Genomic DNA, 71,766 nt, shown 5'->3' on the forward strand with positions numbered 1-71,766 from the left:
TATTGGGTTCCGAAATCTGTACTAAATTAATTTAATTAAAGCTCTCAGAAGCAAAATTAAATGTTAAATTTCTTTATGAAACTTTGTCTAAGGAAGTGGTTGTTGTTCCAATAACCAAGAAGGCCTAGTGTCTCGCCACGACCTGCAAGTTGAAGTATTGAAATAAAATATTTAATTAACTTTCTGAAAAAGTATTAAACTAAAATTAAATAATGCTTTGAAAGTTTTTTCAGAAGTTTTTTTTCTAAAAATTAATTCTTGACTTAGAAATTATTTCTGGAAAATTCTAAAAATTAATTTAACTTAGAATTGTCCGAAAAATTCTAAAAATACAGTTAACTTAGGATTTTTTTTCTTTCAACTTAAAAATCTGATAAATATTTTTTTAGTGTTATACTCTTACCCCGTTTTTGCTGTGATCAAAGGGGGAGAGATTAGTACAAGTTTAGGGGGAGTTAGGAAAATTAAAATTTTTTAAATATTTTTCTACACTGTGTTGCAATTTTATTTATTGCAAATTTATGATTAACATGTTAGTTTAGTAATTTTCTTTAAAATTACTTTTTGTGTCTGTTTTTACCCTAACTTGAACTTGGGTTGATGCACATCAAAAATGGAGAGATTATTGGACCCCGTGGTAGTTTTGATGTGATTAATCAAGTTGGTTAGGTCTTACTTAGTGTTTGATCCCTGTGCCTGAGTGTGCAGGAGCTTAGGAGTGCAGGAAGTCGAGCGGAAGACGCAGCTAGCAAGAAGGACGGCACGGGAAGAGAGCTGATGGGCTCGGTGCATCCGAAGAACGAGAGAGCTGTCGAAGAGTACACCGGTGGGCGAGAAGAACGTGCGTGGCGTTCGAGGGACGTTATGTAACGACCCAAAATTTCCTCATTACGAGTTCTAATAGTGGTTAAAAATATTTGGAAATACTTTAGAAATATTTTAGAGATTTTTAGGAATCTTTAGAGTATTTTTATGCAATTTTTGGAGTTCGTTTGATATTTTTACCAAACGAAACAAATGCAAAAAAAATAAAGAAATTAAGCCGAGGTTTGAACCGGAGACCTCCGGCTAAGCAAGACCTTACGTTGTCTCGGCTGACCAAAAGCCCAAGCTAGTGTTGCTGATTAAAAGAAGAGAGAAATGTATTTAAGTAGTAGAAGTTAATAAGGGGAAATAATAGGAAGAAAATGGTTGCAACCGAGATTTGAACCCACGAGCCAAGTCCTAAGCAACACACGGCCGACCAAGTGTTCACGCGAGCGGATCTGTTTAGAAAAGGTAGCAAATTTATTTAAAGAAGTTAACCGAATATTGAGTTATAAGAAGAGAACTTAGGCTTGATTAATTTTCCCGTGACCTAGTTTTTCCTCTCTTCTCCTCTCACGCGTGCGCGGCGTCGGCGACTTCTCTCGGGTGGAAAGCGAAGCCGAGTTAGGGCTTCTCTCCAGCGGCCGACGAGGGTCCAATCCAAGGCACAAGAAGAGGTCAGGAACTCAAGCATCTCAGAAACCCTAGAAGTTCTCCTTCGGTTTGAATTCAGGAATCGTGGTAAGTGCTCTCACCTGCAGTAAGAGTAGTTCCTTCGATTGGTTTTCGATTGATTTGGCTTCCGGATAGTAATGGGTAAGCAAAGTTCCGAGTTCCTGTTGAGATGGTTCATAAGCTAGGGATAGATTCGAGTTTCCAATGAAGCAGAGACGAATTTTTGTATTTTGTTTTGATGTGTTAACTCCAAGTGATGTTCGGTTTTTGTTTGTGAATGTTTATTATGGATCAGCTACAAGGTTATAGCTAATTCTAGGCAATGAGAATGAGAAACTATTAAGATTTTAGGTTTCCAGTAGTAATTTTCTTGATTCTTTTGTTGTCGTGGCACGGAACAGAGGGATTAGCTGTGAGTTCGGTTGGTTTCTGAAGTTTGCTGCCATGGAAACTTAGATCAAAATTTATTAGATTTGGGTATGAACAGGTTTTAGTTTGGGAATTTTGTGTAGCACTTTGGTTTGAATAGCTTTGTGTAGCATGAAGTATAGTTATATTTTGGGTTTTTCTCCTTATCGTAGCATTGAGCATGAAGAATAGATGCCTTGGTTTTGGTTTCCAGTAGCATGTTGTGGTTTGTTTTTTGGCTTCCGGATTTTGTGGTAAAGAATTGTGATTTGTTAGGGATTTCTTTTATAATAGCCCCAAGATTTTGTTGTTACCTTTGCAATTCTGTTGAAGCATGGTTAAAAGATTATGATTACCTTATAAAAGCTTAGCTGTGAATAAGTTTTGTATAGGTATTGTTTTAGTTTTCCAGTAAGCTTAAATTGGTTGTATAGCCTTGCAAATCTTGGTTCGTGGTTTGAGATAGCATGGATATCTGGAAGTGTTCGGATTGTAGTTTTGAGTCATTGTTTGTATAATGTAGTTTTAATTCCAGAATTTGCTTATGTTAAATCTGAACTTGAGGTTTAGATATGCTACTTTCATTGAAATATACAGATTTGAGGTTCTTTATTCAAGCATGAGGTTTAGATATATTTTCTAGTTATACTCATTCTAGGATACAGATTTGAGTTTCTTTATTCTAGCATGTGGTTTAGATATACTTCTTTGCTACCATTCATTTAAGCATACAGATTTGAGTTTCCTTGTTACTTTAATATGCATGAACGGTTTTACTTATAAGCATGAATGGTTACAGAGCGAAGCAAAGTCTACATCCTGTTAACACGATAATCATATCCCCAGTTTATTATCTCCATAATTTTCGGACAGGATTAGGAAAAAAAAAAAATCTTATTCTTCTCAAATCATTAGAAGGACAGATTTTTTATCGAAAAAAAAAAATCTCTAATAATCCATAGACAATTACTAAACTGTCAATGTAGTGTCTTAATTCTTATTATTCATGTTAGTAAATGTAGTGTCTTAATTCTTATTATTCATGTTAGTAGATGAACAAGATTGAATCTGCTTTTTAGCAACCATAAAACTATAGCAGCCTTTTAAACAGACAAGAAAAAACGGCTTAATAATCTTTAGGCAAAATAGTGGAGAGCCCTTGACTTACCAGTATTGATCCTCTTGCGTCCGGACCAAACACTAGTAATATATCCTACATCTCCAATTCCTCGGGTGAATTTTGTTTGTAATATCATAGCAAATTATCATTTTAGTTGCTTAAATTTAAATCTATTTCATTGCCTACTCCATATCATGCATTAACTAGGCCTTGTTTTTTTTCTCTTTTATTTTGCTTTGTTAATACACTTCTGCTAGAGGGAACTGAATCAAGGAGTAATTATTCAAAACCAAACAGATAAACTGCATTTGCAATTGAAACATGTACAACCCATTGATAAAGCAATTGCCGTTAACAAATTCCAGTATGGCTTGATTTTAAGTACAGAGAAAGTTAGACATTAGTTTAGTCCCAAAGGCATTCTCACCCGTCTCAACACTCTGTTGCTGTTCTTTTCCGGCGAACCGACCCTAACTGAGAGGGAAACAAATGAAAAGATTTTAGTATCCCATAAGCTGTATCGCCAGATGAACTAATAGAAATCTCTATTTAAAATACTTCATGTTTAGTTGATTAAGTAGTGAGCAATTAATTATTAAATACTGTCTTAATTAGTGGAAAATTTGCCAGTCAGATTACATAAATGCTGTGATTAGATCAAGAACTTACAGGTGCCGAAGAAAAATCTGAACTTTTCAACACCCTCAACCTTTTCACAGTCGAAACAAACATCCTGCAACATGCGTTAGAGGCAGCTCCTGTCAATATAGTTGGAATTGGTGGTTTCTCTTGTCTAATTTCTGTATGACTTGTAAAACAGATATATTCAAACTATAATTCATTAGAAACAATGGAATCAAGTGTTGTATTTTTGTGTCTTTCTTGGTCTCTATTCAAGCTTGAGCTGAATTATCCTTAAATCAATGCTGACTGACTACTTAAGGTGCCAAGTATATTTTTGGATCTAGTGCCCTAGTTGTTTGGTTTGAGTTAGAGAGTACTAGGGTCGTTTACTCTCCCTCTTGCTAAGTATTGGTCATTTCAATTATGAGCATATTATGCACTGTAGTTTTGAAATTAAAAGAGCATCAATTTAACAAAGATTCATCCAGGATAATTAGGTGAAAGTTTGTTCCTTAGGCAATCAGTTCTTGAAAGTTTGCTAATATTTTAAAGAGGAGAAACAATGCTTACTCCCATGGAACATCCCCCACAAGCATTCTGTGACCTTCATTGTCTTCATAAACCAAAGTGTATTCACCAGAGCCATCCAGCAAACCTATGAATGCTTTTCTGGCATCCTCATCCTTCTGACTGGCATTTGTAGAGGTGTCTTTTTGAGCTGTAATCTCTAGCCAAGTTTGATATCTAAAGACAAAAGAAGAATAGCAAGATTCAAGAACACAAATTGTCTACCTAAAGTTTCACTACCTTCCAAAAGGCCTAGAAAGAGATCTTCCACTGCAAAAGAGAGCTTCTCGTAGCTATCATAGACTTTCAGATCAACCTTTCTCCCAATTGGGATACCATCCATGTTGATCTTCACAAGCAAACCCTTGTTGTTCTCGAGCTTCACTTCTTCCTCTATATTTCTAGTCCCCGGCTCCATTCTTTGTTTGCCTGAATTAGTTACTAGTTTTTTTCTGAAGGATCTAATGGGAGGCCAGCCAACAGCCGGTACAGCAGCAGCTCTGCATATTTCCCAAGAAAAGGAAAAGAAAACTCAAGTTAAAGGTATTCCATGGATTGCAGAAGGAACAAGCAGGAAACTACACAATCAGCCACTCCTTGAGTTTTTAGAATCCCTGAGCATTCAAAGTGGCGTGAACAGATAGTTTAGAAAGAAAGGCACTATGGAAGAGATGGCATAGGCTACACTTATGACACCCACGATGGCATGGCATATGGACTGGTCTGGGAGCTAGTGCTGGGTCCAGCTCCATCTGCTTTCTCCTTCTCAAGCCTCTGCTGTTGCTCGAATACCCCAGTCCCAACTCTGCTCTGCAACTCCAAAATTTCAGTTTCTTGATGCTGGACCCCTAAGAACAGAATTCAAGGGCATGATAAAGATGAAAACTTACCGGAGAAAAACACCTTTTTGGTACTAGAAATACCTTCATATTTAGACTCAGCTGCTTTAAAGACTCCTCTTTTAATGGAGGAGGTCTTTGAAGCCTTGGAGATGAAACCAAGAGATAAAATAGAGAGTTCTTCTTCTTCTTCTAGGTCACCTCCAGGGAGTCCAAGCCTCAGTTCCAATTTCTTCTCTTCTGAGGCATCTAAATGCTCAACTGTACTTCTTCCTCCTACTCCATCTTGCACCACTCTTTCATTTGGAATCAAATCTAGCAGCCGAGGAAATTCAACTTCCTCTTTCTTAAAGTCTTCTCTTTCCATGACCTCTTCTCTTTGAGGACGAGACGAGCTAATGTTTCAACTGCAAATATTGAGCCGGAGGATTAAACAAACAGCTACCACCTTACTATTTCAACGTTGAAGATGGCAGAAAGCGTCAAAACCAGTTTTTTTTTTTTTTTTTTTTTTTTTTGCGACGAATCAAAATTCCACAGACCAATTGATTACTCTGCCCGCGCGGAAGCCATTAGCACTACCACTCGCAGATCTCAAAATCAAAGTTTGCAGGAGGAATCAGGATGAAAAGGAGTTAAATCCAGGAGTAAAAATATTAAAAACCGGCGAGTTTTGATTCATTTCTTACCAGCTTCTATTTCCTTCCTTTCGTCTTGCTCCCTGCTTCAGTGATGGAAGTGGCGCTTAAAAAGTGAGCAGCAGCAGGCATGCCATGCCATGCCATGGCTGGAAAAGCTCGGGGGACAAGCAAATGAACCTGGACAAATAGAGTCGAGACGTGCTTCTCTTCTCTCTGTAGCAGCACGCTTTCCCAGGCAAGTAAATGATAGAGACGTGAGTCCTCTGCTCTCCTCCCCTCTTTAAGACAGTGTTTTTTAAGTCGTTTGAGAATTTTGTTTTCTAATTGAATTCAATTTGGCAATTGATCTATCCTTTAGGTTTGCCGATCACAGTCACTAGCAAACATTACATTACTTTCGCAGACATGAGTAGACATGGACCAGTGCGTATCTAATTCTAAACTTGGTCAGCGTTTGCATTATGCACTTGATACCTTGAATACTTCATACACTACTAGGTAGGATTTAGCATGTGGTCCTCACTTTTCCTCCTCTTTTTTTATGGCCACACAGAATATCTTGTGTCTTGAATCAATTCATCTGTTTATGATACTACTGAAGTAGTTGTTTCTTAGACATAAGAAACTTTTGAGGACCAACAGTTCAACTCATTGTGACAGTGATCCTGGATTCTTTGCTTCAGGGTCTTTTGTTGCTTTGAGACACGGCTCTGCATTCAGGATAGTTTGGATTCAAAGTCAATTAATCATTGTTCTAAAGTATATTTATGCATAATTCAGTGTTTTTGCACCCCAAAAAAGTAGTGTGGCTAAGCAAATTTACATGTTCATCACTGAGAAAAGATAGAAGAGCACGCTGTGCACTTGGCTAAATTTAATGATTAAACAAGGCAAATATGTTAACTTGTTTTATTAGCGATGACCATGGAGTAGTAATTGACTCCGCCACAATCGATAGAAGCACAAGAGTAAAAAAATTTTACACGTTCTATTATCAAGGTTGGGAAGTTCTGGCCAAAGGTTAAAGGTTTGAATCCATCAAATGGTAGCATTAGAGGGCGGTGTAACCTTATCACCTCAGCTCTGACTGGGTAATAATTTCACACTTCAATTCAACGTGACTTTTGGTCAAGAGAAAAAAAGAGAGTTGAAAATAAGGGGGGGAAATGCCAACTCCTAGTAAGCACAAAAAGAGAATAATCCACATGCATACGTATTCGGGAAACAAACACAAAAAGGGTGAAATAGCAACACATCGCTGTTGCCCTGTTCATTAGGCCCATCAAGCGCCCAGTAGTTCAATTAGCTCTCCTTTTTTGAGCTTCGAATAGCCTTTGACACCTCGAACTTTAGCGAGGTCCCTCAATTCTGCAACTTTTAGTGAACCCAGATCAGCAGAGGCTTCTGTAGCAGATGATTCCTTGATTTTTTCGGCAGTACTGTTAGAGTCAGATGTTTCAACCTGGTTATCTGAGGCTTCTAATTCTTCTTCATCTTGATCATCATGCGTGGGGAGCTCTGCCTTCTTCTGAAGCTCAGATCCACTATTACCAATCTTCTTGCTTCTCCCTCGGGATTTCGAGGAAGGAGATTTATCCTCCTCTTCTGCTGAGAACACAGGTTGGAACTTAACTCTAGGAACAGGAGATTTTCGCCTAAAATATGAAGCAGGTCTAGTGGGAACAAGAGGAGTTGATTCCTCAGATGAATCTGAGTCGATATCATCGGCGACAAAAGGATTCAAATTCTGCTCGTCATCCAGTGTTGTGCTATTTTTTTCTAGTTGGTCGGCGACAAAGTCTACTTCTGGAGTACTCTTCTTCTTCTGATTCACTGAATGCTTTCTCAACAATTTCAGAAGCGAATCGACAGTTCCTCGCTCGTTTTGTCCGTGCTGTGCAGCTTCAATCTTCTTCCCTTCCTTGATTGAAGCCCGCTCCCGCAGTTGTGCTTGAACCTTTCTAAACAGCTCGACAATTTCCTTCTCTCTTTGTCCTGGAAGAGGAGTAGCCTGGTGCCTGATGTTGCCAGACAGAGAAAGTAGTGAACCATTTTTAGAAGAAACATAATCCATCTCTTCCATGTTATCTGGCTGCTCAGGCTCGTGGTATTGTTTGCTCTTGCCACCCTGGGAAGACCCTCGCTGTCGTCTAGAAAAATCAGGATTCCTCTTGAAGTTATTAGGACCCGCATTGCACATGAGAGACACCTTTGTTTTATGTGGATTGACATTTTTGATACCACAGAACAACTTCTGGCCTGTATTACATGAATATGATAACACAATGGCTCCTCTGGATACCCCTGGAAGTGGTAAGAACTTCCCTTGATGGGGCATATAGCCTGCAAGTATTTCTTGAACTTTAAATAATGTCGTATGGCATAAGAGATACTAACTAAAATGAATAGAATCAGTTCATAACAAGGATACAATGAAAAATTCTGATAAAGACAATTGAGAACAGTCGTTGGTGCTTTACTGATCACAATGGTTTTTGGTCTTCAATGTTGGAGTCTATGTTAAGTGTGTGTAGAAAGAATAGAAACTATATCTACAAAATAAAACTTACTAATAATTGAGAGAATTTAGATATAATTCCAGTAGATAAGAAAATGAGACGAAAAAAATAGATTGCAATGACATGGACATATATCCAAGATGCTCAACTGATTTATAGTTAGGATCGTTGAATGTATTAGAGTGGAAAATATAAGGGGATCAAAAAATAGAAAAATCATTGCATAAACTTCCATGGACGTATAATAGTTGGGACAAACATAAATTGTCACTTGTATGATTGTTTTTGTGTCTAAGAACAAATTGCTTTGAGTAATTTTTCTTTATCTAAAATTAGGGATCGAGGATAACAGTTCAATATGATAAAGTGGCCTCAGCTAAATTTTAAATTTCAAGTATAAGCAGAACGGTTTGGAGTCAAATAGGAAGTTCCTCAGACAAAGATATCATGATAAAATAGAACTAACCATCAGCTCCTATTCGTACAACTCAAAGCACAATTAAAAATAAGGACAAGATGGCATACCCTATAAAATATCTATTTGGATGCATGGATTATAATTAATAAAATCAAAACAAGATAGTATAGTTTTGCACCTAAGGTCCTAAATCATATCTGGAAACATGTAAACCAGTTAAAATCAGTCAGGAAGCACAAGAGAAATGCAAAGAAATGGCAAACAAAATGCATAATGGTGTAGAACACTAGCATTATAGGAGTATGTGAAGAATATAATTCTCATTTCTCAATTAAGACAATAGAATTTATTATGAAACAAAGGTTTAAGATGACAAGACTACTAGGCAAAAGCTACAAGAAATACAAGTGCAATTGCTCTTCATTTTCTAATTTCTCAAAGGTTGAGAATTTGCCTTCAGAAGTCACATTCTCCATTAATCTTATAGAAAAGTTGGAAGAAATTATAATACGCCTAAAATGCATAAGCTAACTTAATGGTAGTAGAATCATTGATACTAGCTTACAAATATTCTAAATTAGTCCACACTGTAAACTGAGATTGCATTCAGGAATGTCAGTTGATGCCCCAATGTGAATCCTCACCAACCAACCTTGGTCAGGGCCAGACCATCTTGCCCCATTCCACATAAAAATGTGAAAGATCAGGTGAGGAGTTTATTGCTCAACCTTCTCTGCACGGTCATAGAATCGGGGGAAAGAGCAGACGAGAGAATAAGAGGATGAAGAGAGAAGAAATACCAAGGTGAATTAAATTGATAAATAGCTAAAATACAACCATTACATTATCTTACAAGCAATTAAGAGGACGACAAACATAGAAAACAACTTGGCAGAAGGCACTGTGATGAAATTATAAATTTACTTTGAACATTGGTAATTTGCAAACTCTTCTGCCAACTCAATGGTGCAGGGGATGTAAAGAAAGTTTTGTACCATAACTCACCCTGCCCTAACTTAAGCTCTTTTTTGTCAGGATGAGATAGGAAGTTAAGCCCCAACCCGAAACTGCCTGCCCCACCTCGTTTTCATTCCTGACCATCCCTACTCAAGTGTCAAGCTCCTCCATTAGTTATTTAAATTTCTCATAAAGGCCCAAACCCAAGTGAGACTAGAATCATCCTTAGAGACAGGCATATAAGACGCATGGAAATTCCACCATTATCAGGAACCCTTTACCAAGCTCAAAACCAGTTTTACTACAAAGTCATATATCATAACCATAATAGATCCCAAAAATCTTCCAGATTGATTTATTTCAAGCAAGCAAGTTTAGGACTACAGAAATCAAGGTAAGGCCGTTTTGAAATATAAAATAATAATGATGATGATGATAAAAAATAAAAATAAAAAAAAAAGGGCAGCCATATTTGTGTATTTATTTTTTAAAGTAATATTTTATATTTTTATATAATTTACATTTTCAGAATTTTTTATACATATTTGTGTATTTATATAAATTTTATTATTTGTTATAATTTTATGTATTTTTTCAAACATCCATGTTATAAAAAAAATAATTTTGATACAATTTCCTTCTCGACAATTTCCAGTTGTGCTTGAACCTTTCTAAATAGCTGGACAATTTCTTTCTCTTTGTCATGGAAGAGTAGCCTAGTGCCTGATGTTACCAGTCAGAGAAGGCAGTGAACCGTTTTTAGAAGAAACATAATCCACCTCTTCCATGTTATCCTGGCTGCTCTTGCCGTCCCGAGAAGACCCTCTCTGTCGTCTAGAAAAATCAGGATTCCCCTTGAAGTTATTAGGACCGCATTGCACATGACAGATACCCTTGTTTTATGTGGATTGATATTTTTGATACCACAGAACTGTTAATATATAATAAATTATTATTATATAAAGGTAGATTAGTCTTTTATTATTATTTTATTATCTATTTATTTTCCTTTTCCTCTGTAAACCGAAATTTTTAAATAATACAATTTGCTAGCCTTCTTTTATGGCTACCTCTTTGCATTCTTTGCTTTGTTCACAAGGTATTAGAGTCCATCTATCTCCTCATCTCCTCTCTTGGTGAACTGTGGAATAGTTTTATTTTTGAAATTTTTTGAAGCAGTTGTAGAAGAATTGTGTTTTTTTTTTAGTTTCAACCGTTGGATCGCCTTGAAACTTTGAGAGAACGTTCCTCACATCCACGGAAACATTTTGAACGGTGATCGGATTTTGAGTTCTTTAAGTCCACCTGATGACCAAAAAAACGTGACTATTGATTTTGACATCTCCATGGAAATCCGATAGTCAACCATAACAACGATTCCTTAAACCTAGAGCACCCAACATGACAGCAGCAGTTCCTCTTACAGACTCTGAAATGACTCAATCATCCGTTGTCATAATCACTGCTCTTATCAAACAGTTTCTCTTGCACCATTTGAGTTAGTTCATCCTGATATGTGAGGTTCATCTCCTATTCCTACACCTGGTGGATCCCGTTACTACGTTTCCTTTATTGATTATTGTACTCGTTACACTTGAGTTTATAAACATCGTTCTGTAGATTTTCTTGGTATTTATCAAATATTTTGTGTCATGATAAAAACTCAACATAATGTTGTTATTAAATGCTTTCGATGTAATTTGGGTGGTGAATATACATCCAATCTTTTTTCTAAACTACTTGCTTCAGATGGCACACTCCATCAAAGTTCTTGTACTACACTCCTGAACAAAATGGTGTTACTGAAAGAAAATATAGACATATTGTTGAAGTGCGCGTTCTCTTCTGTTATTTTCATATGTTCCTTGCGAATTCTGGGGTGAAGCTATTCTTACTACAGCCCATTCTATCAATAGAATTTCATCTTCTATTACATCTAGTTTGTCTCATTTTGAAAAATTATATGGTTCTGTTCCTGATTACTCGGTCATCAGAGTTTTTGGATCCACATGTTTGGTCCTCCGTCCTCATGTTGAACGTAGTAAACTTAGTTCTCGGTCCACTCTTTGTGTTTTTCTTAGTTATGGCGAGGGTCAAAAGGGATATAGATGATATGATCCAGTTAGTCAAAAACTGTCTCACGTCATGTTATTTTTCTTGAGCACATATCATTCTATTCCATTCCTTCTGAGACTCCTAATCTTCGAAAATCTAATCTCACTCATATTGATCCTTTTTGCACTAACTCTGATGATATGTCATCTCATGTATCCCCACAATTAGACCACCCTAGCACTTCTTCTTCTAATGATGTTACTTGCAGGATTAACACTCAAACAGTAACAGGATTAACACTCAAACATATTCTAGTCATCTGCTCCTTGATGATCCCTCTACTCTTATTGCTTCCCATGATGCTCCTGTGATAGCGAATCCTGCTCGTTACTCTCAACGATCTCGTAAGTCTACTCAATTACCTGATTTTGTGTATTCTACTTATGCTAGTTCTTTTTCTTCTTTTTTAGCTTCTATTCACCAATTGTCTGAGCCCGCCTCTTACGGAGAGGTTCTTCTTGATCCTCTTTGGTAATTGAGTCATTTAGCAGGCTATGGCGAAACAACTTTCTAAGCTCGTTTGATTGCTAAAGTATTTTCCCAATAATATAGTATGGATTATGAAGAAACCTATGCTCCAGTTTCTAAGTTTGTTACTATCCATACTCTCATTGCAATTGCATCGATTCGCCAATGGTCTATTTTCGAGATGGATGTTAAAAATACTTCTACCAGGTGGCACTCACAACCCCGGTGAAGTTTGCAGACTAAAGAAGCTCTTTATGGCCTTAAACAAGCTCCTCAAGCTTGGTTTGGCAAGTTCTCCATTGTGATTGGATCTCTTGGCTTGCTTCCTAATCAACATGACTCTGCTCTTTTTGTTCGTTGTACTTCGTCAGGTCGCACATTACTCTCTATTTATGTTGGTGACATGTGATACGGATGTATTAGGTGGGGCCTAAAAGAGAATTAGGGAGAAAAAGGGCATTTTGGTCATTAGACTATTTAGGGCTTATAGAAGGCATTGTTCATGCAAACGAGGAAGGGGGATGCTTTTGCTAGGTTCAGCCGCCACCACCACAGCCACAAGGCACACACGTCGCCACCCCCGTTTGGCGTCGCCTCGCTGGAGGCTCTCACCGCCACCTAGCCGAAAACCTCATACGCCCCTCTCTCTCTCTCTCTCTCCTTCTCGTGCCTCCTCTCATACACAAGGTCGTCGTCATGTCGCCTACCTCTGACACCGCCCCACCATCCGTCGCCGCCTCCCCTCATGCAAGTAATCGCCCTCGCCAGCCGCTCCTTTTCTTCCTAGCACGAATGACGCCACTGCCTTCTCCAGCCGCGCCTTTGTCGGCCGCACTTCCTTCGCGTGAGCGTCTTGGTGGGGTGCCGCCACCAGTGATCGCCGCCTCCGGCGCCATCTCCAACAGTGGCATTCCTCTCTCCCTCTCCATGCTGATGCCACCCCGCCTCGCTCCCCTTTTTTCTGCTGTCCACAACAGCTTGCTAGTGGCCTTTCCGCCATCAACGGCATGCCACCAAGGCTCTCCCATCGTCTTCCATGCTGCAGGTTCCCTGCCGACCGGCCTCGCAGCCTACCCTACAAGCCAGGCCACTACCAGTCTGCCACCACCTCACTGTCGTGTAGGTGCCACCGTCGCTGCCGATGCCATCACCGCATCGTCTCCCCTCTAGTCACCTTCACCGGTTGTTGAACCGCACCATCTGTTGCCGAAGCCGCTTTCGTCGCCCCCACAGCGCACGACCCCCAACCGGCCAGTGCTATCAAGCCACTCTCCCCCTTTCCAGTGTCGCCCCTCTCCCTCTCCTCTCGCTGGCAGACGCCTCGAGCCGTAACCCTCCTGCCAGCGACTCACGAGCTAGCATTCCACACGCTGACTCCTCCCTTGTTCCGGCGTCCCCATCATTGCTGCAGCAACATCCATCTCCACCACGTGCTACCTCCGACGATCATGATCACCCCTATCACTTACTGCTGTTGTAGGTGAACGTGTTCGCCGATCTGACCGTGTTCTGCTTTCACTATGTGCTGACCCTCTAACACGTCGCTCAGTCCTTTTGATCTAACTCGTCTTTTGCCTTTGAGCCGTTGTTGTTCTCGACCTTCGCATCGCTGTCTTGTTTCGGTCTATGTGTCGTATCTCAGTCTGCATGCCATTGTCTTATCTTGATCTATGTGTCGTTGTCATATCCCGGCCTATGTGCCGCTGTCATATCCTGACCTGTGAGCAGCTATCATATCCCGACCTGCATGCCGCTGTCGCATCCGACTCCACGCCACCACATCCGATTCTGTGCCATCATTTCTGGCTCGACGCCATCGCCTCCAGTTCCATGCCATCAAAGTCCACTCTTCAGTCGGCTCACATTCATCTACTCTTCTGGATCATGACGACTTAATCAACGTCCCGACCAGCTCATCGATCTACTAAAAGGCACCCCTTGGGCCAGGGTACGTTATCGTACTCATTCTTTTTTTATTTCATCTAATCATTCTACTATTAGTCTATTCCTTGTATATTCGTGGGATTTGCCTCGAGCGTCGGAGTGCCAAGGACCGGGACAACCAGGTCACTGTCTACTAGTAGCATTGACCAAAGAGCTTCTGACGACTTGGTCAGCCTAAAAGATAGATCACCATACCCTCTCCTTCCGAGTCATAACAATTCTGTCAACATTCTAGCCACCTTATTCTGGCATCTCCGTCTGACTCAGCTTTCAGATAGGATCAACATGATTATTACAGGGGGTGATTTAAGTGGAATAAAAGAGTTGAAATTGCATTTGGCTCATGAGTTTGATATGAAAGATTTGGGGCCTTTGCGTTATTTTTTGGGACTTGAAGTAACATATTCTCCTCGTGTATATCTTCTCTCTCAATCCAAATATATTAGTGACATTCTGGAGCAAGCTCATCTATCAAACATTCGTAGTATTGATACTCCGCTTGAGATTAATGCTATGTACTCTTCTACTGATGGTGCTCCTTTGCCAGATCCATCTTATATCGCACTCTAGTTGACAGTCTAGTACTCTTCACTTATGTTGTACATCATCACTAGACCTGACATTGCTTATGATGTACATCTTGTCAGTTAGTTTGTTACTTCTCCCAATTCAGTACATTCGGGAGCTATGCTTCACATCCTTCGATATCTTTAAGGTACCCAGTTTAATAGTTTTCTTTATCCTTCTACATCTACCTTAGAGTTATGCGCCTATTCAGATACAGATTGGGGTGGTAATTCTACAGATCGCAAGTCTACCACAGGATATTATGTTTTCTAGGGAGATTTCCTTATTTCTTGGAAGAGAAAAGCAAGAAGTTATCTCTCGTTCTTCTACTGAAACAGAATATCGTGCTATGACCTCTACTATACTGAAATTGTTTGGTTACATTGACTACTTGCTGATGAGTGTTTTTGTCTTGAACCCTACCCCTATGCATTGTGACAACTCCAGTGTCATTCAAATTATTCACAATTCTATCTTTTATGAGTGCACCAAGCATATCGAGATTGATTGTCATTTTACTCGCCATCACTATCAGATGGCACCATCACTTTGCCATTTGTCTCATCTTCCATGCAAATTACAGACTTGCTCACCAAGGCGCATTCACTGCAAGGTTTCAATTTCTGGTTAACAAATTCTCAATTCTTTCTGTTAGTGCATCATGAGTTTGAGGGGATGTTAGTATATAATAAATTATTATTATATAAGGATAGATTAGTTTTTTATTATTATTTTATTATCTATTTATATTTCCTTTTCCTTTGTAAATCTAAGATTTTTTATAATACAATTTGCTAGCCTCCTTTTGCGGCTAAATCTTTCTCTCCTCCGCTTTGTGTTTTCTTTTACACTCTATTTGCATTCTTTGTTTTGTTCACAAGAACAACTTCTGGCCTGTATTACATGAATATGATAACACAATGGCTCCTCTGGATACCCCTGGAAGTGGTAAGAACTTCCCTTGATGGGGCATATAGCGTGCAAGTATTTCTTAAACTTTAAATAATGGCATATGATATAGGGGTTACTAACTAAAACGAATAGAATCAGTTCATAACAAGGATACAATGAAAAATTCTGATAAAGACAATTGAGAACAGTCGTTGGAGCTGTACTGATCACAATGGTTTTTTATCTTCAATGTAGGAGTCTATGTTAAGTGCGCCCAGAAAGAATAGAAACTATCTTTACAAAATAAAACTTACTACTAATTGAGAGAATTTAGATATAATTCCAGTAGATAAGAAAATGAGAAAAAAAATAGATTGCGATGACATGGACATATATCCAAGATGCTCAATTGATTTATAGTTAGGATAGTTGAATCTATTAGAGTGGAAAATATAAGGGGATCAAAAAATAGAAAAATCATTGCATAGACTTCCATGGACGTATAATAGTTGGGACAAACATAAATTGTCACTTGTATGATTGTTTTTGTGTCTAAGAACAAATTGCTTTGAGCGATTTTTCTTTATCTAAAATTAGGGATCGAGGATAACAGTTCAATATGATAAAGTGGCCTCAGCTAAATTTTAAATTTCAAGTATAAGCAGAACGGTTTGGAGTCAAATAGGAAGTTCCTCAGACAAAGATATCATGATAAAATAGAACTAACCATCAGCTCCTATTCGTACAACTCAAAGCACAATTAAAAATAAGGACAAGATGGCATACCCTATAAAATATCTATTTGGATGCATGGATTATAATTACTAAAATCAAAACAAGATAGTATAGTTTTGCACCTAAGGTCCTAAATCATATCTGGAAACAAGTAAACCAGTTAAAATCAGTCAGGAAGCACAAGAGAAATGCAAAGAAATGGCAAACAAAATGAATAATGGTGTAGAACACTAGCATTATAGGAGTATGTGAAGAATATGATTCTCATTTCTCAATTAAGACAATAGAATTTATTATGAGATCAAAGGTTTAGATGGCAATGCTACTAGGCAAAAGCTACAAGACATACAAGTGCAATTGCTCTTCATTTTCTAATTTCTCGAAGGTTGAGAATTTGGCTTCAGAAGTCACATTCTCCATTAATCTTATAGAAAAGTTGGAAGAAATTATAATACGCTTAAAATGCGTAAGCTAACTTAATGGTAGTAGAATAATAGATACTACCTTACAAATATTCTAGATTAGTCCACACTGTAAACTGAGATTGCATTCAGGAATGTCAGTTGATATCCCAATGCGAATCCTCACCAACCAACCTTGGTCAGGGCCAGACCATCTTGCCCCATTCCACATAAAAATGTGAAAGATCAGGCGAGGAGTTTATTGCTCAACCTTCTCTGTACGGTCATAGAATCGGGAGAAAGAGCAGACGAGAGAATAAGAGGATGAAGAGAGAAGAAATACCAAGGTGAATTAAATTGATAAATAGCTAAAATACAACCATTACATTATCTTACAAGCAATTAAGAGGACGACAAACATAGAAAACAACTTGGCAGAAGGCACTGTGATGAAATTATAAATTTACTTTGAACATTGGTAATTTGCAAACTCTTCTGCCAACTCAATGGTGCAGGGGATGTAAAGAAAGTTTTGTACCATAACTCACCCTGCCCTAACTTAAGCTCTTTTTTGTCAGGATGAGATAGTAAGTCAAGCCCCAACCCTAAACTGCCTGCCCCACCTTGTTTTCATTCCTGACCATCCCTACTCAAGTGTCAAGCTCCTCCATTAGTGATTTGAATTTCTCATCAAGGCCCAAACCCAAGTCAGATTAGAACCATTCTTAGCCACATACATATAAGACCCATGGAAATTCCACCATTATCAGGAACCCTTTTCCTTGGTTCACTTACCAAGCTCAAGACTAGGTTTACTACAAAGTCATATCATAACCATATTAGATCCCAAAAGTCTTCCAGACTAATTTGTTTCAAGCGAGCAAGTTTAGGACTACAGTAATCAACGTAAGGGCGTTTTGAAATATAAAATAATAATAATGATGAGAAAAAAAAAATCTTGGCGCTGAAAAAACAAAATTTCATCATATTAACAATCAAAAAAGCAGTGAGACCGGTAATCACTGAGAAAACCATCCGGAAACGGATTTACGATTTTCTCCATATTCAAACCCAGATGAATAAAAACTTTAGGTAGCATTGCATTTCCTTTTCACGGAATAGATAGCTAGAATACTATGCTTATAACTAGAGATTCAGCCATACCAATGCCCGCCATCTCGCTGGTCAGCGCACTGCACCCTTTTCCTTCTCAAACCAGATCGAGATTCAACGACGTCAGGAGAAGGAATCTGAACACTTAAGCGGATATACAAGCTCGACGACGAAGGAGAGGCGGCGTTTCGGCCTGTATAGTCAGGTATGGAAGCTGAAATAGGAAGCCTATAAGACAACGGTGGCCAGGAAGATGCTCCGGCTTAGGGTTCCGGGGGCGGGACGGAGAACAGAAGGACCGAGGGTTGCGGAGGACCGTGAAATAGGAAGCCTATAAGACAACGGCGACCAGGAAGATGCTCCGGCTTAGGGTTCCGGGGACGGAGCGGAGAACGGAAGCACCGAGGGTCTGCGGACGACCGTGAAGGGATAAGAAGTGACTTTCTTTTATAGTCATTTTTGGGCCAGGCCCAAATAATTAGTCAATGGCCATTTATGACCTCACCCATTATAGTAGGGCCGTATTTCGTCTTGCAGGCGGGATCCTGTCCCGTCTGTCCTAGTCCTTCCTGTCCTAGTCCTTCCCTTACAGTCCAGATCCTTTGGATCATAACCTTTGATCTGTTTATGGATTATAACAGGTGTGATCTAGAGGATCCGTACTTCTCCCTTGACGGCATGGCCAAGATAGTGAACCAGAACTTAATCCATTTTTATAACAGATGTGATCTAGAGGATCCGTACTTCTCCCTTGACGGTTGGCCAAGATAGTGAACCAGAACCTGATCCATTAGAGGATCCCTACTCTTCGCTAAAAGTTTTAGCCGACCAGAAGATCCTTGCTCTCTTGTGGTTGATGACATTATTTTTATTGAAAAACACACTTTTTCCAGATTATCCTATATTTATATCTGATTCCAATATTTTTTTTCAAAATAAAAATATTCACACAGACAATTTATGATACAAATAATCCCTTGCTACAAACGACTGGGAGCTCCAAACAAATTTCTCACAAACTACCGGAATAATTCCAAAAAGCACCCGTCCTACTTAGATTAATCGCCCATTAAACAAAAATCATCTAATAATTTGCTGAAACTGAGATTCTATCGTTAAATGCTTAGAAAATTGAGAAGATGCACTATTACCCCGGAAGCAAAACTGGCACATTTACAAAGAAGGGTCAAGTTGAATCAACCCATTCAGAATGTCATATTGGAATCACAAATCTTGACCCTTTCAGATGAGTCAAGGAAACAAGCCGATATGAATACAATCTCAACAAGATCTATATGCTAGAAAGTGAGCAAAAATATTGTATTTTGGTGTTACAACACATTGGGGGACATAAATAAAGAGTAATTTCTTCCCTGTCAAACAAGTATGACAGGTCTCGATAAATCATATTTGGCCACTGGAGTTGGGAGGGAAACTTTCAAGTCAGTGCAAAGGAATGGAATTTACTCATTTCATAGATAAAATGAATGAAATGTTTCAAATACAAATAAATATATTGGTACATCGAGCAGGAAAGAAAAACCCCTTTCCTGAGACTGAAGAACTCTAAGTCTGGAGGAACTGGCCTTCTTGTTGACTTGTGAATAAAATCTGGGAGGGTAGTGAGTTTTAGGCACAACTTTAGATGAACCTGAAGCTTTTATGAAAATATAAGAATAACAAATATTATAGAAAATATATATAAAAAAACCCACATGTGAGGGTGAAATCACCGTGATCACTTCTGATCTGAATACACAGCATCAACATCATCAAGTTCAAGTAACTTGGAGATAAGGTCCTTGTTTAAATCCATCGCTTCATCATCAACCTAGAGCAGAAACTCAGAAACAAACACCGATGAGCTTATGGAGGAAACTAAACTCGATGCTTAATTAGGACACACTGCTTGAGGGCATATGATACTTTAAGATGCAAAGGTAGATTGGTGGATTTTAGCATATGTTTCAAACACAAGGTTAACTACTTCAAACTATGTACCTCAATGGGGTTAAATGGCAGTAGTTCAAAACCATTATCTGGTTCAAAGCCTATGCCCTCATCTCGTAGCTTTGATAATATAGAGGAGTAGTTTTCTGAAGAAGTAACAATCTTGTAGTAGCTGCAAATGGTGAAATATTTTAGGAAACACAAGAAAGTAACTACAATGCAAGCATTCTATTAAGAAATTCAGGTCCACTGCACTGAAAAATGATGCATTCAACTTGAATTGCTATCTTTTGAATATACAATACATCTTTGCTTGATTTTGTTCCATCAAATTGGATCATGATTTATCTAGACTAGCAAGTGAAAAGCACCAAATAAAATGACACCAAAGAGCAAACTTTAATATGTCATCGTTTGGTTCTTGGAAGTACCTGTCAGGTCGATCTTCTTCTGAGTCATCTTCATACTCTGGTGGTTCTATAACGTCTTCAGCACCAGCATCCAATGCAATACTGAGTAGCTGATCTTTGTCAGCAGCGTTGGCCTTTATGTTTATGACCTGTGCTCGCCTGAATTTGAATAAGATAGATCCTGGATCAGCAAGTTTTGCTCCACAGTCCTTTGCCACTCCTCTAACAGCAGCTACTGATCTTGTAACTTTATCTGTTAGAACCTCAACAACCATACCAACCCCGCCAAAACCATAGACCTGATTCGTTGTAACTCTTAATCAATAATAAAAATTAATTTAGAATGACAAATTAGTTACCTCATAAAACTTTTCGATATATGCTTCTTGTCCCTTTTCAGATGCCTTTTTTATGTTGCGCTCCACAATTTCCTTGGGCACTTCAAGCTCTCTAGCTTTCTCTAGTACAGCAGCTAAAACTGTATTGGAAGTAGGATTTGGACCTCCTTTTTGTATACTTTATTTTTGATGCAATCAATATAGCAGGAAGTTAACACCATTTTTTTTGACAAAGTACAATTTGCAATTTTGGAGACAGGTCATCAGTAAGAAAACATAAAATGTTATAAAATGAAGAACTTGCACCACAATATCTAAACATTCTTCATAATTAATGGAGATCTTGCCACAAATAAATGTCACTGTTAACTTATTAAGGATAAAGTACATGTCCTAAAATCTTCGACTTCAAGCTGATTGCCCAGTTTATACTAAACCAATTCTCCTACTTGCGATTTGGGAATATACAGAGGTATCACTACACTTCTTGCTCAAGGTTTCACACTTATTGCCAGGGGAAAACATCAACTCTAACACAATCTGTGGTGGAATATGAGGTACAAGACAATCACCATGCTATGATGTGCCTCAGAGGCTCCAACCCCATCGGTAGTCTTTTCCCAGATAGAACACTAACTAAGCCTAGTTTTAGATATGTTTTAACAAAGTTATCTTTCTTTTTCTTAGTTTTAAATGTAATTGAGACACTGATGGTTTAAGAGACACGAGCAAATTACTGCATTCAATATGTTTGGATATACTAATTACATATCAGATAAATCCATGTAAAACAAGTATTCTGGCATATATTAGTTTAATTTCATGGGATGTATGATGATCAACACTCTCTTAGTTTGATATCCGCATGTCAGAAAGATGTCTAATCCAACTAAATGGGATCAATAACATGGTTTATCCTTACGATCTATGTTCATGAGGTATTTCATGGAACTTCTTGGTTGCTTCAAGGCCTAATGAAACTGGGAGTGATCAGATATGCACACATGTAAGTATATTTGCAGGACATGTAATAGGACAAAACTTGAGGTTGACTTTGTCCTCTTTTTTGTGCATGCTACACCAGTTAGTTATCATATCTTCTGTGCTTATCTACATTAATATATCCTTAACCTCTCCAACTAGTCTATCCACATAATACTTAGCAGATTTGCATGAATAAGAGGATAAACATGATTTCACGCTCACAGTAGCCCTGATCTTAGTTATGAAATGACCTTATAGCCCACATGAAAAGTCAAGGATCTAGTCTATTCATGAATGCAGCTACTCCAGATTTTCTATATTCACACAATCACACTTGAAATCAAATTTATTTTCTTGATCTAAATTTCTCATGTAGTGACCATTAGCAAAAGTTTTGGAGAATCATGCTCAATAGAATTTCAAATATTAATTGGTCTAGCATGCCCATGAAAGGATTAATAAGACTGTTAATGTATACGAATTCCCAGACATGTGAATTAGCATGTTCATACATGCAAGCCTGGGGCAGAACTTAACTACAGAGCAGATGCGCTTAAAAGATTCAGTATAACACCACAGTGCCATACTATAACTAAAGAAGTACTTCATTAAGTTTCACCTACTTAGTGAAGCTTCCAATGCAGTAATAACTACTGATGGTTTTTGAAGACCATACAATTCGAACACACACAAGTTGACTAGATCCTATAGTTACTGATTAACCAATATATCATAACTAAGAAGAAGCTTCAAAAAAAATCAAGGACCTTTTAACTTACGCTGCAACAATTTCTTTTCCAATTTTGCTATTCCGTTTCATTTTCTTCAAATTCTGTGCATCCTGCAAAAATAACACATGAATTTTGTAAATTACTATTTTTTTCAGCACTGATAAAAAAAAAATTGAATATTTTACATGCAAGTAGTTGTCAGAAAAATGGAATAAGAATAATACAGCAGCCCTTTCACAGTGAAGAGGCATGAAATTGATCTACAGGAAAGGAAATGGATTAAAAATAAAGAAATAACATAGAAAAAGATTGTTATTTCCTCTGGAGTTTATAATCATTATCAAAATTACTCTATTAATGAGCCAAACACTATTATGTCCTTTTCTTATTTGACACCTCCTTTGACCATTTATAAAAACTTTTAGAAAATAAAGCATCGGACACCTATATCCATTCATATATCCATTCATATATGAGACAGATACTTTTATGTTGCCCCCAAGTTCGAACAACACATGAATTACAGAAACCAGGTTGACCTAGACTATTCTGCAACTAGAGATAAGGACGGAACAAACATATATAAACTTGGATGGTTATGCACCAAATTTGTAAATCAATAAACCAATTGAAGTCTCAAAACACATATGATCTTTTTATGCGACATAGGACCAAAACTGAGTATAGAACCAACTGAAATTTGGTGATAACATCTTCAACATTCTGTATTTTTTTTATTCTTTTGCCCCTAAGCGCTCTGTTAGCTTTCATTCCAGTTTAACTTGAATGTAATTCTTACTTTCTCATGATAGCTTTTATAACTCACGACATAGAACATTACAACATTGACATTAAGCTAACTCTGATCAGCTTTCACTTAGGCATTAAGTTACATAAAAGTAATTAAAGTGAGTAGTACAATTAACTTTTCACCTTTCTTCCAGCGATCTTGCAAGAACGCCTGCCCATGCAAACAGGGCGAGAAGTCCATATCCGCCTCACGCCCTGGAAATTACGCTCCCCACTGGAAGGCATGATCGTCAGCTTCGCGCCCAGAAACCCAACCCCTAACAAAGAACAAGCAAACCATTCAATTGTTCAAGCCGCTACGGAAAACCGCAAAGGGGGAGTCGAGCGGCGAAGTATCCGTACTCTCAAGCGTCGTCTGGCGCCGGAAAGAAGGAAGGACACGCGTGAGAGAGACCCGGTAGAGGACAGCGCCGAAAGCTCTCGCCATCTCGCGGTGTGCGTGGCGAGTTCGACTGATTTCCTCAGTCGCAGCAAGCCCTAAATCCTATTAAAACCGTTGGGCCGAAAGACAAGGATTATCCAACTCGACAACTTACCTCGTTTGTTATTGGATATAGCAGTGGACCCAAAAGTAAATTGCCATGATATTTTAATTTTAATTACTGTTTAGTTACTCTTACACCATATAAAAATATATATTTTTTAAATTATTTTATAACACACATTGATGATATAATCCATGGCTAACATGATGTACAATACAATATAATATAAAGTCAAATCTCCTTATAAAAAAAATGATATATCCATTTTTAGATACATGACTTATTTTTATAAGTTAAAAAAAAGTTTTATATATATATATATATATATATATATATATATATATATATATGATATAATTTTATAAATAATAAATGACGCATGCATCATTTTTTAGGTACATGGTATAATTTTATGAATTAAAAAAGACTACATACGTTCATTTTTTTTATATATGATGTAATTTTGTCAATGAAAACGTGTATATGTCTCATTTTTTTCCCATCCATTATTTTCCGTTTGATTTTTAGATGATCGATTTTGACTACAAAATTATCCGTTGATGGATTGCGTTTCTCTTCCTTCTAAAAATTTTAATAAAGTAAACGACGAAAAATTTTTCACTACGAAAATTTTTCCTTAATTTTACTTTCCGCTCTCCCAAGAAAACTAACAATAAGAGAGGAGAGGAAGGATAGCTCTAGCTAGGATAAACTCTGCAAATCCATGAAATCCCTTGGTAAATATTCGTGCCTGAGATCATCGAAGGATGACCCATCGATGAGATGTTCTTTATTGACAAAATTTTCGTACAACGAAAGGAGAACCAACCGCCAAGGGAGTCCACGAAGCCTAAGGAAAATAAAGAGAAGGAAAGAGTTAAAATGGAGACAAGGGGTTGTCCTATCTGAACCATTTCGATTGGAGAGGTAGAAAAGATGAACAGTAGATAAGTGTATGTAATTATATACAAGGATGTATGTGTATCTCCTGCGAGAATGGTCGTCTTTATATTATTGTCATTGAATACCTCTCTCCGAGTATTAATTGGTGATGGGATATTTGTCATACCCTGGTAAAGGAGATATCATATCATCTATCTCTATCGTGTTTGTATAATCATACTATTTTATATATTTTGACAATCCACGCGTTGTACCGCTTATGACACTAGCTCATGAGACATGAGATTCATTGGACCGAAGGACCAGGCTGATTAAATAAAAGGAGAATTAGATTGGAGGACTTGAAAGGAATGTACCGGCAGTCCTATAAATAGGAGCATCTAGTGGAGGCCGAACAGGGAAGGAGTTGAGCATAACAATGGATACGAGCCAAGAAATGTCTCTGTTATATTGCAGAACTGACTGAGCGAAGTAATAACTCGAGAGAGCTGAGCCCAAGAAGTCGAGTCGGCGAGGTCAAATGGAGCTAAGCAAGGCGTTGGGTCGAATGCCAAATGAATGTTAGTTGCTAGCGCTAGCAAAATAGTCGGGTAGAGTGATCTGATGAAATCAAGGGACCTAAGCCCCAAGAGTCGGCTAAACTGAATTGAAAGAGTCGGGGAGAGTTGAACCTCAGAAGTAGGGTGGATGTTGATAGGTGGAGCTGAGCTAAATGTTGAATGGATGTCAATCGGTGACGCTAAACAGAATAGTCAGATATACTGATCTGGTGAAGTCACAGGAGTTGAGCTCTAGAGTCGGCTAAACTAAGTTGAAGGAGTCGGAAGAACTTAGCCTCAGAAGTGGGTGGATGCCAATCTATGGAGCTGAGTTGTTGCTTGGGGGTAATGATTCAGATGATGAATTTTCTCGCTTCGAGCAACTCGAAATGACCCCACTTTGACCTAGGCAGGACTATTGACCGTCTCAATACTCGTGGAACATCCGAATACTCCCTGTATCAATAAGATTTTGTTAGATCTATAAGAAAATACAATTCTAAAGTGGTGACCTAGTTTCAAAAGTCAACCCATTTCTCAATCATCATTGCTTCCTGCAAGTATCTTAAAACCACAACCCTGTTGAAAATGGGCCACAATTGGTTAGTTTGTATGTGATCATCTCCAATGGAAAGTAACAGCATTTTATGTGTTCTTAACTTTGATCTGATCTATCAGCTTTGACAGTTTCAGAAGATCAGCAAAGTCAATTTTCAGCTGAAAGAACAGGTAATGGAGAGGTCAAATGACATCTACAGCATCAATGCTTCCTGCTAAGCTAATTCAGATGAACTCAACTGAAGCAATGTAACTGAACATGGTAAAGCTACTCAGGTACGAGGCATCATCAATCTCTACAGAAGATTTTCTGATTACTGAAAGCTTGCATTCACTTCGAAGTCAACCTGTGTGGTGAATGAGAAGGGAATCTTAGAGCTGTCGGCAATTTGTCCAAAGTGACGGGCACACTCCAAAGTGACGGGTACACTGCTTCTCTTCGTTCACAACATTGTTCATGGCGTCTGCAATTCTGCGCTGTTGCAGAAATCAGAAAAGTCACGGCCACTGGTTGTCCATCCAAGAAAACATCAATTTTGGTGGAAGAAACAGGATGGAAATGACAATTTGAGAGTTGTTTATTGCTTAAGCTATGATGTCGAGAAGCACTGGAATTAATTCATACAGATGAACAATAGAATTTCCGATCGATAAAAATGAGATTTTGATGGATCAAGGTCAGAGCTCGAATTGCAGAATTCAATGGAGAGGAGCTCAAATTGTACAAATTGAATTGCCAAGGAAATGGGCATCTCATCTCCAGGAAGAAGAGCCGGCGACGGAGGCGGAAGGCACTCGCGGAGAAGTCACCGGGAAAAGCTGCAGCAGCATCGGCGGTTCCGCATCCCGGGGCGTGGTCCGCGGCGAAGGGTGAAGGTAGAATCCCTTCTCGGCGATCGCCCTTTCCTCGGCCGACATCGCCAACGCCGAAGGCGAATTGGGCGGCAGCGAACGGTGGAAGGAATCCGTGTTCAAGGGAGAGATGGGGCTGAGGGTCAAAGAGGGCAGGTCGAGCAAGCTGGGCGAGAGGATCTCCGTCGGCTGCCTGCGCGGAGATGACCCGGCGGAGCCGCCGAGGGGGGAATCACGGCTCCAGCAGCTGGGAATCATAGGGCTCATCATCTTCAGGTTCTTGAGGCTGCCGCGGCGCTCGTAGAGCTTGAAAGCCGGCTTCTTGGGCCCGGTGGCCTTCACGGCCGACGAGATCCCGTTCTTGGCGGGCCGCGGAAGCGGCGGCTGCTTGGCGGCCGTGTCGGAGGAGCCGGTCAGCATCTGGACGACCTGCTTGAAGGATCCGGCGTCGGCCTGAATGAACGTGGTAGGGTAGGGATTCGCAGCGTCGGCTGACCTCGGCGTCGATTTCGGAGTGACCATCGGCGCCGGCGCCGGCGATGAGCTCACTCCATTGTTGCTGCTGCTGCTGCTGGAGGGCGAGGAGTTCGGAGATCGGATCTCTTTCTCCATTAAAAATAAAAATCCAATTTTTAAGAACAAAAGAAACAGAGGAAAGGAGAGTCTCCTTCCTCTTCTCTTTAGATGCTGTTCTTGCTCTTGTGCAGAGGAATGGATTCTGAGGTGGTCGCTTTATGGAAGTTTATGGAGAAAGTCAAACTGAGGCATTTATTAAAAGGTATGAGGCAAGTTGACTCGGTAGACAACCTGCCCTGTTGCATTGATTGGATTGGGAGTTTCCTTAATCGACCACTATTTTAACTTCTGTTTTTTTGGTTTATTTTACATTGTTTGTTACAAGGGAAAAAAAAAAAGGAAGAAAAAAAAAAATCTAAATCTATTGTTGGTTTTCAAAATTCCATCAGTATCAGGATCAGGATCATGCCTGGAGAAATTATGAAGCAGAGTCTCTAAAGCTGAGCAGAGATCCTCTGAATTGTAAAAAACGATATAGAGGAGGCTCTCTTTTTATATATTGATGGGGGTACATGGTCCCCATCTATTTTATAAGTAAGGATTATACATCTCCATCAATACATGCAAAGGGAGCTTTATCTGGACTGTAAATGTGGTCCAGAGGATCTGCCCTGTCTAAAGCTACCGCACTATAAGAAGTCAAAAATTTTATAGCCCCGGATGGATCCCGGATTGATCCAGCTAAGAAAATCTGGACCATCTTCCTCTCTTTCACATCTATTCTTCCTTTTATTTATAAGAACATCCATATTGCACGGAGCTTCCATTGTAACGTGACTCCGTAGTAGAGAGAACTCGTTATTATAAGGAGGAACATAGGATGTAAAATTTTTTAGACCATTTTTTATGATTTAGGGGATGTGTCACTCATATTTGTGGTCGGATCGTGGTCATGATCCGACCGTAAATTATTACGATCCCTTCTTGGGTTCATCGTCCCCACCAGATTATAATTTTTGTTCGGAACGAGCAGTCGGAGGCCGCCCGAAGGATACTCTCGCTCGGCGCCCAGTAACCTGACCATTTATCTACCACCGGAGGCCTCCGGACGACTTTCGACCGCCCGCTCCGAACAAAAACTATAATCGGGTAGGGACGATGAACTCAGGAATGGATCGCAACAATTTACGACCGGATCGCGGCCACGATCCGACCGTAAATACGAGTGGCACATCTTCTAGACCACAAAAAAGTGGTCCAAGAGATCTGTGCTCGGAACACAAAGTCACTTCTTCATTGTTTTTTTTTAAATAATTATTAAATATTTTTATTTTTTAAAAAAAAATAAAAAAATAAAATCTTAAAAAAATTAGGAGACTTTAATTTTTATATTAATGATATGTGAATTTAAATTTTATTAAAAATTAATTATATATAATGTAGAATAGAAACATGAAAGATATATATATAATGAAAAGTGTTAGATTTATGAATGAATTGTTGAGAGATTTTTTTATATTGAAACGATATATGAGATTTTTTACTTTTAACATGGTATAGATATACTAAAGGAGTTCATGGAAAAATTTCATGACTATGAATGTTCTTATAAATTTGAACTATAGCTCCATTTTTAACATCATTAAATCCCGAACTAAGTCGAGGTTAGAATAACAGAGGGCTCCACCCTTACTCATTATACCATTTGACTTCAGAAGATTATTACATCTAATAAATATAATTATTATAAATTTTTAAATCACATAATTATAATTTTCATAGAATAATTTTGTGTATAAAGAAGGACATTTTGAAAAAAAGAAAAGAATAATAACATCGGAAGAGAAGAGAACAAGCGGTTATGAAGTCTAGACTATATATTCTATACATCTCACCCTATTATAAGTTTTTCAGACACAAACAAGGTAAGTCTAGTGTGCTTGTGAGATGTTCTGGCTGAAAACTAAGGGAACATGATTTCTAGAGTTAATGCCTAGGCTAAGTCCAAGTTTTGAAAATATAAGAAATTAGGATTTTTGAAAATATTATTTTTCTTAGAATTTTCAAAACAAATTTAAAACCAAACTGATTTAAAGAAAGAAAATTTTTAAGTAAAGATAAATCCTATTCTATTAAGCACATCCCTATTTGTCTTCTAAGTGCACTGAACTCAAGTTCAGGTAAGAGCTTTGTGAATATATCAGTCAGGTTTAATTTGGACTCAACATAGTTAAGTACAATTTTACCCTTAGCTACGTGATCCCTTACAAAATGGTGTTTTACTTCAATATGTTTGATCCTAGAGTGGTGAACTGGGTTTTTGGTTAGATTGATTGAACTTATGTTATCAATTGAAATTTTAGTATTCTGATATTCTAATTGGTAGTCTTTTAGGGTATGCATCATCCATAATAATTGAGATGTATATTCTCCTAGGGCTATGTACTCAGCTTCAGTGGTAGATAAGGCAACACAGTGTTGCTTTCTGCTTGACCAACTTACTAGGCACTGACCTAGAAATTGACAGATACCACTTGTGATTTTTCTATCTAATTTGCACCCGGTATAGTCTAAGTCAGAATAGCCAGTTAGATCAAGGGTGTAAGTCCTAGGGTACCATAGTTCTACATTTAAGGTTCCCTTAATATACCTAAGTATTCTTTTAACGTAAGTTAAGTGTGACTCTTTTGCGTAAGATTGATATCTTGCACACATACCCACTGCAAAAAGAATGTCCGATCGACTTGCAGTTAGGTATAGTAGACTTCCTATCACACTTTGATAGTATTTCAAGTCTACTGATTTTCCTTCTAAGTCTGAGTCAATTTTAATGTTGGTAGCCATTGATGTATTACTATTTTTTGAATTTTCCATTCCAAATTTTTTAATTAATTCCTTCGCATATTTTGTTTGGAAAATATAAATTTCATCTTTTGTTTGTTTAATTTGTAAACCTAGGAAGAAGTTAAGTTCACCTACTAGACTCATTTCAAACTCATTTTTCATTAATTTGGTAAATTCTTTTAGAAATTTGGAATTAGTTGAGCCAATAATTATATCATCTACATATATCTGAGCTATAAAAATATCATTTTCTAAGGTTTTTACAAATAGAGTTGGGTCTATTTGACCTTGGTTGAATCCTTTAGATATTAGATAATTGGATAGACATTCATACTACGCCCTAGGTGCTTGTTTTAGTCCATATAGGGTTTTTTTAGTTTAAAGACATGACTTGGATGTTCTAAGTCCTGAAATCCTGGGGGTTGCCCTACATATACCTCTTCTTTAATAAATCCATTCAAAAATACGAATTTTACATCCATTTGATATAGCTTGAATCTCTTATGTGCTGCGTAGGCCAGTAGCATTCTAATGGATTCAAGTCTAGCTACAGGGGCATAGGTCTCATCATAATCTAACCCCTCTACTTGGTTGAACCCTTTGGCTACTAATCTTGCTTTGTTTCTAACTATATTGCCCTGATCATCTAATTTATTCCTAAAAACCCATTTAGTATAAATTATGATCTTGTTAATGGGTTTAGGTACTAATTTCCAGACCTGATTTCTTTCAAATTGAGCTAACTCTTCCTGCATTGCTAAGGTCCAGTCTGGGTCTGGTAGGGCTTCATCTATAGTTTTGGGTTCAATTTTGGAAATAAGGGCTATTTGGCTTAGATTCCTATAGGTGACCTAGTTCTGACTCCTAGAGTTGGATCACCCAAAATTTGGTCAGATAGGTGATTAGTACTTGTTCTAGTTGGCCTTATATTTGGGTTAATAATTGGTTCTTGTGAGTCATTAGGTTTAAGTATAATTTCTTCATCATCTTCTATATTTCTTGAGTTAACATTTTTTGTAGTATTATTTTCATTTATTAAATTGGGTATTTTTTTATCAAATATTATATTTATTGTTTCTTCAACTTTTAGGATATTTTTGTTATAAACTCTGTATGCCCTACTAGTTGTTGAGTACCCTAAAAATATTCCTGGGGTTATTTTTGATGAAAATTTCCCTAAGTAATCTATGGTGTTTAAGATGAATACTTTACACTTAAATACTTTTAAATAGTTTAGGTTAGGAATTTTATGATAATATATTTCATAAGGTGTTTTATTTTGACTTTTATTAATTAAAATTCTATTTTGTATATAACAGGCTGTATTAATTGTTTCAGCCCAGAATTGATTAGATAGTTTGTATTCGTTTAACATGATCCTAGCGGCTTCTTGTAGGGTTTTGTTTTTACGTTCTACTATACCATTTTGTTGGGGGGTCCTAGTGCAAGAATATTCATGCTTATACCCATTAATTTCACAAAATTCAATAAAGTTATGATTTTCAAATTCTCCCCCATGGTCACTTCTAATTCTTTTTATCTAAGTGTCTTTTTCATTTTCTATTAATTTGCAAAAGATTTTAAATACTTCAAAAGTTTCATCTTTAGTTTTTAAAAATTTTACCCAAGTAAATCTTGAGTAGTCATCGATTATTACTAAGCAATATTGATTTTTTGCTTAGTGACTTGACTCCATGTGAATCAAACAAGTCTAGATGAAGGAGCTCAAGTTGTTCTGTTTAGGTTAGTTAACTTGTGGTTTGACTTGGTTTGTTTACCTTATTGACAAGCATCACAAGTTAAATTTTCAATAAATTTTAATTTGGGCAGACCTCTAACTAGACCATTTTGACTCATTTTTGAAATGAGTCTAGTATGAGTGTAACCCAATCTCCTGTGCCACAACTCAGTTTCCTCTTGTTGTGTTAATAAACACTCTAGCGAGGATGTTTTGAAGGACCATTGCGGCCGGCTAGAAGGGGGGTTGAATAGCCCTGTAAAAATAAAACACAACCCTTCCCGACTTTTCAAACTAACACTTACATATAAAATAGAAAAGCAATAAATCAAAATAGAAAAAGATGAGGCACCAGATGTTTACTTGGTTACAGCTGGGGAGGTTGTTAATCCAAGGAAAATGATCGCACTACTATCTCCTTCAAGCGGAGAAGCCTCTTTTACAACAGTGTAGGCATAGAAAGAAAGAAGTTAATCTAAACAGTGGAAGCACACAAGCGTTGTTACAATTTCTGAACTGATTGAAAAGCTTCTGGACCAAGACTATATTTATAGCCTTGGTCGAGGCGCCTGGAAGGGGTTTTGGGCGCCCTGGGGGATAAAACTTTATCCCCCAATGTTTAGATCGCGTTTGATGTTATCTGGTCAACAAATCAGGTCCGGGCGCCCGGAAGGGTTCTGAGCGCCCCGAGCTGCTCCGGGCGCTCGGAATGGTTCCGGGCACCCCGTGTAACGCCCGCCCTCCCTGCTAACCCTAAGGGACGGGGCTACGATACTCTATGTACAAATAACAGCGGAAGACTTAAAATAATTTTCTTAGTTTAATAAAAACTTTTCTTTTGTTTTCTTTTTTTATCAAATCCGAACTACACTATCAGTGCCTCAATAACATGATAACAAATTTAGTAGAAACATAACATCAAGTCACACATATGGTACTACAATTCATGATACCAAAGCGTAGTTCTTTAAAAGTTTTAAAGCAGGTTCTTATTTGGTTGTCTAGCCACCGCCACACACATCTCCTTGCCTCTCCTGCTGCTCCTCTAGCTCATCCAGCTTTTTCCTTTATCTGTGGTACAAGGACAGTAAGCTGTGAGCACTCATGGCTCAGTAAGTTCCTTTCCTACTCACTAAAACCGAAAATCATAGTATAATCAAAGAATGTCTCAACATGACATCACTTCAACTAGTCATGACATAATGTAACATACTCTTTTAAGCATATCATGCAACATGAAGAAATCATAACTAGTCATGACATATCATAGCGTAAAGCATAACATAATCGTATCTAATCATGGCATATCATCATAAGGAGTCATGGCATATCATACACATGAACATATCATGGAACATAACATAATTATATCTAACCATGGCATATAAATCATCATAAGGTATATTCATATGATTTTGAAAAACATGTATCCGAAAAACATGTGTATGTCTCATGATCTTTAAAACTATTTCTTCTTACATATATATATTTGAACATAATCTCAACTTAAAGGGGATCCCGGCTATGTACCACTTACATATTGCGCGCAACCTATGTAGGTCCAAGGTAGCAAGTCTTGAACCCTACAAGGCAAACATACTAGGCCCGAGTCTTACTCCATCGACCTAGGGGCACTTAGGAGCCCATCCCTAACGAGGCCCGAGTCTTATTCCATCGACCCCGGGGCGCTTATGGAGCCCACCCTTGGTACAAGCCATATAAAGTAAAGTACATGTCATACTTATACATACATCATAAAAGCATGCATCACTTAGGCACACATCATATCATAAAAGTATGCATCACTTAGGCATACATCATGTCATAAAAGTATGCATCACTTAGGCATACATCATACCATAAAAGTATGCATCACTTAGGCATACATCATATCATAACAATATGCATCACTTAGGCATACATCCTATCATAACAATATGCATACATCATGTCATAAAGGTATGCATCACTTAGGCATACATCATACCATAAAATTATGCATCACTTAGGCATACATCATATCATAACAATATGCATCACTTAGGCATACATCCTATCATAACAATATGCATCACTTAGGCATGGATCATAAAAACATGCATATTTTAAGCATAAAGCATATCATCAAGCATGCATAATTTAACCACATAGCATATCATGAAAGCATGCATATTTTAAGCACTAAACATAGCATCAAAGCATGCATAATTTAACCACATAGCATATCATGAAAGCATGCATATTTTAAGCACTAAACATAGCATCAAAGCATGCATAATTAACCATATATCATAACATAAGCATGCATATTTTCAGCTCATATCATATCATCAAAGCATGTAAAATTTACCCACATATCATAACATAAAACATGCATCTTTTGGACTCATAACATATTGTAGAAATTCTCATTTTTGTATAGCTCACAAGCATACATGTCTAAGCATAAAAGTGTATCATGTGCTCATCCAATCATGAGAAACAATGTAACATGATTAACTTGGGTACTAAGCTTCCTAATCCCTTAGGTTCTTATCTTGGCCGAAACCCTCTTAGGTGCCAATCTAGGTTTTAAACAACATCCAAGCATGTAGAACCTAATTCATCCACATATCATTTTCATAGGAAGTATCATAAACAAGATTTACTTGGACTCTAAGTTCTCCAAGTCCTTAAACCTCATTTGGCCGAATCTTAACAAGTGTGAAACAAGGTTCTAAAGGACATAAAGCATGGAAACCTTAACCATATTTATAGCATTCATTTCAAGGAATATGGTAAGCACCATTGAGTTAGTTCCTAAATTCTTTAAGCCCTTAAATTTAGGTCTTGACCGAAACTTACAAGTACTCATTTAGGTTTTCAAGCAAGCATACAAGCATGTGAACTTACTCTAACATCATGTATAAATTCATAAATGGCATAATACAAGTGGTCATGGCCGAAACTTCCCTTAGCATCACTTTAGGTCACTAACAACATATAGCATGTAAATTTTAGCTTTCTACATTTCATATTTCATGGAGAGTGACATGAGCATATTCAATGTAAGTTCTAGGGTTTCTAAAGCATGTATTCCCTTCATGGCCGAGACTTAAAAGTGTCCATTTGAATCATAGTTAAATATATAAGCATGTGAACACAATCAACATGTTATCCCAAATTTCATAATAAGCATCTTTAACACATGAGGTCTAAATTTTAAGGTTTCTAGGTCTTTAAACCCTACATGGCCGAACCTCATCAAGCATGGAATTTGTTCAAATGGCATAAAAGCATAGAAAGTCATAACACATTTCATAACATGTATAAAAGTCAAGCACTATAAGCATACATTCAAGTTGTGTCTTAGGTTTCCTAGGTTTTTCTTTTCTTTATCTCATAGCATATGTTTGGCCGAAACCTTCCAAGTCTTTAAACTAGGTTTTAGATGGCCTAAAATATGGAAAACCTAAACAAGTTTTATGGCAAAAATATCAAAGAAACTATACATACAAGTTTGGTTCACAAACAAGCTAGGACCCTTGTGGTCTTAATTAACATATATCATGCAACCAATTTTCCTATACTCTAATTAAGCATGGGAGCATCAAACAACTTTCATATCTTATTGTCATGGAGGTTTTGAGCATGTTAAAAATCTGTTTAAGATATTCTAAGCCATCCACCTTACCATGGCCGAAACATTAAGAGTGGTGTTCATGAGTTTCTATCAACATACAAGCATGCAACTTCTTTAAGAAACTCTATATTCTATCATATAAACATGGTGAGTTTAAATTCAAAGTATTCCTAACCCTAAACCCTTCCTTGGCCGAAACTTGTGAGTGGGATACTTTTGGTTCCAAGTAACCTTCAAGTATGAAAACAATAATGGGTCCTTAACCATTTATTTAGAGGGTTTTGCGCAAGTTAGGTAAACAAATAAATTCCCTAGCCCTTATAAAACCTTTTTAGCCGAAACTCTAGGGTTAGATACATCTCTAATCCAACATCACATGTATATAAAAATATGAGAGAAAACCTTCTTACAAAGCATAGAAAAATTATCATGAATCAAGGCTTATTTTAAACATTCCTAGGATCACAAGTCCTTCCTTTGGCCGAATTTTTCACAACTTTGTTCTAGGTTTTAAAATCCTCATAAAATCCAAAAACACATCAAAACTACTTGTACCACAGGTGAGGGGATACTTACATCCTTTTCGCTTGTGGTTCTAAAGTGTGGTGATGGAAGAAGAGGTCTCTTCTTCTTGTTCTCCTCCTTTGATTTCCCTTGGTAGCCTTCCTTGTATTCTAGGAGGAACCTTGTTTTTGGGGGCCGAAAATGGAGGAGAGGGGGCTGAGGTTCTCGGTGATGGAGAGGAGAGAATGAGAGAAATGAGAGAAAAAATAAAATCTCCTCTTTACATACTCTCTTTTATGTTAAGGGGGAAGATGTAGCAAAATTGGTTTTTGCTTTCCTTCTCCCTTAGCCCTTTTTTTTTCATTTTTTTTCTTTTTATTTTATTTATTTATTTGTTCTCATCATTCATGATGAAACAAGGGGGAATGAATCCCCTTAATTCCCCTCTTTAAGTCACGGCAAAAGATGAAGAAGAGGGAGAGAAAAGAAGGAAGGCAAGTTGCCTTTCTCTTGTTCTTTTCTTGTTTTCTTTTGGCTAGCTTTTACTCTCATCCTTATCATGAGTTTCCCTCCTTTGCTATCAATATATTATTCCTATCCCAACTGGTTATTACCCATTAATCCTATCATTTACATCATGAGAGGTTTAAGGTTCAATCCTTGACAACTCCCTATTTTTATTTCTTTTTATTTCTTTTTGGTTCAACATTCTACTAATATTTTTCTAAGGCAAATTCATCATTCTCTTATTTTATCTTAAAAGCTTAGTGGGTGTTACACCCCGGAGCCTAAAGTCAACAGATGTTGACTTTTTCATCCAGGGACCACTGCTCCGATTCAGTTCGCCTCGGTCCGGGTCTTCAACTCCGGATCCGCTTGCTTGGGTGATCTCTACCATCCGGAAAAGGGCTCACCCGAACTCAACTTCCGGTCTTCTCGAGCGGCCTTCCCTTCGGCTTCTCGTCCCTCAAAATCGCCACGTGCTTCCTTCTCGTCCGCCGACATACTCATCTGAAGTCTTCATCCCTCGGACGCACCGCGTGCCGCCCTTCTAGCTAGCTGCGTCTCTTGCTCTTCGAGCAGTCTTCCGCTCCGGCTTTCGTCCCTCGGAACCACCGCACGCTTCCTTCTCGTCCGCCTGTGTACTCTTCCGCAGCGCCTCGTCCCTCGAACGTACCGCGTGCCATCCTTCTCGTTAGCTGCGTCTTCCACTTGAGTACCTATGCTCCTAAGCTCCTGCACACTTAGACACAAGGTTAGAAACACATAGGACCTAACTTAACTTGTTGATCACACCAAAACAACCTTGGGATTCCAACAATCTCCCTTTTTTGGTGTGAGCAACCCAAGTTAAGCTAGGGTAAAAATAGACATAAAATAAACTTAACTAAATTTACAATTAAGTGTAAAAAATAAAACAAGTTAAATTTTGGTCTACCTCCCCCTAGACTTATACTAATCCTTCTCCCCATTTGATTACAAAAAAATGGGGTTTCAAAAAAAATCTACGGGTTAAAGACTTAGAAAATTTTGAGATCCTTAAAAACATGCAATAATTTTTACATAAACAGTCTCTGAAAAATTTTAAGTAAAATTTTCTAAGTGAAATTATAAGAAAGAATTCTAACTTAGACGGTTTTGTAAAAAAAAATAAATAAAAAAAAATAATTTTCTAAGTTAAAAAAAAATATTTTTGAAAAAAAATTTCTAACTTAAATCTTTTGAAATTTTTTCTAAGTAATTAAATTTCTAAGTCAATTTCACGTAAAAGTATTTTTCTAAGTATAAAAATATTTTGAAAAACTTTGAAAGTATTAATTAATTCTAATTTTAATGCTTTGACAGAAAGTTAATTAAACATTTATTTCAATATTTTAGCTTCCAGGTCGTGGCGAGACACTAGACCTTCTTGGTTATTGAAGCAACAACCTCTTCCTAAGACAAAGCCTCATAGAGAAATTCATTGTTTAATTTTCGCACTGGAAAGCGCTAATTTTAATTTTAAAATTTAGACTAAGCAAGATTTAGGAACCCAATAAAGGTTCCAGCTTACTAGATTAACTAAAAAATTTTTAGGGACATATTCTCTTGAAATGTTCCTAATTTGTCCTGGGTGATATCTATAATACCAATGCAAAGTTTTAAATTTTCTAAAATCAGATGAGCATGCATAGTTTTTCAAGTTGTCTATTTGATTTTTCAAATTTTGATTTTTCAAATTTTGATTTTCTAATTGTAATTTTTCATTTTCTAATTTTGATTTATCTAATTCTTCTAAAGGGCAGGATTTAGCTAAAGTTATTTTTAAATTCTTTATTTCTTTTTTCTAATTTACAACAGTCTTTAGTTAATAACTTAACAAACTTAAAAAGTTTATCAGGAGGAAGAGAACGTACCTGACTTACCTTGTCGAGTTCGTTGTCTGTGTCTCCCCCTGATCTGCTGCTTTCTTCAGACGAAGCTCCCCCTTCATCAATGCTCTCGATGCTCATCTCGGAAGAGCTTGAATCGCAGTCGTCGTCTTGATATCTCGCCATCAGTGCGAGCCCGGAGAATGTTTCGACTTCCGATTCGGATGACGTATCGTCCCACGTCGCCTTTAGGGCCTTTCGCTTTTGGATAGACTTCTTACCCTTCTCCTTGTTCTTGTTCTTCAGCTTGGAGCAGTTGTCCTTGACGTGCCCTTCTTCGTCGCAGTGGTAGCAGCGGATCGTTCTTTTCTTCTTTCCCTGCGGATGATTAGTAGATCTGGATTTACAAAGTTTCTTGAATCTTCTTACCATCATTACCATTTCCTCGTCGTCGAGAGAGGATTACGACTCTGGTTCGTCTCTCAAAGCTTTGAGGGCGACGTTGTTCTTGGGCTCCTTCATTCCTGCACATCTTGACTCATGCACTTCAAATGTTGAAAAGAATTCTCCTAATGAAATCTTTTCTAAACTTTAGAAATGTAAAATGCATCTACTAATGATGCCCATTTGGTATTTCTAGGAAAGGAGTTTAAAGCGTACCTTAGCGAATCTCGGTTACTTACTTTTTCTTCGAGATTCGAAAGTCTGGTAGTAATTTCTTTTAGTCTCGAGTGCAGATGCACGACTGTCTCGTCTTCCCCAAGTCACAGGCTGGTGAGCTGATTGCGAAGCAAATCTCTTCTGGCGAGCTTGGCTTCGGACGCCCCTTCGTGCAGCTCGAGGAACTTCTCCCAAAGTTCCTTTGTTAAGTCGTAGTGCCCGATCCTGTTGACTTCTTGAGGTGGAAGAATGCTTAGCAGATGGTATTCTGCGCAACCCTTCCCGACTTTTCAAACTAACACTTGCATATAAAATAGAAAAGCAATAAATCAAAACAGAAAAAGACGAGGCACCAGATGTTTACTTGGTTACAACCGGGGAGGTTGTTAATCCAAGGAAAATGATCGCACTACTATCTCCTTCAGGCAGAGAAGCCTCTTTTACAACAGTGTAGGTACAGAAAGAAAGAAGCTAATCTAAACAGTGGAAGCGCACAAGCGTTGTTACAATTTCTAAACTGATTGAAAAGCTTCTTGACCAAGGCTATATTTATAACCTTGGTCGGGGCGCCTGGAAGGGGTTCCGGGTACCCTGGGGGGTTAAAACTTTACCCCCCAACGTTCAGATCGCATTTGACACGATCTGGTCAACAAATCAAGTTTGGGCGCCCGGAAGGGTTCCGGGCGCCCTGGGCTGCTCCGGGCGCCCGGAATGGTTCCGGGCGCCCCGGAGCCTAAAGTCAACAGATGTTGAATTTTTCCTCCGGGGACCACTACTCTGGTTCAGTTCGCCTCGGTCCGGGTCTTCAACTCTGGATCCGCTTGCTTGGGTGATCTTTGCCATCCGGAAAAAGGCTCACCCGAACCCAACTTCCGGTCTTCTTGAGCAGGCTTCCCTCCTGCTTCTCGTCCCTCGGAATCGCCGTGTATTTTCTTCTAGTCCGCCGGCGTACTCATCCATAGTCTTCATCCCTCGGACACACCATGTGCCGTCCTTCTCGCTAGCTGCGTCTCTTGCTCCTCGAGCAGTCTTCCGCTCCGACTTTCGTCCCTCGGAACCACCACACGCTTCCTTCTCATCCGCCGGTGTACTCTTCCGCAGCGCCTCGTCCCTCGGACGCACCGGGTGCCGTCCTTCTCATTAGCTGCGTCTTCCATTAGAGTACCTATGCTCCTAAGCTCTTGCACACTTAGACACAAGGTTAGAAACACACAGGACCTAACTTATCTTGTTGATCACACCAAAACAACCTTGGGGTTCCAACAGGTAGGTCTATAGCATAAATATTCTTTTTCCTAATTCCCTTAAGTGTAATTTGAGGATTATTTATATTCTTAATTATACAGTCAGTTTTTGAAAATGTGACTAAATATCCTGAGTCACATAACTGGCTAATACTAAGTAAATTGAAGCTAAATTGGTCAACAAATAATACTTTTCGAATGTAAAAATCAGAGTTTAATTGAATATTACCTATTCCAATTACTTTAAGGGTCCCGTCGTTGCCGAAAGCAACAAACCCTAGGTTCTTGAGTTTCAACTTACTGAATTTCAATCTATCTCTAGTCACATGTCTGGAGCATCTACTATCTAGCATCCATTGATCCAAATCTTTAAGTTCTTACATAAAGTATTTGATTTAGGTCAATTTAATAGATTTAGAAGATAGTTTTGATTGAAATCAATTTAATTTTCCATCTCACTGAATCTAAATGATCAAAACATGGTATCCTTATGGGTGATTGTGAGATGGTATATTAAATTAATTAAGGTTAACTTAATTATGTTAATTTTAGTTGAATTGGTATTGATTAAATTGAATTAATTTTGATTAAATTGAATTTATTAGATTAAACTAATTTTGATTAAGTTGAATTTATTTTGATTAAATTAAATTAATTTTGATTAAGTTGAATTTATTTTGATTAAATTGAATTAATTTTGATTAAATTGAATTAATTTTAAAGTAAGTTGAACCTAGATCCATCTCACCTGATTCTAAGTTATCAATCAAGTACTCTTAAGTAATTTTGTGAGATGGTTATCTTTAATTTAGGTTATTTCTAAGGATTAATTTACATTTGAGTTAAGCTTAGGTTTTCCAATTAGTCAATTAAATATGTATTTCAAAGATTGGTTCCCAGGTCGTGGTGAGACACTAGGCCTTCTTGAGTATGAGATCATCCACCACTTCCTAGACAGAGCCGCTCAAAGAGATTACATATTTAATTTTCTTTTTGAAATCCCTAGGTTTAACTGAACAAGTGTAAATTACGCCTAGGTCCTTAATCTATCCTAATCTAAATATGCTTAATATAAGGGAAATAAATAAACAATTATCAATCAATTTTATCTATTTATTAAGATAATTTTCCTATTGGCTCCCCCTGGATCATGATCTCGATATGGTCTATCAAGGCAATGTACTTGATCCTTGGGGACCCAATATTGACCAAGTCCAACTTGATTGACCAAGTTAGACTAAGGTACCCATGCTTGGACTATCTTACTATTCGGTCTGTTAATAAGCGCTAAATAAGACCGATGTTTCTTTTTAGCTTTAAATCCTAGTCCGGATCGATTGTATGACGACTTTCTATTTTCCAAGAATCAAGTCAAGATTCTTGGAACCCAGTGTAAATTATTCCAATGTAGTCTTCAAATCCTTGACTTGACTTTTCAGGTTGGAATTCTCTTCCTCAAGTTTTTGGACTTGAGTTAAGATTCCAGTCTGAACAGGGTCAGCCAAGGATTCAGTATTAGTCACTTCTTTAAGGGATGTTACCTCCTTTAGAATCAACTTGATCCGAACATTGGATTTTGCTAACTTATGCATTAAATAATTAATTAAATTATATAGACGATTTGTACTTACAGAGGGGTTTGACCCTTCGGAAACGGATGAGGATCCGTGGCTTCTCTCAGACTCAGCTTCCGATTCGTCCTCACTTCCAGATTTGTTAATGCAGTCCCGGGTCGTCATCGCGAGAAAACTCGTCTGTTCGAGTTCTTCGTCGTCGGGCTCTTCCGAGGATGACTCGTCCCAGGTTGCCTTCAAAGCTTTCTTCCTTCTTAGCTTCTTCGCATCCTTCTGGTTTGGGCAGTTCGCCTTGATGTGCCCCTTCTGATTGCATCCGTAGCACGTCACCTCAAACTTTACCTTTGGTTGGGCCTCCTTGGACTGAATTACCTTTTTAACATCTTTCTTGTTGAAGTCCTTCTTTCTATAGAGCTTCTTCACCAGGTTGACGAGTTCGGTCGTGAGTTCATCGTCATCATCTGAGTCCGGTTCTTCTTCTGATTCTGGTTCAGTTCTGCGTTTTGTTTTTGCTTCCTTGGTTCTGCTTGTACCTGCAACCAAAGCAATACCTTTCTCGGCTGGACGTGAGTTTACCTGTTCATATAATTCAAACTCTGCAAATAATTCATCTAACTTAATGGAAGAGAGATCCTTAGAAACCTTGTAAGCGTCTACCATAGATGCCCACAAGGTATTCCTTGGAAAAGCGTTTAAAGCATACCTCAAGATGTCCCGGTTCTCTACTTTTTGTCTGATTGCATGTAGACCATTGAGTAGATCCTCTATCCGAGCGTGGAGCTGGCTAGCCGTCTCATCTTCCTGCATTTTAATATTATATAATTTATTAAATAATAAATTCCTCTTACTTACCTTGGTGTCGGCATTCCTTCATGAAGCTCGATCAGCTTCTCACAAAGTTCTTTGGCGCTCGTGAACGGGCTGACGCGGTTCAGCTCCTCCTTCGTCAGTTCGCATTGGAGGGTGCAGGTTGCTTTAGCATTGGCTTCTACCTTTTTGATAAGGGTTGCGTCCCAGTTTTCGTACGGTAGTGGCTTGCCGGTGCCGTCAGTTGGTATTTCCAGCCCGGTTTTGACGATCACCTAGACTTCAAAGTGAGTCTGGAGATACACCTCCATCCGACCCTTCCAGTACCCGAAATCATCTCCGGAGAAGAGCGGTGGGTGAGCAGTGCTGAAACCTTCTTGGAAAGCCATTTTAGATCTATCAAAAATGAACAAAAAGAATGTCCCAAGACTTGATATTAGATTAGCAGTGCGGTATAAAAATAAGAATAAATTATGTTCTCGAGTGATGTTGACCAACTTCGAGAAAAGAATACGATTACGAAAAAAAACTAGATCGGAAGACGGCAAGAATACCGATTCCGATCGACTCCGAAAAACTTTAAAAACACCACAAAAAATGTGCTTGATTGGTGGTTGCACCAAATCGAAGTTACCCTACTTTGATACCAATTGTTGGATCGAGACCGCGCTAGGGGGGGGGTAAATAGCGCTCGTGACTTTCATGCGTTTCGGATTCGAAAAACTTAACAAGTAACGCAACGGATATTAAAATAAGCACAACATAGAAGAACCCAACTATTTACTTAGTTCGGAGCCTTGGACGACTCCTACTCCAAGACCGGCGATCGTCGATCGCTTTCGGTGGGCAACAACTATAATATCGTAAAGAGTACAAATGTGTATTACAATAAGTGCAATAAAAAATATACCGACAACACGAAATGGAAATCTCGAAGCTCAGGGCCATCGGGAACTCGTAACAGCACTTCTGGATCGTCTTGTTAGCAACATATAGGAGATAGAACACTCTAGTATTGATTATTTGAGCTGCTGGTCGAGATGTCCTTTTATTGGACATTGAGGGCGCCTCCATGGACTCACTGAGATGCCTTAAGCACGAAAACGTATCCCGGATCCTGCGTTGCGATAAGCCTCCACTGGCTGCTCGTTATCCACCTTGAGGCGCCTCCATCAACAGTCCAAGGCGCCTCAAAGCTGCGGTCCAGGGCGCCTCCAAGTCCCATGGAGGCACCTTTAGCTCCTCTGCACAGTCAGCTCACCTTTGCACCCGAGGCGCCTCCAAGCTCCATGGAGGGCGCCTCGGGTACTGTTCATCCGAGGCAAACCTTGTTTTTTTGACCCTGCAAGATATGTTAGTCCCGAAAACAAACACATATCCTACAAGACAAAGGTTAGCACGATATAAATACAATAAATGAAGTATCTGATAGCCTCCAGACTGTCCGGTTCTGACTTCGGATTTCCAACCGAAAACCCTAGGTCGAACCGACACCTACTGTTCCCTCTTCCGGGGAACACGTCCTCACCTACTCCACTCAGGAGAGCATACCTGTTGCCAGTCCGGTCCTCCAGACCGACTAGACTTTCTGCCTAGGGTTACCACCCCCTAGGATTTTTCGCCACCTAGGGTTACCTCCCCCTAGTACCTAAGGTTACCCCCCTTAGGAGTTTACACCACCTAGGGTTACCACCCCCTAGGACCTAAGGTTGTCGCCCCTTAGGGGTTTCCTCCACCTAGGGTTATCACCCCCTAGGATCTAAGGTTACCGCCCTTAGAATTTTCCATCTGCCTAACTGCAGTTAGTACTTTCCTGAAATCTCATTTAAGCTCGTTAGATAACAATTAACCTTAACTTTGAATCCCTTTTGTCATTATCAAAACTAAGGTTCAATCGTCAGATGCTTCCCGCACCAACAATTTTAGCATGCAAAACTCCAAGAAAGGTTTTCTACCTTTTCGGCATGGAGTACCTTTATCTAAGGAGATGTGTCCTAAGACATCAAAGGAGATAGAGGAGATGAAGGTAGTTCCTTATGCTTTGGCTGTAGGAAGTCTAATGTATGCAATGCTATATATGAGATCGGATATCTGTTTTGCCATGGGCACGGTTAGCAGATTTCAAAGTAACCCAGGTCCGGGACATTGGACTGCCTTAAAGCATATATTAAAGTACCTGAAAAGGACTAGAGATTATATCCTGCTTTACCAGGTAGATGATTTGCTCCCTGTGGGTTACATGGATTCGGACTTCCAATCAGATAGGGACAATGGTAAATCAACCTTGGGGTATGTGTTTACTTTGGGAGGTGGAGCCATAGCATGGAGGAGTGTTAAGCAGAAATACGTTTCAGACTCCACCATGGAAGCTAAGTATGTGACAGCCTCTTAGGTAGCAAAAGAAGCTGTATAACTCAGAAACTTCTTAATGGACTTAGATGTGATTCCTGGTTTATCCAAAGTTATCACAATTTATTATGACAACAGTGGTGCAGTAGCAAACTTGAAGGAACCATGAGCCCATAAGGTAAGTAAACACATTGAGCGCAAGTACCACCTGATACGAGACATCGTAAAATGAGGAGAGGTTGTTGTCACCAAGATTACATCAGTAGATAACCTGGTAGATCCTTTCACTAAGGACCTTCTGGCAAGAGCTTTTGATAGGCATGTTGAGGGGATGAGAATCAGATATATGGCAGAATTTATGACAACATAGTCTTTTAATATAAGTGGGAGATTGTTGGGATGTATGCTATAAGCCTAGCTTTTGTATGAACATCTGTTTTGAAATATTTTGAAATGAGAATCACCTTGGTCAAATGTTTGCATATATGTTAATGCAGTTATTCATTTAATTTATAATGTAGATAACATGGTGTGTGGTGCCACACAAAAGATCATGTTATCTGTTTCTTATAAATTATAAATAGTATCTCATAACCAAGATGGATTGGGGCAAATCATTGGAATGATTGTAGTGTAATTTGGTATTAGTCTGTCTTGACTATAAAATTACACTAGTATACTATGTGTGTATTGAGCAGGACTGTTTGAGGTTGTTTGATTTGTACTGACTATATAAGAGAACAGAACCTCTGTTATTATGAATGTGTGCTCTCTTAATCCCTATATAATAACAAGCATGTATACTTAGTATTTATTTCTTTAACTTATCAATGGGTGAGATTTATTCGTTAAATCAATAGGCCCGATGAGTTGGGAAATAGTACTGTTTATATGGTGTGTTGTTGATTATAGAAGAAATCTGTGTCCTAATTATTTAGGTTGATGATGCCCCCTTGAGGAGCTCATAAGGATTATCATGTAAACCTTGCAGGTGGACTTAGTCCGGCATGATAATAAAGTTGAGTGGTACTACTCTTGGAATCAGATGTTAATTAATTGAGTTGTCAGTAACTCATTTAATTAACGAACATACGATATCTTAAACACAGGGAGATTAATGCACTCATGATAAGAAGGAGCCCATATTGTAATATGGGATTGGTGCGGTAGTTCAATAATAACCCTTTAGTGGTATGAGTTATTATTGATGGACTTGAGTTGAGTGTTTGAGCCGAACACAGGAAGCCCAAACCCATTAGGAGGCCTAAACCAATTCCTCCTCTCGGTCTCTGTTGTAGCCTTTATATAAAGTCTCGCATCCACCCATCCACATGTTGTTGTTGTTGTTTTTGGTGAGCCTCCTCCTTTCCTAGGGTCGGCGACACCATCCTCCTCTCCTAGGGTCGGTGCCACCTCCTCCTCCTAGGGCCGGCGCCACCTCCTCCTCCTAGGGCCAACACCACCCTCTTCTCCTTGCTAGGGGCTGGCGGCCCTTGCTTAGCATCCTTTGTGGATAACGGCTTGGAAAAGAGGAAGAAGAGGAGAAGGTGCCTCATCCTAGAGCTTCTCTTGGTGGTCGAAGATTTGGAAACAATGAAGGGAAGAGTGTTTGTTATCTTAGTAGATCGTCGCCCACACGACGTCCAAGAAGAGGAGAGGAATACAGCAGAAGATCAAGAGGTGTTTAACTACAAAGGAAAGGTACAACTAGTTCTTTGATTCCGCTGCGTAATTAGTTTAGTTTTCTTTATATTGATTTTGAATACCAACACAAGAGGCTAGCAATCTTGTACTTCGATCAAGGTGTGCTTTGATCCATCAAGAACTTACTTGATTGATCAAACACATGTCTAATCGATCATGCGGGTTGCTAGGAAAAGTTCTGTACTTATACAATTTTTGTACAGGAAAATTGAAACAGAATGGAATTCCAGCGCCTTCAGCTTATCCTCCCCCATGTCACCCAGAACCTCAGCCACTAGCTAGCTGTACATCATGTGGAGGCCGGGCGGGTGGAATGCCCCGAACCTCTTAGATGGGCTCCACCCAGATTCTATACAAACATCGCTCGACAACCCACGACACCCAGGATTGTTATCATTATAATCGGGGGAATCGCCAGATCACTAACCAAGGATACTGTCGACGTTTATCGTCTGCCAACCATCGACAATATCGATGGTTAAATGGTCTGCCTAGGAGAGACTACCAAAGCGCCGATCGACACCCAAGGACGTCTTAGCGGCAGGGAGATTGGGCTCAGGTACCCGCCCAAACCCAGCAGGAGCAACTCCCAATATAGAAAGAAAACCACAACAATGTCACTCGAGAAGATATTGGCATGATTGCCAGAGGCTTGACCGATGGGGATTCCAACTTCGCGAGGAAGTTGCATGCTTGTTGATTGGAGATCCACGTGGTCTACTGTAGCAAAGAACAGGTAAAGGGCTCGAGATTAGCTTCGGGCTTAAGAATTTAGAGGGGGTCGAAGTGTCCCATAATAAAGTTTTAATAATTAAGGCTGTTATAGCCAATTATAACATCCATTGTACTTTTGTTGATACAGGCAGCTTGGTCAGCATCATCTTTAAACAAGCATTTGAGCAGCTGCAAATAGAGCCGAAAGAGCTTCAGCTCATGGTGACACCCTTGTATGGCTACATTGACATAATAAAAATCGAAGCCAATACTACCCGGAAGATCTAGTGTATAGAGGTCAACACCATTCGTGAGGTGCCTTCCACACTTATTTATGAGAAGAAAGAGGAGGTACAAATTCATCCTCGTTGGACGGAAGCAACCACCCAGATAGCTGACGACCTGGCTCCAGAGCTTAAAGCAGAGCTAGTCATGTGTCTCACGTGCAATAATGATATTTTTGCTTGGATGCCCAAGGAAATCAAAGGTGTTTCACAATAGTCATAGAGCATGCGCTGCATGTCTACCCAGACGTCTGACCAGTTATACAGAGAAAGCAGGAATTCAGAGCCGAGCAGAATATAATCATTTGAGCATAGGTGGACAAGCTACTGGAGGCCGACTACATTCGTGAAGTATAGTTTTCGAGCTGCCTGATCAACGTGGTCCCGGTATCTAAGCCAAAAAATAAATGGAGGGTCTGCATTGACTTTAGAGACCTCAACAAGGTGTACCCTAAAGATTACTATATCTTGTCACGCATTGACCAGGTAGTGGACTCAACTTCTGGCTATGAACTTATATGCATATTAGATGCATACCAGGGCTACCATCAAGTCCCGCTCACTAAAGATGACCAGGAAAAAATTAGCTTCATAATTATTGAAGGAACCTATTGTTCTAATGTCATGTCATTTGAACTAAAGTATGCAGGAGCAACTTACCAATGACTCATGAACAAAGTATTCCAGAAGTAAATAGGATGGAACATGGAGGTGTGTGTGGACGACATTCTTATTATGTCCCTCCAAGCGACGGATCTGTGCATAGATATTGAGGAGACCTATCAAACCCTGAGATAGTATGGACTAAAACTTAACCCTAGTAAATGTCTATTTGGAGCAAAAAACGGATGTTTCTTAGGTTATATTTTAATCGAGCAGGGAATAGAGGTCAATCTAAACAACGTGCAGGGTCTCTAAGACATGGCTCCTTCACATAATTTAAAGGAAGCACAAAGACTAACCGTTGGATCACAACATTATCTCGCTTCATCTCATAATTGGCCGACCGAAGCTTGCTTTTCTTTAAGATACTTTGTTGGGCAACTAAATTCCAATGGGATGCTGAGTGCGATAAAACCTTCAAAGAATTGAAGAGTTATTTATCCATACTTGCAAAACCAGTAGTGGGCCAGCCTTTGTAGGTTTATTTGTCTGCCAATGAGCATGCAGTCAGGTCAGTGTTGATGAGGCAAGAGAAGAAAGATTAGCAACCTATATATTTCTTAAGTCATTTATTGAAAGATGTCGAGTGTCGCTACATCATACTGAAGAAGTTGGCGTATGAACTGGTTTTAGCTACTCGGAGGGTATGCCCTTATTTTCTATCTCACCCGATCATCGTACTAACTAATAGCACCTTAGCCCAAGTGCTTATTAAGGGAGGTTGATTAAGTAGACCACAGAGCTTAGTGAGTATGATATACAATATTAACCCCGAGTGGTCATCAAAGCTTAGACCCTAGCTAATTTTATAATGAAAATACAAAGCCTCGAGCTAAAAGAAATCTAGAAGATATATATGGATGGATCATCTATCCAGTAGGGTAGTGGGATAGGAATTCTGATGATATCACCAAGGAATGTTAGAATGTAATTGTCTGTTTGGCTAGACTATCGGACTACTAACAACAAGCTGAATATAAATCACTAATAGTTGTTCTGTAGGCCGCTCGACATATGAGGGCTGCCCAAGTTTTAATCTATTCAGATTCCAAGTTAGCCGCATAGTAATTATTAGACAATTTTGAGATTAACAATGAACAACTCAAATTCTATGCAGAAACATTTGATAAATTGAAGGTCGAGTTTCGGGAAGTAATTATATAAAAGATTCTCCGATCAAAAAATCAAATAGTAGATGATCTAGCCAAATTGGCCTCCGTTATAGTTCTATGGACCCTGGACAAGCCTGTGGAACAAATGTTGCTGGTAGCTCATATCGAAAGGCAGGCCGAGCTGGAACTTCAGACTAACTGGAGAACGTCATTAATTTCATTTATTCAGTAGGGCATCCTACCAGCCGATCGGAAGCAAGCACGTATGATTAAGAAAATAGTCGATCGATTTACTTTGATCAAGGATAATCTCTACAAACGAGCTTTCTATCAACCATTGCTCAAGTGTGTCGGCCCTGAGGACGTGTAGTATATTTTACAAGAAGTATATGAAGGTTCTTACAAAAGTCATGTAGGTAGTCGGTCTCTCGCTCGGAAGATATTATTGGCCGGGTACTTTTGGCTCACACTATTGGCTTACGTTGCCCAATTGGTGACAACTGTTATGTCAAAAGAACCAGAATATTCCACATCGTCCAAAAAAGTTATTGAAGACCTCGATAGTCTCCTACCCATTCAATCAGTGGGGTATGAATATCGTAGGGCTCTTTCCCATGACACCCGCCCAGAAAAAGTTTGTATGTGTAGCAGTGGATTATTTTTCCAAGTGGGTTGAGACTGAGCCACTAGCTAAGATAACCGAGCAGATTATCATTAAATTCCTCTGGCAACACATTGTTTGCTAGTTTAGAATTTCAAACAAGCTCGTCTCAGACAATTAACGATAATTCCATGGCTAAAAAAATTAAAGAATGATGCTCAAACTATGGCATCTTATAGGTCTTTACATCGATGGCGTACCCACAGAGTAACGACAAGGCGGAAATCACTAATAGAGAAATCATCATAGGGTTGAAAACTAAGTTGGACTATGTTAGAGGGAGTTGGGTTGAGGGATTGCCCAGTGTACTGTAGGCCTACTGCACTACCCCAAGAGAAGCAACAGGTATCACCTCTTTTCATCTTGTTTAGATGGTGAAGTAGTTGCCTGGTCGAGGTGGGTGTGGAGTTCGATCGGAAGCAACTATATGATGAGGATAACATTGATCGACGTCTTATGGAGCTCGATTTGATAGAAAAAATCAGAGACAACGTAGCAGTGCGTTTGATGGTGTACCGCTAGAGGATGAAACAAAGTTATAATAGAAGGGCTCTTCTAAGATTTTTCAGGTAGATAACTTGGTTTAGAAGCGGATCAAGCTCGTCGAGGATGTCAACAAATTGGAACCACAATGGGGCGGATCATACAAGGTGGTGTAAAAGCTTGCCTCGGGTTCCTATTACCTTTAGGATGCAGATGAAAAGAATTTGGAGTGACCCTGGAGCGTCGATCATCTGCAGCCTTATAGGGCTTGAGATTATGCTTGTAATACATTAATGTAACTTATTATCTTTGCACTTAATGAAAAATGCAGGCGAATTTATCTCGAAAGCTCTATACTCCAGGCTCCCGAGCACCAGGCCGGATTATAAGCGAGTTTGCTCTCGCACCAAGTCCAAGACTCCCGAGCACCAGGCCAGTTATAAGTAAGTTTGCTCTCGTACTAAGTCCTAGACTCCCGAGCATCAGACTGAGTTATAAGAGAGTATACTCTCACAATAAATCCCAGACTCTCCAACACCAGGGTGGGTTATAAGTGAACATGCTCTCGCACCAAATCCCAGACTCTCGAGCACCAGACTGAGTTATAATCGAGCTTGCTCTCACTCCAAGTCCTAGACTATCGAGCACCAAGCCAAGTTATAGGTGAGTTTGCTTTCACGCCAAGTCTCAAACTCTAGAGCACCAGGCTAGGTTATAAGCAAGCATACTCTTGTGGAAAATCCCAGACTCTCGAGCACCAGACCAGATTATAAACGAGCATGCTCTCGCGCCAAGTCCCAGACTCTCGAGCACCAGGTTGGGTTATAAGCGAGCTTGCTCTCACGCTAAGTCCTAGACTCTCGAGCACCAGGCTAGGTTATAAGTGAGTTTGCTCTTGCGCTAAGTCCCATACTCTTAAGCAGCAAGTCGGGTTATAAGCGAGCATGCTCTCACTCCAACTCCCAGAATCCTAAGCATCCAACTGGATTATAAACAAGCATGCTTTCGCGCCTATGTCTTCCAGACTCCTGAGTCATTTAGTCATGTTATGAGCGAGCAAGCTCTCACTCGTATCTTATTCCACCTGGGTTAAAATTCTCGTTCGGCTCGATTATGTCACTCAGGAGAAAAATTATTTAGCTTGTCTCAATGATGACAATTGAGTGACTTATGAGCGTGCAGACTCACACGTCTAGATATCTAACTACTACTCCATTCAAGATAATTCTTCTGTATAACCTTATTATTCTAGTCGGCTTGATTATGCCACTCGACGTTATTCTCCTCAGATTATTATTCAGATTAGCTTAAGTATGGTTGCAATTATTCTTAGTGGCCTGATTATTTCACTTGATGCAATTATCGCACCCAACTCACCAATCAACTTGGCTTAATTATGATCCTGATCGATTAGACGCTCAGCCTCCGGATCTCCATATTCCATGGGCCTCTCTTTAGTGGAAGGACTCATTCAGATTTCATCTCATAATGGGAGCATTAACAAATGTTAAAAACACAAGGAGACATGTATGGTTTAATAATGGCCTATACACATTTAACATTTAATGTCACACCCCATAGAAGTCTCTACCCGATAAACGGACATCATCTCCCCCTTATGATAATATATGGAATTTGGATACAATGCCACAAGACAATATAAGTATATTACCTACAGCTAACACGACTAGAATTAAACACAATAACACCGCGAAAGACATAAAGTAAAACATATAAACCAAAGCAATTGACTATGAGCCGCCCCTGTTTGACACAACAACATCAAAGTAAGTACAAGAAGACACAAGGCTAAACTCAAAGACAAAGTCAAATTATTACAATGTTAATTCCACAAATTTAAAACTCAAGTACAGCGTGAAGTAAAACTAGAAAACCATCCTCGGATGTGACATGAGACCGACAGTCTAGATTTCTAAGCGACATGACATATCATCTACTTGCTAACCTGAAAACAAAAGAAAAAGTAAGGGATAGTGAGTATAACATACTCAGTAGATATAAGAAGATAGTGTATGATACTAAATATAGAGACATCAATGGAATGCAATTTCAGGTAAAATACTTACTGCAAAGGTAGAAGCACCAAAATAATAATCTGCTAGCTGATATCATAATCAATAATATAATGCCCACAAACCTGCTCAACCAGATTTAACTAATAAATTGGGAATACCTATAGTACATCCCCCTGGATGAATAAATACATGATCAACATATAGTAAGCATATAACAAGTACTGACTATAGGAGAATGCTCTACCACAGGTGGTCCTATGGACTGTCAGGATAAGAAAATAACAAGCACCGACTATGAGAGAATTCTCTACCACAGATAGTCTCATGGATAGTCAGGGCAAGCAAATAGTCACTGTATGTGGGTGAACTCGCTACCACGAATGATCTCGTGGGCAGATAAGGTATATATGTAGCAATCTAGCTACGTACTGCACACGAACTTGCTAGCACAAATGTCTCATGGGTAGTCATATGTATCATGATCACTGACGACTCTCTCAATCATGAATTAGAGATAATGGTCGAGAGGATATATCAAGGGTCGTTGATGACTCTCTCAACCATGAATGGGAGACAATGGTCAACATACTATAACAATGGTTGCTGATGACTCTCTCAACTATGATTGGGAGACGATAGTCAATAGGGTATAAGAATGTAGGTGTAACCTCACTGGCATTTAGGCATGAGCCTAAATAACAATCAAAGTCTAGTAGGATGCTCGATATCTTACAATACGGTATGCTCCTACTAACATTCAGGCATGAATAAATATCAAGATGGTAACTTAGTTTAATATTCTACAGCTATGCTAGTGTAAGCTAGCATAATGGTACGAGCATAAATGGTCATAAATAGCATGCATAACAACAAGACTGCAAGGATATCAAAATAGATCAATATACAAGATCAAGTAATAAAAAAAATCAAGGTCAAGAAATAAGAGCGAATAGAGTCAAGGTAAATATGACTATCGACCAGAATAATAAGTCATGTACTAAGGTCAATGAACTATGAAAGCAAGGAAAGAAAGTATCCACCTTAAATGTAGTTTGTGTTAAATAATCCCCACATCAAAACAATCGTCTTGCATCAAAATCTCTTCAGCTCCCGGTAGATCTACACTGCCCAGCAGCGGCTCACAATGATGGCTAGCTCTGGAGAAGAGAAGGGCAGCAACGTGTGGGGAGGTACAATTGGAAACGACCGTGCTTGCTTGCATGAGCAAAAAGGGCAGTTGGCTGGCGACGACGTGGGCTACAGGGGTGGCCACAACGATGAAGGGTCTTGGCATGAGAAGCGATGGTTGGCCGACCACTAGTTGTTGTGATGATGGCTGTAAGCAATCGTCCACTGCTATTTGTCAGAGATATGGTGGCTGGACGACGACGGGAGATTGAAGCTAGGGCTTGAATTTCCCCCTCTTGGCCAAAGGTCAACCCGTGATTTAAAGTGATGGGTTTGGCTATGTCGACGTCGACTGCATCTAGGGAAGAGGCGGTTGGGTCAATTGCACGGTGAAATGATGCCTTATCACATTAGGAAGAAGGGGAGGTGATGGCTTGCTCTCCCACAGTCGGTGGCGATGGTGGCATGCGCGGCAGTGGGGAAGGTCGCGTTGACTTGCCGCATGATTCACTTTATCGACGCACATGGAGGAGGTGCGTGAGGGAGACGACGTCGACAGATACTGACGGTGGTTGATCAGTGGCGAGGTCTGAGGCATCAGGGCGATGGGACATTTCCTTGTTTAATTAGGTTCACAAAAAAATAGACTTTTCTTGTACCTGTTTATCCTCATAAATTATAAAAGGGCTTATTTAAAATTTAGAAAAAATTATAAAAAATTTTATATGATTGTTTCTCAATTAATACTTATTATTTTATCATCATTTAAGTGTCATATCTAACATTTATTTTTTGTTTTCTTCAGTAATTACAAGGCATATAGATGATCATTTTATACATTCACATTTAATCAAATTTACTCAAAAGGTCTTTGGGAAGTTCTCTTAAGAGTCACCATCGGTCTATAAATCTTTTGGGGGTTCAGTTGAGAGGTAGTCACTCTGGCGTAGTTGTTAAACCGCCCCTTCAGCTCTAAGGATGAGCATCCTTGTTATCCGATCTCTAAATATTACATTGAATTCTCGAGATTCGAGATAGGCTTTTCACCTAGTCTCAAAATGTTCGTCTTCCTTGGCCTTATAAGCAGTCAACTCAGACTTAGCAGAATCTAGCTCGGCTTGCAATGAGTCCAGTTAGGCTTCCTGCGTATCTAGGTTTCTCTGTTGTTCTAATATTAGGAGTCCTTGGATGATAGTTCCTTGGCAAACTCAGTGGACCCAGAAGCATGGGAGCCTCTCAATTCCTCTAGCAGAGCGTTCTTCTAGGCAAGGAATAATAAAGATTTCACTTTTATGTCCACCTTCGCTGGGAGCTTGGACTCACTGATGTTCAACATAATTTCTAATTTCCTTTTGTCCGTCTGTTGAGAATCCACCAGTTGTTGGGACTCCTCCAGGGTATTCCCCATGTCTAGTAGTAATCCGGCATGATCATCTACTTTCTTCTACAACCGAGCCATCACCTCACTCGGGTTAGAAGAAGAAAGTTCTAATTCCTCCACGCATTCCTTCAGTATTTTGTTATCTCTCTCTAAGTCCACCACTTGGGGGCTTAGATTTAGTCCGGTAGCATAGAACTACAAAAGAATAGCATGAAGAACATTATTAGAGAAAACTTACCTACTAAAAGAAATATCACAATTTTACTACAGTGGTAGCACGAGCATACTCATTCGCGTGCTTGGAGTTAGAAAAGTTTTTCGGTCGTCTCCTTGTGCTGGCCCAAGCCTCAGTCAGTGATCCTTGTAGCTTCAATACTCCGTATGAGGGGGGAGTAGAGACCATTCCCTGTTGGGATGGCAGACCATAAGTAAATTGAAACTAACAGTCGAGCTTAAGGGGAGAACTTGGCTGAGAAGAAGGCACACCCTGAGTAAGATCCGTTAGTGGTGCCAGGCGGGAAGAAGATGGTTACCCATGCTTGTCCCGACTGGCGGGCAAGGTCGCATGGAGGAGGAAGACTGGGATAGTCAAGCAATAAAGAGGGTGCAGAGGATGGATCGGTTGGCCTCAGGATAAGGGTTCTGGCCGGAGGAGGGTTATCTACCACCGTGTTTTTTCCTTGAGAAGAAGAGGCTCGAGGCATCGTAACAATGGCTTGCTCGAATCTAGGTCGCCCGGAGGAAGTTGTAGCACCCAGTCGGAGCCTTTTTTGCCTGATGATTAACGGTGTATCTGAGTCGGGAGACTCTTGTAGGGCTAGAAAAAAAAATACTGAAATATCGAAATATCGAAAAATCATACCAAAAAAAATACCGTATATATCAAAATATTTGGTATACCAAAAAATTCGGTACGATATCATACTGTACTGAATTTGTCGGTAATGGTAAGAGTAATGATTTAAAATATTTCAATATACCAAAATACCGAGTAACTATAGATTAAATGATTAATTTAGATTCCCCTAAAGTCTAAACCAAACCCCAAATGGCTAAATTCTTCCCCAAACCACTCACATCGTGATTCTCTCTTTGCGCAGCTGACACACCTTGCGCAGCCGACGCTCACGTCACGATTCTTCTCCTTGCTTCTTGTGCACTCGACGCTCACGTCACATCGTGATTCTCTCCTTGTGTAGCCGACACTCACGTCGCGATTCTTCTCCTTCCGCAGTCGACCACCGCTTGTAGTCACCGGAGAAGATGCACAACAACTTAGAAACTTCTTCTCCAGCCATAATATTTTTTCCCTTCATTGAACTGAAGAAATCTGAGCACCGAGCTCTGTTCTGAGAGTTGTGCTTGCGCAAGTCTTGTCCGATTTTTTGGTGAGTTTTAGTTTTTGTTTCTTTGGTGTATTTATGGTATTTTTAGTAGGGATTGAAGCCTATATGCTTCCCCTATTTTTCTAACTAGCATTTAGTTATTTCTGGCAAGATTTTGATGAGTCTCCGGCGAGCCACCATCCTAGGACCACCAGCTACTGGTTTAATCTTCAATCTTGCATATTCGGGTCTGAAATCCCAACTCTTGTTCTTATAAGTAAGCTGTCGACACACACACTTGCATTTGTACTAGTATAAGGACATAAGCTTCACATATGAATATGAAAAAACAATATAAAATATATTAAATAGTTCATTTACAGTTCATGATTAATAAATTTTGTGATTTTTTTGTTGACAGTATGATTTAATTTCTTTCTAGTGTCATATTGATATATTGAATAAATTGTATTGTTATCTTGGTTTTCTTTCAGGATGGAGTCTAATACTCTCCAAAGTTCATCACAAATATTAAATATAATTGAACATGAAACACAACAGTCCACTATTGAAAAATGACCAAGGAAGCCTCCTAAACATATCAGGAGTAAATTTTGGGAGCATTGTATAAAGGGAGCAAGGAAGTTGAGTGATGGGACCGAACAACAAATAGGGATATGCAAATATTGTAAAGTTGAGATCCCAACAGTTTACGGAAGTACTAGTGGATTAAAAAACACTTAGTAAAGAGGTATAAGTCAAGTCCACTCTACGAAGCAAGGGGGGATGATAAGAGTCAAACTATATTGACAAATGAGACTATGGGGCAAGGAAGTGCATTGGTTCCTCATACTTTTAATTAAAAAAAAAAGTGAATTGAAAGTGGCAAGGTATGTGATTGTCGATGAAGTGTCTTTTAGGGCTGTCGAAGGGAAGGGGTTTGTAGAATTATTCCATGAATTACAACCGAGATTCAGAATTCCTGATCTAAAGAAAGTTGCAAGTATGGTTTATGATATTTTCTTAGTTGAAAAAGCTAAGATACAAAGTGTAATTAGCAACCAAAGGGTAAGTATCACTATTGATACTTGGACATCCATTTACATGGCAGTGACAACTCACTTCTTGGATAGTGATTGGAAGCTACATAAAAGAATAATTAACTTCACTAAAATCACTATTCATTATGGGGAAGAAATTGGAAAGATGGTTGAGGTTTGTTTGAGAGATTGGGGGATAGAAAAAGTATTTTCAATTGTAGTTGACAATGCTTCATCTAATGACACTGCAATTGATTACTTGAAAAGAAGAATGAAAAGTGAAAATTCATTGTTGTTTGAAGGGAAATACTTGCACTTGAGGTGCGCTTGTCATATAATTAACTTAATTGTTAAGGACGGCTTGAAGGAGCTTAATGTTTCAATTAAAGCTATAAGGAATGCAGTTATTTTTATTCATTCTTCCCCATCAAGATTGAATAAATTTAGGGAGTTTGCCATACTAGCCAAGTTTTCTAATACATAAACAGTACCTATGGATGTCAAAATGAGGTGGAATGCAACTTATAAAATGCTTGAAGTTGCATTGAAGTATAGAAGGGTGTTCGAAAGGATGACTGAAGAATGGTTGCCCTTTATGAATTATTTCCATCAAAAAGATGATAAAGGTAAAGAAAGGATTGGGCCTCCAAAAGCTAATGATTGGGAGATGGCAAAGGCTTTTGTACACTTTCTGAAAAAGTGTTATGATGCCACTTTGGAGCTAAGTGCATCAAAAAGTCCTACCTCCCAATTGATTTATCAATCAATGGTTGCACTACAAGTTGAGATTGATAGAAAGAGACATGATGATTCTGATCCAATTCTTAAAGAGGTAGCATGTGCAATGAAGTTAAAGTTTGACAAGTATTGGGGAAATTGGAATAACATGAATCCTTTGAAATTTATTGGTAATATTTTGGACCCGAGAAATAAACTTCAAATGATGAAAGTCACAGTCAAAAAATTGGGAGGTACTCCTACAAGTGTCAAAGAGTTTGTTGACAGCATCAAACAAAGCTTAGTAACTTTATGGACGGAGTACAAGGGAATAAATGATATATTGAATGCTGAGAGTCAAGATATGCAAATAGAGTGTGATGATGGATATGGCGGTACTGGTGGTGGTGTTGGACCTAGTGGTGGTCTTTGTGATGAATTGTTTGATGATGTAGAAGCACAAAATAAAGAAGAGCAACTTCAAGAGATATCCAATGAAGTGGATAAGTACTTGTCCGATGAGATTGAAAAACGATCAAATCAATCTTTCAATCTTTTGGAGTGGTGGGAAGGAAGTGAAACTAGGTACCCAATTCTTTCAATGATTGCCAAGGATGTTTTTTCAATTCCATGCTCAACTATTGCTAGTGAGTCCGCTTTTAGTTTGGGCAAAAGAGTTGTGGATCCTTTTAGGAGCAGTTTGAGTCCTAAAATGGTAGAGGTATTGGTATGCACTGATGGATCGAAAGCGCTAGAGGGGGGGGGGGGTGAATAGCGCTCGTGGCTATTTCGTTTTTCGAAATCGTAAAAGCTTGTTCAGAAATAACGCAGCGGAAAGTAAATAAAGTGGACACGAAGGATTTACTTTGTTCGGAGCCTGTGACGACTCCTACTCAAAGGCCTGCGATCCTTGATCGCTTCCGGTGGGCAACAACTATAATTCGTAAAAGCTATTACAAGCTAAGTACAATTTAAGCAGAAAAGAATATTGTACCGACAATAAAAAGACTAAAACTGAAGCTCTAGGTTGTCGTTGCAGCACTTCTGAGTCGAGACGTTAGCAGCTTGTCGCACGGAGAATGCTTAGAAGATTGTATTATTTAAAGCTGCACCTCAACCCTCCTTTTATATGAGGTTCCGGGCACCTGGGACCTTTCCGGGCGCCTGGAGTGTGACGTGGCCAGCCAACCAGGTTGCTCCACGTCGCGAAGTCACGCAGGGGATAAAAGTTGGTCCCGGGCACCCGGATCCATCCCGGGCGCTCGGACCTCCTTTTTCCAGGAGCCGCTTCTCCTGCAAAACAAGGTTAGTCCGAGCAATTGCATACCCTGCAAGACAATGTTAGAATCTGATAATTCATAAGTGAAAAAGAGCTGACAGTCTTCGAATTGTCTGAGTCTGACTTCAGATTTCCAACCGGAAAACCCTAGGTCGACCCGACGCCTACTGTTCCCTCTACGGGAAACGCGTCCTCACCTACTCCACTCAGGAGATTTACCTGATGCTAGTCCGATCCTCCAGACCGACTGGACTTTTCGCCTAGGGTTACCCCCCTAGGACCTAGGGTTACCGCCCCCTAGGGTTTTTCTCCACCTAGGGTTACCGCCCCCTAGGACCTAAGGTTACCGCCCCTTAGGATTTTCCTCCACCTAGGGTTACCGCCCCCTAGGACCTAAGGTTACCACCTCTTAGAGTTTTTCACCTGCCTAACCGCAGCTAGGACTTTCCTGAAATACTCATTCAAACATGTTAGATCACACACTAACTTAACTTTGAATCCTTTGCCATTATCAAAACTAAGGTTCGATCGTCGGATGCTTCCCGCACCAACAATCTCCCCCTTTTTGATAATGACAACCGAAATTCAATGTTAAGCAGAAAATATGCAGTTATGTATAAGCACAAGAAACAAGATAAGCGTGCTAGCAAGATAAGCATAAACATAGCTCCCCCTTAATATAAGTTATTCTCTTTGAATTTTTTACTAATAGCCATAGCTCCCCCTTAATACAAGCTCCCTTTAAAATATTTTCTTTGAATTTCTCTACTCTCCCCCTTTGCCATATATCAAAAATGAGCTAGTTTTGAAAAACTTAACTTTTCAAGACAGAATTTAGCAGAAAACATTTTAACTTAGGCAAGGAGCAAGTGAAAGGCAATACCTTAGAATTGATTTTGCTTAAAGAGATATAGCAAAAAGGAGCTCTTTTTAACTTAGAGTATTTTGAGGAGTTTCCAAAAATTTTCACAAAAAAATTTTCAAAACACAATTTTCAACTTCAGAAATTTTTCGGAAAAATATTCAGGTTTTTTAAAGAAAATTTCCAAGGAAAATTTTCAACTTAAAGAAGTTAATTGCAGCTTAACAAAATTTTTCAAACTTTAAAGAATTTTCTAACTTAAGAATTTTTTTTTAACTTAACGAATTTTCGAAAAAGTTTCAGCTTAAATAATTTTCTAACAAAATTCCAAAAAAAATTTTCAAAATAGAGGGCACTTGAAAGTTTTAAACTTGGAGAAGTTTTTGAAAAGTTGTTTAAGGCATGTTATTGAAATGAATTTCAAGAATACTTAAGGCAAAGGAGAAGCGATTGTTGGACCGATGCGGCCGGCTAGAAGGGGGGGGGGTTGAATAGCCCTGAAAAATCAAACGCAACCCTTTCTCGTACGATTAAGCTAACACATAAAAAGTAGATTAAATAGAAAATAAAGCATAAAACCAAGGCAACGAATTTGACTTGGTTACAACCGGGGAGATTGTTAATCCAAGGATGAAGATCGCACTAAGAGCTCCTTCAGGCGGAGAAGCCTCGTTTACAGCAGTGTAAGCACAGAAAGACAGAAGCTAATATAAACAGTGAAAGCACACAAGTGTTGTTTACAATTTCTGAACTGATGAAGAGCTTCTAGATCAAGGCTATATTTATAGCCTTGGTCGGGGCGCCTGGAAAGGTTCCGGGCGCCCTGGGGGGGATAAATTTTATCCCCCAACGTTCAGATCGAGATAATTCTCGATCTGGTCAAAATTACTGTTCCGGGCGCCCCGGACCCCGAAAGTCAACACAGTTGACTTTTTCATCCGGGACCGCTTCTCTGGTTTAGTCCCGCTTCGGTCCCTTTCTTCCGCTCCGGATCCGCTTGATTGGGTGATCTCTGCTATCCGGAATAGGGCTCACCCGAACCCATCTTCCGGTCTTCTTGAGCGTGCTTCCCTCCGGCTTCTCGTCCCTCGGAATTGCCGCGTGTCCCTTCTCGTTCACCAGCGTACTCATCCGCAGACTTCGTCCCTCGATCGCACCCCGTGCCGACCTTCGCGCTAGCTGCGTCTCTTGCTCCCCGAGCAATCTTCCGCTCCGGCTTTCGTACCTCGGAACCATCGCGCGCACTTCCTTCTTGTCCGCCTGTGTACTCTTCCGCAGCGCCTCGTCCCTCGGACGCACCGCGTGCCGTCCTTCTCGCTAGCTGCGTCTTCCGCTCGAGTACCTGTGCTCCTAAGCTCCTGCACACTTAGACACAAGGTTAGAAAACAACAGAACCTAACTTAACTTGTTGATCACACCAAAACCAACCTTGGGGTTCCAACAATCTCCCCCTTTTTGGTGTGATCAACCCAAGTTAAGCTAGGGTTAACTAGACAAAAAATAAACTAACTAAATTTACAATTTAGTGCACAAAGATAGAAAAAAATAGTTTTAGGCTACCTCCCCCTAGACTTATACTTATCCTTCTCCCCCTTTGATCACAAAAAAATGGGGTTCCAAAAAAAATCTAAGGGTTAAAGACTTAGAAAATTTTGAAAAGCTACCTTTAAAAAAAATTTCTAAGTCAAAAAGATTCTAAGTTAGAAAAAGAATTTTGCAATCAATAAAACTTAATTAAATATTTTGAAAATATTTTTGAATCAATAAAAGCAGAAAAAAAACTCTAAGTAATTTTAACTTAGGAAAAAATAATTTTTGAAAATTTTTCAAAAAAATAATTTTTGAAAATAGAACTTTTAAAAAAAAATTAATTATTTAAAAAAAATTTATGTCAAGATTTTGAAACATGTTTGAATAACTTTTTAAAGCATTAAATAATTCTAGTATTAATGCTTTATTAATTAAACATTTATTTCAATATTTGGCTTCCAGGCAGTGGCGAGGCACTAGGCCTTCTTGGTTATTGGAGCAACAACCACTTTCTAGTCAAAGCCCATAAAGAAATTTTTGTTTAATTTTCTCACTTAAAGCGCTAACTTTGATTTTAAAATTTACACTAAGCAAGATTTAGGAATCCAATAAAGGTTCCAACCTACTGGATTAACTAAAAATTTCTTAGGGACATATTTTCTAGAGATATTTTTAATTTGTCCCTGGTGATATCTATAATACCAATTCAAATTATTGAACCTTCTAAAATTGGTTTTAGATGAGCAAGCAGAGTTTTTCAAGTTTTCTACTTGAATTTTTAAATTTTGAATTTCTAATTTTAATTTTTCATTTTCTAGATTTGATTTATCTAGCATTTCTAACGGACAAGATGTAGCTAATATTGCTTTTAAATCTTTATTTTTATTTTCTAATTTGCAGCAATCTTTTGTTAAAATTTTAATGAATTTAAACATTTTATCAGGAGGAAGAGATCGTACCTCACTTACCTTGTCGATCTCGTTGTCGGTTTCTCCCCCTGAACTTCTGCTCTCTTCGTACGTGGCTCCCCCTTCATCGATGCTTTCGATGCTCATTTCGGAAGAGCTTGACTCGCAGTCGTCGTCTTGATGACTCGCCATTAACGCGAGCCCGGAGAACTCCTCGACTTCCGATTCCGACGACGTATCGTCCCACGTCGCTTTTAGGGCCTTGCGCTTTTGGATAGGCTTCTTACCCTTGTCCTTGCCTTTGTTCTTCAGTTTAGGGCAATTGTCCTTGACGTGCCCTTCTTCATCGCAATGGTAGCAGCGGATGGTTCTTTTCTTTCTTCCCTGCGGATGGTTAGATTTCCTAGATTTACAAATATTTTTAAATCGTCTTACCATCATTACCATTTCCTCGTCGTCGAGAGAAGATTCTGACTCAGGTTCGTCTCTCGAAGCTTTAAGAGCGACATTATTCTTGGGCTCCTTCGGACCTGCACATCTTAGCGAATCTCGATTACTTACCTTTTCTCCGAGATTCGTAAGTCTAGTGATGAGTTCCTGAATCCTCGAGTGTAGATGTGAAATTGTTTCACCTTCTTCAAATCGGAGGTTTGTAAGCTGGTTACGAAGTAAATCCCGTCTTGCAAGTTTGGCTTCGGATGTTCCTTCGTGTAACTCCAGGAATTTCTCCCAAAGCTCCTTTGCCGAGTTGTAGGTACCGACTCGATTGACTTCTTGTGTTGGAAGTACACTTAGCAGATGGAATTCTGCTTTCTTGTTTGCCACGTGGTCAGCCTGCTCCTTCTTTGACCATTGATTTCTTGCTTTGCCCTCTGGTACTTCATAGCCAAATTCCATTGTTAGTAATAAATCATAATCTGTTTCAAGAAATACCTCCATTCGATTTTTCCAGCTAGCGAAGTCCCCTTCTAATTTTGGTGCGTGGATGTTGGATCCGGCCATCTTGTTGCTTCGTTCGGCGGTTAGTCCTCCTGAAGCGCCTCGGCTCTGATACCACTTGTTGGACCGATGCGGCTGGCTAGAAGGGGGGTTGAATAGCCCTGAAAAATCAAACGCAACCCTTTCTCGTACAATTAAGCTAACACATAAAAAGTAGATTAAATAGAAAATAAAGCATAAAACCGAGGCAACGAATTTGACTTGGTTATAACCGGGGAGGTTGTTAATCCAAGGATGAAGATCGCACTAAGAGCTCCTTCAGGCGGAGAAGCCTCGTTTACAGCAGTGTAAGCACAGAAAGACAGAAGCTAATATAAACAGTGAAAGCACACAAGTGTTGTTTACAATTTCTGAACTGATGAAGAGCTTCTGGATCAAGGCTATATTTATAGCCTTGGTCGGGGCACCTGGAAAGGTTCCGGGCGCCCTGGGGGGGATAAATTTTATCCCCCAACGTTCAGATCGAGATAATTCTCGATCTGGTCAAAATTACTGTTCCGGGCGCCTCGGACCCCGAAAGTCAACACAGTTGACTTTTTCATCCGGGACCGCTTCTCTGGTTCAGTCCCGCTTTGGTCCGGTTCTTCCGCTCCGGATCCGCTTGATTGGGTGATCTCTGCTATCCGGAATAGGGCTCACCCGAACCCATCTTCCGGTCTTCTTGAGCGTGCTTCCCTCCGGCTTCTCGTCCCTCGGAATTGCCGCGTGTTCCTTCTCGTCCACCAGCGTACTCATCCGCAGACTTCGTCCCTCAATCGCACCCCGTGCCGACCTTCGCGCTAGCTGCGTCTCTTGCTCCCCGAGCAATCTTCCGCTTCGGCTTTCGTACCTCGGAACCATCGCGCGCACTTCCTTCTCGTCCGCCGGTGTACTCTTCCGCAGCGCCTCGTCCCTCGGACGCACCGCGTGCCGTCCTTCTCGCTAGCTGCGTCTTCCGCTCGAGTACCTGTGCTCCTAAGCTCCTGCACACTTAGACACAAGGTTAGAAAACAACAGAACCTAACTTAACTTGTTGATCACACCAAAACCAACATTGGGGTTCCAACAGCGATAACCTTAATGTTTAATAGCTTGCCATTTTGTTTTAATAAGGTATCAGAGCCCTAAAGACCAAGCATGAGTCAAGATTTGTTTTGATAAGGTATCAGATCCCTTAAGTACAGACATGCTTAAACTTATTATTTCCATTTCCTTTAGTTTGAGAGATACTTTTAGCTAAGATAAGGTTATTTTTGTCTTTAACAAGTAACTAAGCAAATGTTTGTGATATTACAACACTTTAATTTCTTAGTTTTTAAAGAGGGAGTTTAGCAAAAAAAAATTTGATCAAGACTCAGTTTAGCTAAAAAAAATACTTTTATCAAAGACTTAGCTAAACTTATGAAGATAATAGTTTTGTTAAGTATTTAACCTTAAAAAGACTTAGTTTTAAAAAGACTTATGAAGATAATTGTTTTGATGAAATTTTGAGAATGCTTTGGAAAATACTTAGCATTTTCAGCAAAACTTAGCATGTGAAAACAATTGCTTTGAGAGACACTTAGCTAATATATATATATATTTTTAACTTTAAAAAATACTTAGCTAAATTTAAAAATACTTAGCTATATATTCAGCTTAAAAATGATTGTCTTGAGAAAACTTCTTGCCAAATAGCTAAGTTTAGAGTATAGTCTAATTAAGCTTAGTTCAAGAAGACTTGAGGTTTTACATAAAGGCTTAGCTTTGAAAACATTCTAAAAGAGTTAAAAGCCAGGTCATAAATAATTTCAATTTTAAAGTTAAGTTAAGAATAACCTTAATTTTTGAAGATAAGTAAAAATTAGTTTTTAATTTTGAGGTCAAGTTGAAATTTTATTTTAACCAAAAACTAATTTTAAAACCAATTTAAAATCACTTCCCCTTAATAAATGCCTTAATAAATTCTTTGAGTTCAGGAGTCCAAGCATGAGAGGTTAAAAAATAATTTTCCTATCTTTCCATCTCACTCATTCTAGATAAACAAGCATGTTTAGCATATGAGTAAACGTGAGATGGAGTTAACATTTGCAATCATAATTTTATAATATGATTTGAGAATTAAAGATTTTTAAACCCTTTTAAATTAATTGAATAACATTATGAAATTAATTGAATAATATTTTGAAATGATTTAAAAAAAATTTAATGATTTTGAAATGAATTTTCAAAATATTTTTCAAATAATTTTAAATGATTTTTAAAAGAGTTTTTTTTCAAATAATTTTTAAAGGATTTTTAAAATTCGGTTTTAAAAGATTTTTAAATGATTTAAAAAGATTTTTCAAGTAATAATTAAATTTTAAAAGATTTTTAAATAATTTTGAAAAGATTTTTAATGGAATTTTTAAATGATTTTCAAAATAATTTTTAAAGGACTTTTAAAGGAATTTTTAAAATGATTTTCAAAATAATTTTTAAAGGACTTTTAAAGGAATTTTAAAATGATTTTCAAAATAATTTTTAAAGGACTTTTAAAGGAATTTTAAAATGATTTTCAAAATAATTTTTAAAAGATTTTTTAAATGAATTTTAAATTGATTTTCAAAATAATTTTTTAAATGAATTTTAAAATGATTTTCAAAATATTTTTTTAAAAGATTTTTAAAATGAATTTTAAAATGATTTTCAAAATAATTTTTAAAAGATTTTTTAAATGAATTTTAAAATTAAGTTTTGAAGTAATTTTGAAATTAATTTGAATTTCAATTAATTATTAGTTTGTTTTTAATTACTTAGTCATCTCACCCGATCTGAATTTTCAATCAAGGAATCCTATAATTTTTGTGAGATGAATTGAGGTTCAATTTAAGGGTTTGGTTTAACTTTGTGTTAGATTCAGGTTTAGCTTTGGGTTCAACAAGTAAGCATTCTTTGGATAAACTTCTGGGCTATGGTGAGTCACAAGGAACTCATTAAAGTAACCATGCCTTCGAGGTTTTCCAAATAGTCCTACCCATTGAACTTAATACTAAACCTTGGTCTAACTAGTTAGGATCCATTTAAGGGTAGCTTCGGTTAGTTCCACTTGGCCAAATGCACTAGGTCGAAGCCATATCTTCCTAGACATGCGATGCCCAAGCTTCCCTAACATACTATCATCCAAAAACTTCACCAGTACTGTGGGTCAAGTTAAACCTCACCCTTTTAATCTATCCTTACTTACCCTGTCGGGTAATTTAGTCTTGTTTACCCATTTCGGGTAGATAGGTTTCGGAGTTGCCAGCTATTCTGGACCCTCCTTCTATTTTGAATTAATTTTGAATAATTGATTTTGAATTTTGAATTTTGAGTTTTAATAATTTTAAATTTTAATAATTTCAAATTTTTGAATTTTGAATTTTGAGTTTTAAATTAATTTCGAATTTTGAATTTTGAGTTTTAGTAATTAATTTTGAATTTTGAATTTTGAGTTTTAAATTAATTTCGAATTTTGAATTTTGAGTTTTAAATTAATTTCGAATTTTGAATTTTGAGTTTTAGTAATTAATTTTGAATTTTGAATTTTGAGTTTTAAATTAATTTCGAATTTTGAATTTTGAGTTTTAGTAATTAATTTCAAATTTTGAATTTTGAGTTTTAATAATTTTGAATTTTAATAATTTCAAATTTTTGAATTTTGAATTTTAGTAATTAATTTCGAATTTTGAATTTTGAGTTTGAAATTAATTTTGAATTTTGAGTTTTAAATTAATTTCGAATTTTGAATTTTGAGTTTGAATTTTAAATTTTAATTACGAATTTTGAACTTGAATTTTAAATTATGAATTTTGAAATTTAAATTTAATTATTAATTTTAATTGTTTTTCTGCTAGCTCCCCTTGGATCATAGCCTCGATAAGGTTTATCGAGGTAATGTATTTGATCCTTAGGAATCCAATAATGTCCAAGTCCTACTTGATTGATCAGGTTGAACTTGGCAACCCAAGCTTGGACCGATTTACTATTTGGTTTGTTTATTAAGGATAGGTAAGATTTATATTTCTTTTTATATCCTAGTCCAGTTCGATTATAGATTGCCCTTTGTGTTCCAAGAATCAAGTCAAGATTCTTGGATCCCAAGGAAAATCGTTCTAGGGTTGTTTTCAAATCCTTTACCTGACTTTTCAGATTGGAATTCTCTTCCTCAAGTTTTTGAACTTGAGTTGAGGTTCCAGTCTGAACTTGATCAGTTAAGGATTCGTTGTTAGGCGTTTCTTTAAGGAGTGTTACCTCCTTTAGAAGCGATTTGATTCGAATCTTGGACTTAACCACTTTATGCATTAAATAATTAATTAAGCTATATAAACGATTTTTACTTACAGAGGGGTTCGGTCCTTCGGAAACGGATGCGGATCCGTGGCTTCTCTCGGACTCGGCTTCCGATTCGTTGGTGTAGTCCCGGGCTGTCAAGGCGAGAAAGTTCGTCTGTTCTAGTTCTTCGTCGTCGGATTCCTCGGAAGAAGACTCGTCCCATGTTGCCTTCAATGCCTTCTTTCTTTTGGGTTTCTTTGGATCCTTCTGGTTCGGGCAATTTGCCTTGATGTGACCCTTCTGATTGCAGAGCTTCTTTACTAAGTTGACTATCTCGGTTGTAAGTTCATCGTCGTCTTCCGAATCTGGTTCTTCTTCTGACTTAGGTTCGGTTCTCCGCTTGATTTTTGACTCACGCGATCTCCCTGTTCCTGCAACCAAAGCCAACCCTTTCTCGGTCGGGCGTGCATTAGTCTGTTCGTGAAGTTCGGGTTCTGCAAAAAGTTCATCTAGTTTAATGGTAGATATGTAAAATACCAAAAAAATGGCGAATAATGATAAGGGAATTTTTCGGAATTTTTAGAAATTTTTCGGGAATTTTTCGGAGCTCGTAGGGACGAGTTTACGAGGATGAAAACAGGGTCCGAGAAAGCCTGTTTAGGATACCTATTTAAGCGAGGAAAAGTTATATTTCTTTTCCTTTTTATTTTCTTTTCTTTTATTCTTTTTCCCCTTTTCTTTTTCCCCCAAATTCCCTAATCAACTCGCGAGCCTTTCTTCTTTCCCCCGTGATTCTGTGCTGTGCCAAAACTGCTCCGAGGCAGTTCCTTTCTCTCCTCCTCATCCATGCCAAGCCGCGCGCTGATCACTGGCCACAGGAATCCAGCGCCGTCGCCATGCCCTAGCGCCCCGCCGACGCCCTCTTCCTCTCCTCTGGCCGACGCGATGCCACTGCCCTTCTTTTCTTGCCCGTCACCGTTCATCCTAGCAAGCAGCCGGTGTCGAAGGGGGGGGGTTGTTCACAGCCGGTTGTTTCCAGCCCTAGCATTGACGCAGTCGGCAGATAGCTACCCACTTTCGTGCCCTAGCCATTCCCGACAGTGCATTCTCCCTCTCACGGCCTTCCTCCATTTCCCACTCGCTGTTCCCGGTGACCATCGAGACAGACGCCAAGCCGTGGGGTCGATTACCATCCGCTAGCCGCCGGTGACCTCTGCCACTACCCTTGGATGTCAACCTGTGCCTAGCCGGAACTTGGAGGTAAGTGTTTACCTAGGTTATTATTTGGGCTTAGATCTTCTTCTATGTTCACTATTCTTCCTCTATGTTACACCGTGCCCTAGGTCTTTTCCCTTGGCACTCTTCTGGTGTTAACTTTTTTTTTCCCCTGATCAGATTTGCCCCTTTGTCTTTGCCACTGTTTGAGGTCACGGGATTGGAGAAGAAGAAGATCAAGAAGGTTTTGCTAGGGTATTTGATTGGGTAGACAGCAGCTCCATCTTATTCCTGGTCTCTATATTGTATTGATTACTAATTAGGCATTCGATCCATGCTAGGTACTTGATTTGGGGGCATTCGTTGGGTGCTCAGCAGGTATGGATGTTTTCTATGAAGCTGGAATCGTGAGCAGTGTTAACAAGAACTGTTATATTGAGGTAAGGTGTAAGGGAATTTGATACTATTGGTTAAGTGTGAATTGGGTTTATGTTTATGCGTTGATTAGCATTTTACCTAATTTTAGGGTTAGAGGTTTTATTTAGCTATATATATGATTGTAGCTAAATAAAATATATTTCTATTCGTGACACAGGACTTTGACACGAGACGAGTATCTCGGAGTCGGTATTGGACCTTTCTTTTATCGGAGGCGGGTACTTTTGACTTATGTCATTTGATATGCTTAGTAATTAAATTAACATGTTGTATTAATTGTGTTTCTTACTTGTTTCGGTTAATCACTGCCCAATACATGCTACCTGTTGATTGATTGTTTGTTTACATCTTGTATGGATATGTACCTGATTCCACATGCTCATGGGTAGTGATATAACCATATTTTACCATGTCAGGACCTAGGTTTGATACCTTATATGATCAGATACCTTGATATGATTCATTCGCTTTGGTGCACATTATGATATGTCCAGAGATTGGTTTAGTATATTACCATGTTTAGTGACATGCACCATTCACATGATTGCATGCTGAGTGATTGATTGCTCCTTTATTGTCGAGCACTTTGCCAGTTTCATCACTGTTCGGTGCTCCGTTGTGACGCTCATGGGTAGCGGGACACAGCGTGGTAGCACGTCAGTTTGGCTCTTCCGGTGCTCCGTTGGTCCGCTCATGGGTAGTGTGACGCAGCGTGTAGCACGTTAGAGATCCCTCCCCGTCACCGCGTACCGGGAGTTGAGAGCATTGCGCTCCCCCATTTATGATTTGGGGTAGGAGTATGTATGTACTCCGACAGCATCCCGTCCACTTCGGTCACTCATCAGGAGTAGTGATGCAGAGTGCACGGTCGTCACAGCCCTACCCACTCGGTCCCACCGTCAGGGGTGACCATGACATTGGCATCATATGCATGATGCATTTACTGTTTGTGTTTGTGTTTGTTGCACTTATATGCTGCATATTGTTTGGATACCTTGATTGACATGCATACAGATCTTCTATACCTTTCGGACTGTTTGACCTTATACTCAGGACCTGGTTAGTACAGTATTCTCCTGTTTATTTCAGATGCATTCTTATCTTTCTTATCAGGAGACTGTACGCATGATTAGTGCTAGGTGTTGTTTCTTTACTTTGCATATCAATTGTACCTGCTGAGTGTTGGACTCACCCCCGCCTCCATTGTTGTTATTTTCAGGTTGATGATGTCAGGAGGGAGTTCCAGTTGCTAGTCCCCTGCAGACCTCTAGCTATTTGCTATCGTTTGTATTGTTTTTGATTCTCACTTGACTATATTTAAATTTGGATGTTGAATACTTAGATATTATATAATTTGTCTCGTTGATGGATTTGTTTTCGATTTTATACTACTACATGCCTGCCTGGACGGCAGAAGAGGTAAGAAAAAATCGGATTTGGGCTTTACGAGTGTAGTTGAGTAGGGTTGATTTCGAGTCAGAGTATTACTATGTTGTTTATTTTATTAACTGCGTGGTTGTGACAGCCAGAGGCTGAATACATATATAAACTGCGTGGTGATTGATTTTATTTACTGTTATTATTCCAGCCGCCTGTGGCTGAGGTATATGAGATGTAGAAAAGTTTCAGATTGTCCACCATACAGGGGAGATGCTGCTGAAATTTTCTCGGACAGGGACTCCTCTGGGGGCGTGACAAGATAAGTCCTTGGAGACCTTGTAGGCATCTACCATGGATGCCCACAAGGTGTTCCTTGGAAAGGCGTTTAGAGAATACCTTATGATGTCCCGGTTGTCTACCTTCTGTCCAATTGCATGAAGACCATTGAGCAGATCTTGAATCCGGGCATGGAGTTGGGCAGCTATTTCACCTTCCTGCAATTTGATGTTAAATAATTTATTAAAAATTAGGTCTCTTTTACTTACTTTGGTGTCGGATGTCCCTTCGTGAAGTTCAATTAGCTTCTCCCACAACTCTTTGGCACTGTTGAAGGGGCCGACGCGGTTGAGTTCTTCTTTTGATAGGCCACACTGGAGGGTGCAAGTTGCCTTGGCATTTGCTTCCACCTTCTTGATAAAAGATGCATCCCAGTCCTCGTACGGTAGTGGTTTGCCGGCGCTATCAGATGGTAGTTGGAATCCGGTTTTGACAATCATCCAGACTTCAAAGTGAGTCTGGAGATATGCCTCCATCCGACCTTTCCAGTACCCGAAGTCGTCTCCGGTGAATAGTGGAGGGCGGGCTGTACTGTAGCCTTCTTGAAGGGCCATTTCAGATTAACCTAAAACGAAAAACAACCAACAAAATATCCCAGGACTTGGTCCTGGCTTAGTAGTGCGGAAGGAAAAAAAATGGATCACGAACTCGGGTGGTGTTGCACCAATTCCGAGAAAAACCGATTCTGGGGAAAAAGAATTAGAATATAGCTATGAGGCTAAATTCTAATCGACTCCGAAAA

At 39.0% G+C, this 71,766-nt stretch overlaps 4 protein-coding genes across 10 annotated transcripts; all 4 read right to left on the bottom strand.

Annotated features, from left to right (window-relative positions):
- Positions 1-3,343: 3,343 nt before the first annotated feature.
- On the bottom strand, positions 3,344-5,965 carry LOC122051506 (auxin-responsive protein IAA6-like). Of its 4 annotated transcripts, XM_042612680.1 has the most exons (8): positions 5,730-5,965; positions 5,583-5,633; positions 5,125-5,447; positions 4,902-5,049; positions 4,427-4,701; positions 4,205-4,352; positions 3,680-3,743; positions 3,344-3,484 (listed from the first exon to the last, which is right to left on the bottom strand). In XM_042612680.1, the coding sequence occupies exons 3-8, from the start codon at positions 5,405-5,407 to the stop codon at positions 3,443-3,445; spliced, it is 960 nt and encodes a 319-aa protein (XP_042468614.1). In that variant the 5' UTR covers positions 5,408-5,447; positions 5,583-5,633; positions 5,730-5,965; the 3' UTR covers positions 3,344-3,442. The 4 variants fall into 4 exon arrangements, with proteins under 4 accessions (XP_042468614.1, XP_042468613.1, XP_042468615.1 ...); XM_042612679.1 differs by lacking the exon at positions 5,583-5,633 and having other exon boundaries at positions 5,730-5,962; XM_042612681.1 differs by lacking the exon at positions 5,583-5,633 and having other exon boundaries at positions 4,205-4,361; positions 4,442-4,701; positions 5,730-5,961.
- Positions 5,966-6,835: 870 nt separating this feature from the next.
- LOC122051507 (SAP-like protein BP-73) lies at positions 6,836-18,229 on the bottom strand. 2 transcript variants are annotated; one of them, XM_042612683.1, is made up of 2 exons: positions 17,861-18,229; positions 6,836-8,024 (listed from the first exon to the last, which is right to left on the bottom strand). In XM_042612683.1, exons 1-2 carry the CDS (start codon positions 17,871-17,873, stop codon positions 6,964-6,966), a joined length of 1,074 nt encoding a protein of 357 aa, XP_042468617.1. In that variant the 5' UTR covers positions 17,874-18,229; the 3' UTR covers positions 6,836-6,963. The 2 variants fall into 2 exon arrangements, with proteins under 2 accessions (XP_042468617.1, XP_042468618.1); XM_042612684.1 differs by lacking the exon at positions 17,861-18,229 and adding an exon at positions 15,564-15,661 and having other exon boundaries at positions 6,836-7,940.
- A 1,027-nt stretch (positions 18,230-19,256) lies between these two features.
- On the bottom strand, positions 19,257-23,529 carry LOC122051508 (probable transcriptional regulatory protein At2g25830). 3 transcript variants are annotated; one of them, XM_042612685.1, is made up of 8 exons: positions 23,375-23,529; positions 23,156-23,289; positions 22,271-22,332; positions 20,529-20,685; positions 20,191-20,468; positions 19,811-19,931; positions 19,543-19,640; positions 19,257-19,460 (listed from the first exon to the last, which is right to left on the bottom strand). In XM_042612685.1, exons 1-7 carry the CDS (start codon positions 23,457-23,459, stop codon positions 19,548-19,550), a joined length of 930 nt encoding a protein of 309 aa, XP_042468619.1. In that variant the 5' UTR covers positions 23,460-23,529; the 3' UTR covers positions 19,257-19,460; positions 19,543-19,547. The 3 variants fall into 3 exon arrangements, with proteins under 3 accessions (XP_042468619.1, XP_042468621.1, XP_042468620.1); XM_042612687.1 differs by having other exon boundaries at positions 19,257-19,420; positions 19,525-19,640; XM_042612686.1 differs by having other exon boundaries at positions 19,525-19,640.
- Positions 23,530-25,535: 2,006 nt separating this feature from the next.
- LOC122053620 (VQ motif-containing protein 4-like) lies at positions 25,536-27,111 on the bottom strand. Its single transcript, XM_042615636.1, has one exon. The coding sequence runs from the start codon at positions 26,979-26,981 to the stop codon at positions 26,271-26,273; it is 711 nt and encodes a 236-aa protein (XP_042471570.1). The 5' UTR covers positions 26,982-27,111; the 3' UTR covers positions 25,536-26,270.
- Positions 27,112-71,766: the final 44,655 nt, after the last annotated feature.

Source organism: Zingiber officinale, chromosome 3A (assembly GCF_018446385.1).
Source record: "Zingiber officinale cultivar Zhangliang chromosome 3A, Zo_v1.1, whole genome shotgun sequence".
Taxonomy (NCBI): domain Eukaryota; kingdom Viridiplantae; phylum Streptophyta; class Magnoliopsida; order Zingiberales; family Zingiberaceae; genus Zingiber; species Zingiber officinale.

Bases quoted from the DNA above. Each gene is read 5' to 3' on its own strand.
- LOC122051506 (XM_042612680.1), bottom strand. From the start codon at position 5,407: ATGGAAAGAGAAGACTTTAAGAAAGAGGAAGTTGAATTTCCTCGGCTG. The intron at 4,702-4,901 runs GTGGGTGTCATA...GGAAATATGCAG, and splicing joins AGTCCATATGCCATGCCATC to AGCTGCTGCTGTACCGGCTG. The intron at 4,353-4,426 runs GTAGACAATTTG...TAGAGATTACAG, and splicing joins GGAAGGTAGTGAAACTTTAG to CTCAAAAAGACACCTCTACA.
- LOC122051508 (XM_042612685.1), bottom strand. From the start codon at position 23,459: ATGGCGAGAGCTTTCGGCGCTGTCCTCTACCGGGTCTCTCTCACGCGT. The intron at 23,290-23,374 runs GTACGGATACTT...GTTCTTTGTTAG, and splicing joins GCGCCAGACGACGCTTGAGA to GGGTTGGGTTTCTGGGCGCG. The intron at 19,932-20,190 runs GTACTTCCAAGA...CACCATTTGCAG, and splicing joins GAAGAAGATCGACCTGACAG to CTACTACAAGATTGTTACTT.
- LOC122053620 (XM_042615636.1), bottom strand. From the start codon at position 26,981: ATGGAGAAAGAGATCCGATCTCCGAACTCCTCGCCCTCCAGCAGCAGC.